Source organism: Cryptomeria japonica, chromosome 2 (genome assembly GCF_030272615.1).
Source record: "Cryptomeria japonica chromosome 2, Sugi_1.0, whole genome shotgun sequence".
In the NCBI taxonomy this organism is placed as follows: Eukaryota; Viridiplantae; Streptophyta; class Pinopsida; order Cupressales; family Cupressaceae; genus Cryptomeria; species Cryptomeria japonica.
The window spans coordinates 496,062,274-496,134,362 of NC_081406.1; the positions used below are offsets into that span (position 1 = coordinate 496,062,274).

A 72,089-nucleotide genomic window follows, 5' to 3' on the forward strand; every position below is an offset into this window, starting at 1 on the left:
TTAAATATTTTTTTTATAATCGATATATTTTGAAGATCTAAACTAATTCACCCCCCTCTCAATACTGTTGTGGGTTCAACAAGAAGATAGAACTTCAGTGAATACCACTTCATGTCTAAAAACATGTTTTTGCAAATGATAATCAAACTCGATTTTCCATGTCAAAGAAGGGCCATGAAAGGGGCAATTTTCCTTGGGCATTATTGCCACAAATATTGCAAGTTGACTTTTAGTTGTCTACACCAAATTTTGGGTGTTGTAATCCATGAGTTACAATGAAAATCATGCCAGGAAGGAACACCAATGTAATAGGCTGCCCTATTATGGAAATCAAATGACTGATTTTTTTTCCTTGTGTGTCACTGCGGTTTAGTTGAACCTGGTGTGTTAGGGGTTTTGAAAGTTTTTCTCAATACACAAATATTTCTAACATACAAGGACAATCCAAAAGCCCACATTTAACTATGGATTGTACCAAACTGAAACTAATTTGAATGAATGATACTGAACTATTACCAGATTCATATTATTCCTAACACATCATTACATCCATGGAAAACTATATGAATACACAACGATTTGTTCCAAAGTCTGCTAACAAAGAGTGGTGCCTGAAATCAAAGAACCTGGAAGTTAGCGCTAAGTCCAATGGGACTGGTGTTGGCAGCATGAGTTAGACTTCAACATCTACCAATATGATCACCTAGCTGTGAATTTCATGACTTGCAGTAGCCCAGACGCCCAGAAAGAAATTCGCACGCAGCAACCTCTGTGTTTATAATCAGAAATCACACCCAACAGCCCCTGCGATAGTATAATCATGCCATAAGTGACACCCAACAATAAAGATGAAGTCGTCCAAAGTCATTTTGTGCCCAATACTAAACGTCAAACCAATATACAACAGAAATACGGGTCTTCCCTGTGCATTCTCCAAGTATGGTCGACTCTATTGATGATTGGTGCCAAATGTGTTTCTCCTCCAATACGCACAACCAAAAACATAACCTTAGCATTGTGATTAATGTGTCTATTGATCACCAAATCCTGCGTTTTCCCTTAGCTAGACAATAATGGAAATTTGACCATAAATTACAATGCCTTCCAACTGTAGAAACTACTCTTACCAGTTAGCAAACATTGCGACTCCACCTTGATTGAGCTTCTACCTGCGAATATTAAATTCCACGCCATGATATTCAATCTTTTTGCAATTTTTGTTTGAAGATTTCCCAGCCCTGCCATTGCACAGGTGTAGGAAATGTCATTAAAGAGATTCCGTCCTTAAAAGCCAAAGATTTTTCTAGGACTGAACCTGAAACATAAATTCCAAGATGGCTCAATCAACATTTAATGCTCTTATTTTTATAACTTCATTTGGACACGCTTCCCAAGACACCATAAATGTGGGATAAATGAATGTTGTAATAAAATATTATTATTTCTTTGTGTCTCCACAATGAAAATATATTTTTATTTTTTTCCCATTAAAAATTAGTCTCAACATTAATGCTTAAAAATTTACCAGTCATTGAGCCACAACCAACTTACTATAAATAGTACGTATCTAGAAACTTTGTCAAAACACCTTCGATTAGCTTGAAACTAAAATCGCCTAGGCCAAATCCTTCACTGATCCCTATAAAATCCTAGTTAGCCCTCGAGATCATGGCAAGATGGGCTAACGACAAATCACCACATGACTACTAAAAAGGGGACATTACAACCAATGAACTTTTAGTCATTCCCATAAAAAGGGGGCACATTTTTTGTAGATTTAACATCCCAAATCAGTCTCCTACCTCTTGCACAAGGCTCAAACTATGTTTAATTTAGTTTTAGATGATATTTTAGGTAGTTTTGTTGAGTTTTGAATAAAATTTTATCCTCGATCACGTCTGGAAACCCTAGCTTTGGGATTAAGCATTGTAAACTCTATATAAACCCTCTATTCTAAGATGAAAAGGGTTGGATTTTTTATGCAAACTAGTAAACCTTTGGTACATTTTTGGTGTGGTATTCCTATCAAACTTGTTGGCTTTGAATAAAATAAAGTTCAGATTTGATTATTTTCTATGTGTATTTATTGTCTAAACAATTCCAAAGATGAACCTGATTGGATTGTGTTTCATGTGCTTGAAAATGAATTCATCTCACATACATGCATGGGTAATAATGACTATGTGATTTGATGAATTCTAAAAATCTTGTTATTTGAGTCTATTTCTTTGATGATTGCATTACATCTATAAAAAATGTGGAATTTCTAGTTTATATTGATGTGGGTTTTTTCCAATTCAATCTAATTGTCATAGATAGTAAACTGTTATATAATTGACATCGTTCGAGAGGTTGTTCTTTATTTTTTTTATTTCATTTCTCTTGTACCGCCCCATTCCTTTATTTCATAACCATTGGTAGACTAGCTATTTAGAGTAGATACTGTTAGATTGGAACACTTTTTATTTCATGTTTGATTTATGCAGGCCTATTCCAAAAAATACCAAAAAGGATTGTTTGATTGTGAGGAGATATTGAAACTCTACCGAAACTTGAAGTGTTAAAATACTAGCAACCCCTTGAAAACACTCACATCATTCCTATTGATTTGTCCTACATGACCAAGACTTGGCCTTCCGTAACCTTGGAATGTGATCTCATTCAAGAGAGGAGATCCTTCCTGGACCTCCTGTTGTTCTCCATGCCAACACCATAGTCAATAGGGCCATCAAGGTGTGTGTGGACTTTATTTTTCAATTTACAATCAAGAGAATGTCTTTCATGGGTTCTTTAGACATAGTGGATTAGATGAAAGTTAGAGTGACTAACATATCTAAATTGGCTAGTTTTCGTAGTCATACTCCCGTTTGCATCTAAAAACTTGATATAATGAAACTCAAAATTTCACACTTGTGATTATGCACTCTTAATAAAAATACCAATCTAATCTTTTCAACAAGGTATCCAATTTCCTTGTGCTTGCACTGGACTTGCTACTAGTGCAATATAGTAAGAATGTAATGTGAAGAAAACTTAGTTCAAAGTAGATATCTCCATTTGTTCTAATGATAAATGGGTGGCCATAGTAAATCAGTGATTACATTTCAATTCTTACTTATCCATCCAAACATGCGCAAGAATAAGCTAAAATTCTAAAAGGAGATATGCATGAATTCAAAAGTATGATAAATCAGGTAAGATAAAGGTGATTTTGTAGGTTCCATTCTAGTTGGTATGTTTCTTGACTATATGATTCATTGTGTGCAATCTACAAGTGAATAATTTATTATTTAGCTGCTCAAATTTATTGAGGCAATTTTGTAGTATTTTTAACATTTATGAAGGGGCTCTCTATAAATATTATAAAAGAAAAGGCTTCTTGTAAAGTTTATCACAAATACTAACTCACTTAACATGTTTACTCTAAAAGTTGTATGGTGAGAATATAATATATACAATATAGAACAAGGATTTTACAAAATTGACCTAACTTAATAAAATGAATATAAAATTTTATAACTATATTTGAATGACACTAGTAAATTCAAAGAGACAAAATAATTGAAAAGTCAACAATCTAATTTATAGACTAAGATTGCACTCCATAATCAATTTTCATATTAACTTATCTTACCACCTCATAATACATAAGATGCATATAAAAGTACACAATAACAAAACATAATAATAGAATTGAAATTAAAAAAATAATTTAGACTATAAAAAATTAATAATTTTATTTATGCACATTCCCCAAATAAATAGAAAAAATAGATTAATCATATTATCAAAATTATTAAATAAAAAAACATAAACTATAAAATTGTTATCAAATTTTAAACTTTTTTCTAATGAATGACTCAAGCAATAGAAGAAATTGCATGCATTGGTACTTGTGACCTTTAGAGGTAATACAAATATTTCAACTTCTACAACACGTTAAAAAGACTTTGAAAGGGATAAAAACCTAAATTTCGTAACGAACCTTTACTACTGCCTTTTGTTCCTATATTCCTATATTTTTTTTTATTATTTATTTATTTCTGGAAGGACATTTCCCGGACCGTTCGTTCTTTTCCCTCGCACGACTCAGATTGACCAAAGACTAATTTTTGCTTCCCTCGTATCTGAATATCTTATAAATCTGCAAATCTAATCCGTGATAAGTGGTAAAGCAATTTTATGGTTAAATCTCAGTAATTATATCCACTCTGGCAGGGGGTTAAATTGTTTCTGGATAGGCCTCGGTGGGCCATGGAGGATGTAAATCTAATAAGAATATACCGCAAAATTAATCATGATTACCTGAAGATTTAACATGGCACAGTAAAAAAACGTGTTCCCTCATAAAGAAGGCATTAGTACAAACCAATGAAGAGATCGGCTGTTTTTGGGATGAATGAGATGGATTGTTGACTCCATGTGGAATAATAATAAACAGAACAAGTAGTCAGAAATGTGTCCCACCCATTTCGATTCAATGCACGAAACTGCATGCCCATTTCACTCCAAGGCAGGTAATTGCCTACCCATTTCAGTCCGAGGCGTGAATTGTTGCAGAATTAGCAGCAGAACAAGCATGGCATACACACAAAAGATACCGATTTAGTAAAGTGGTTGTCATTATTTAAGGCCCTCGGTGTTTTGTTGTGTTGTTGGGAATCTGGGCTTGATCTAGGGTTGGAATGATGAAGTGCTTGTTTTTCAATGGAGACCAGACGAAGGATGATGAATCACCGTTCCAAAGAAGAAAAGCATCATGTTCTTCCTTCTCTGATATTGAGCAGGTGAGGATTAATTCTGATAGGATTGCAGATGATGTGAAAATTGATCCCCCAGATGAACCCAGTAATATTATAAAGATCTCTTCTCAGAAACCCATCAATCTCAGGGTTTTTACCTTTGCTGAGCTGAGGTCTGCTACCAGGAATTTCAACAGAGGGCTTATGGTCGGAGAAGGTGGATTTGGTTGTGTTTACAAGGGCTTGATCAAGAGCCTCGATGACCCACAAACTAAAATTGAGGTAGCAGTGAAAAGACTCAACAACAAAGGATTACAGGTCAATATTCTCCCTCTTTCCCTTTTAATTTCCTGAGTGCTATATACGTTTCTCTTGTGGGGCAATCTTGCCCTTAGATGGGTTATTTTTACTTCAAATTCACCTGTGACTTGCACATGACATTGCTCTTTGGATGTTGGGTGGGGTTGTTCCCCCAATTTTGATACTATAACTTTTTATGCCTCCTCAAAATTGAATGTTGGATCCGCATTAGAATCACTAACATTTTAGCCCAATCTCAAAACGCTTCATCTTGTCTCCCACTATTTGAACCTATTTTTTTTCCAATTGAGCTAATAATAGTTCGCCCAAGATCTGTTCGAAGCTTTGACTGGTGATACGAGAAACAATTTGTATATGCATATCCATTGTGTAACTAGAAATCAGTATAAACAATGTACAAGACAAGCAAAAATAGTTTGATATGTCCTACTTAATATATAGGCTTTATGGACTTTGAAAGTGGAATTATCTTATCTTGTGGATGTTCCGGGTCAAGCTCTCCAAATGAAATGAAATGAAGGATTTTAATAATGTCCACGAGGCCAAAGCAGCCTATGGGACCCATGGACAGCACACACCCCACAAAGTCAGGGCACCATGATCTTAATCTGCCTGTAACCTCGTTTCAAGAACTTTTCTTCTTCAGTGAATTTTTATCAACAAAGTCGCTGTTTTTTCGAGGTTTGTTTCTTCAAACAAAGTGTTTAAATTGTCTGTTTTCAAAATGTCTTCATAAATGATCCGGATGTCACTGTAAGCCGAGCATTCCAAAACAAAATGTCGCTTGGTCTCTACTGCTCCTGCGTTGCAAAATAAGCATATCCTCTTTTCCCACTCTTCTTTAGGCATCATCCATCCACTTGTTTCACACCTCGAGTGATGAGAGCTGGTTCTTAATTGAGCCATTAGATTTTTTGCTTTCCATTTAATATTTGCTCCTATGTAGGCTTTTTCTTCACGATCTCCTATGGGGTTGAATTCTGTGATATAATAGGTTTTTTTACGTCCAACTTGTTTTGTCCATAAACTGCTCCTGAACTTTCCCTTCACAAATTTTTTTATTTCTTCATTGGTGTTTGGACATTCTTGTATACTAATGCCCCATTTGCTCATCCAATTGTCATTTTGTCTCATCCATGTGTTCTTCCTTTTATCTAGTCTTTCCCTCATAATCAGCTTTAGGCCAACAATGCTTTTCCATATTTTGAATCTTCTTTAGATGGTTTACTAAACGAACCATCGCTAAAGCTTCCAGGGGATAGGTACCGGTTTTAGCTAAAAGAATCTCATATGGGATGGCAGTTTTAATTTTGAAAGTACTTATGATTAGGTGTTTTTGGATTCTTTCCAATTGTCTCCATTTCTGATCTGACATACTGTTGCCCCAAATTTCACATCTGTATAGAATCACTGGAGTGACCAGCAAACCAAAAAGCATTCTCTTGCTTTTCCAATCCCAAAGTTCAGCATTTCTACATCTATTTTGTAGTGCGTTCAATGCCTTCCATCCACCTTGAATTCTCTTTGCTCTACAAGTTTCCCAATTAAGCTTGTTGTGAAAACCGAGTCGAAGATATTTGCACTCGTTCACTACTTCCAACGGGCTGCCTTCAAATAGAAAATCGTCTTGTATCTTTTTTATTTCTTCTCAAAGAGAAGATCATAACTTTGGTCTTGCTAATATTCTCTTGCATCTCGACTTCCTGGCAAAAGACTTCAAGCGTTTTCAAGTGTTCTCTCAAACCCTTTGCAGATTTAACTATTAAGATGAGATCATCTGCATATAGAAGTAGCTTTATTACATAATTAGCCAACTGGACTCCTTCGCTGCTATTCTTGTTTAGCCACTCTTCCAGCTTGTCAATATATAACCCAAACAGTGTTGGAGAAAGAGGGCAACCTTGTTTGACACCAATATCAATGCCAAAAGACTCTGATATTCCCTCTGAGGTTTTGATTTTAGCCTTGACCTGCTCATAAAGCCTATGGACAGCAGCCCTAAGCCCAATTGGAACTCCCAATTCCTCCATCCTATGCCACAGTTTATCCCGTGGAACTGTATCAAAGGCTTCTCTAAAGTCTACAAAGCAGCAAAAAGCCTCGCCCCCTTGAGTATTCCAAAATTTTTCAACCAAAAACCTAAGTATAACACCATGGTCTATAGTAGAGTGTTTTGATCTAAAACCCGCCTGACCCTTGGCTCTTTTCCCTCTATTTTCTGCCCAGCTGCTAATCATGTGTTCAATCATGCTTCCAAACAACTTCCCAATAAGTGGGTTGATCATAATAGTGCGGTAATTTGATAGATTGTTTCGATCCCTGCTTTTGTAAAGAGGGATCACAACGCTGGTTGTCCAATTTTCTGGGAAACCCTATTGAGTTACATTGTTGAAGATGTGTTTGATATGAGGTGCAAGGGCTTCAATGCCCCACTTTAGGTATTCTGCTTGTAGCCCATCTATGTCCTGTGCCTTTCCTCCTGCAAGCCTTCTTATGCCCTGTTTGATATCTTCAGTGCTAAAAAGTTCAGAATTGACATTGATTACTGGGGGTTCCTGTTTATCTTGGTCATGCTCATATAACAACTTTGCATATTCAAGATCTTGTGATACTGTTCTTTATTTGTTTTCTCTTTTGTTGCAGCTCTTTCCAGAACCTTTTGGGGTTTTGTTTTCCAAGAGTGATCAGTTCCACCCTTCTTATATTCTTGATCCTGTTGTCTAACATGTCGGTATGGTTGGAGCTGCAAAATTCTTGAGTGCAAGAACATGTACAATATCCCAAGGATGCACGTTAGGCATCTGCAAGCTAAGTGCAAAATAGATTACATTATTGATGTGAAAGTATCACTATGGAGAGGCTAGAAAGTGAAGATGATCTATCACATGTTGTCCAACCTCAGAGACAATTCCATCACGGTTTTCAATAAATAGCAGCTGCAGCATTTAGGGCATAATGCATTATTTTGGTTTTGCCAAGATTTTGTATTGTTCTAATGGGGACAGATGCAATATTCACTCACTGTAATTTATCTCTAACATAAATTGATTGGCTAATGCAATGTTTAGTTTATTCACTATGAAATGCTTCTTATCTAACATATGTGATTGTGAAAATAACTCACAAAGAAGTTCCTCAAGAAGATCTTGTAACTATATGGATACTGTATAACAGAAATTAGAGATACAACTTAACTGAGAGGAAACACGTGAGAACTCAATGGAAATGGCTTTGTTTATCCATATATTATTTTTATTTTTTTCCTGACATTAAATCCTGCTGGAACTGCAGTTAGTTTGTATTGACAAGTTTCCATTTTTTAATTGGCCTTCAGTCAAATAGACATCTGAGCACCTCAAATCCATTAAAATTCTATGCTAGCAGATAACAACTTTGCTTGATAACTTCCAACAGTTTGTGTCTCATTACAATCTTGCCTCCCGCTCATGAGAGCTCATGTATGAGCACAAGGTGGCCACGCAAATATGCCTTAATGTGGGTACCGTTCAAATGCTGGAATTCCCAAAAAGATTTTTGGTGATCAATCAGTATCCCATAAGGAGTTCCATCAAGTGTTAATTCAAATAGCCAAAGATAAGACCCTAAGAATTGACAAAATTTGGTGTTAATGGATTTGCTTTTGATTTTTACAAAGTCATTTTGGACTTTGCATGTCACAATCTGCTAAAAGTCTATCAAGAAGCCTTGCACTACTAAACATTTAGGTAATCTTAATAACCAGGGCAATATTAAATTTGTTTCTTCTTAAACCCAATTACTAAAAACTGTTTGGCTGGAAGAAACTACCCTTATCAAGAGCAGTTAATCTTTTGACAATATTTTGCTGTTGGGAAGGTGTGGAGTGGATTTGCTTATCTAGATAGAACATTCTCTTTATCAATATTGATTTGGGAAAGCTTAGGATAGAATTGAACGGATTTTTCATTGTAGCCATGCTCAGAGTTCTTGGATTTGTTTTCCTTGTTTTTTCACACTTTATTTCCTTTCTTTATCAACAGATACATTTCAGATTGTTTTGGGCTATTTTGGATCCATGTTGAATATTATTGTTGCTGAAGCCTTTCATTATTTGCTTTCTTATCTTTCTGCTGTACAGCTCATCAAAGGCATTAATTTGTATTTACTGGATTATAAACTCCACAAGTTTGACAGTCGGCTGCTCATGTGTTTGGTAGTTGGCCTTCTGTCATTCATTGGTTGAATTCTGTGCATATTGTGTTTGATTGGCAGAAAAAGTGCTATCGATGTTGAACAAAGAATCTGGATAATAGGTGCCTACTAAAATATCTGGACTAATAAATAAAGAAGAATAGCATACATTGAAACTAGTCCTTCAAAAGGCTTGTTGACATGCTAGTGAATGAGATATTATTTAACCTGGCAAAAATCAAGAAGTTTGTTTCAACATTTAATTATATTTTTCTTTACATTGTGGGCTTTTCTAACATGTTTTAACTTGTCTCCTCATTTTTTGGCCCTCGGTTATGCTGAATCACTCACAAACAAGCTCAAATATCTGCATCTAAATCCACAAATGGAAACAGCTTCCCAAATGAACAATGCTTTAGTGATCATCTATGCTAAATATTCAAGAGATATATAAGTTTTGAAATGTGTATGGTTATAAATGTTTGTTTTGCTTTTCCAAAGATTCTGTAGCTTGATTTGAGATCTTAGTTGAGATCTAACAGTAACTTGAGCAAGTTCTAACACCTTATAGATGTTTATTATTAATATTAAAAATTTGACTTGTTAATTGTCCAGGGCCACAAGGAGTGGCTGACGGAAGTGCACTTTCTTGGACTTGTTGAGCATCCCAATTTAGTCAAATTGGTAGGTTATTGTGCTGAAGATGATGAAAGAGGTATTCAGCGGCTCTTGGTCTACGAGTTTATGCGTAACAAGAGCCTTGAAGACCATTTGTTTAGTAGGGCACTACCAGTTCTGCCATGGCCCGTGAGACTAAAGATAGCCTTGGGTGCAGCTTGTGGTTTGGCTAATCTGCACGAGGAATTGGATGTCCAGGTTCGTGATCATCTAGTGCACTTCATTTTATAGTTAATGTCTAACTTCATTGAGAGTTGATTACCTTATCAAATAATTTGACTATTAACAGTTTTATAGTTCCCTAGGAGAAATCAAAGTTCATTATGCACCCTTTACTAGCAAAGAGTCTGAATTTTTTTCCTATATAGGGATTCTTGCCTCTATGTAATATTTATGCAGTCTTAACTCATCCTACTCCCCCGTTTGAATATAATTAGTGCCGAGACAAATTTGAATGCCAGGATGGTGTTTGCTGATTGTAAAGGGTTTTTTCTTGGGGAATGTGCCTGTTAATCAACATGATAGGGAAGCTTGCACAGCATGTTGTATTTTTCCAGAATAACTAACAAGAAGATGAACCCTTTTAAACACAAAGGCTTTAAGATAACTATAACTTCTCCCACAGTTGGAACTGTGGTATGGCCTTCCACGAGTGTCTTTGCTTATTTACAATTTAGATCAATATGGGGATTGTATATAACCTTAGGTCAGAAATTAAAATTTTTGTTCCCAAGGATTTATACATGTGCATCTTGTTGAATTATTACTTGATGATCATGTGAAAAGCACGCATGCACTTACACACATTCATAGTAGAATGATATTTTAAATCATCAGTCACACGTTTTCATGAACTAATTATTCCTCGCTCTTAAGGATTTTGTATGTATGTGATTTTTTCCAGAATTAACATTGCTTACTTTTGGAGACAAACCTCAAGGTTAGCAATTGTATTTATGTCACAATCAAATTTGAAGTCATCATGAACTGTTCATGTGGCATTTACTTAGCAGTGCTATGCATCAGAGAGTATGGAAAATCGGTGACAGTTCCAAAGGCAGGTATCAAAGCCCTTTGTTCTTGTTCACATGACTATTAATATTATTTTAAATTCTACCTGCCTTTAGTCCAGAATAATCTCCTTTATAATAGAACTTTGTCATTGTCAATCTGGTAAGGGCAAATTTTTTTAGATGAAATTCAATTTAGTTTTCATATCGCTTAGATTCTATATCTCTGTAGGCTCTGTAGCCAACAGACTTTTGTATGAGGGCCTATGTGTCATCCTTGAACTTTGGCAAACATATTGGGAGTAGTTTCCATTTTCCATGAAATGTCAAGGACCATTTTTAGGAACATATTCTCTAGTTTGAAAGTACAATTTCGGGGTATTTTCCACTGATTTCTCTATGTATCGTGCAAACTACGAGAATTGGAAAGTGTTTTTTGGCCGAACTCAAGTCAAAGTAAATATAAAGATCAAGCAAATGTTTTCAACAGGGATCCAAATGTTGTCGTAATCACCCAGTCACAAGCGTTCTCATTCACCCCATCTTGAGCAAGCAGTCTCAGTTCACTATCCAAAGCTCTCTCTGAATGATTATGGTAATAGGTTCAAGATTAAAATACAAGGTTAAACTGGCATTAGTTCAATATAATCCTGAGTAACTGTGAGATTTCTTATAGAATGGATGCTTTTCTTTAAGTTGCACTCAATTTTAAAATGAAAAAAACAAAAAACAAAAAAAAAACTACTATTGACTTCTAGCATCTCTCTGCAATGCGTCAGATTTATGGCAAGAAAGCAACATGCTGGCTTGCAATTTCCCTTTCGAGATTATCAACTGGGATGAGTACAAGAAGCTGTTTTCACAACCTATTGACATGGTTCTAATGGCTAGTGATTATGATCCTTTGTAAGTTTGACTGGATTTGCCATGTTCATGTGTTATACCCCTAACCCTTGTAAAAGTCATTTTCATAATGTGTGGTTGGGCTATGGAGTGGCTGACATGTGGCACTTTCATTTAAAATGCTTAGTTGGGTTATAGGCTATTTGTGACTCTTGTTGTCATTTGTGTCACGCCATTGAACTATTATTGAATTATTATTGTATTGGGAGGTTGCCCCTTCAAACTGGCATTGCACTACAAATCTACTCAGTTCCATTTTCTAGTTCTGATTTTTATTTAAACTTTAAAGTAAATAAAATAAAATAAAATAACATTTCTATTAATAAAAATAAAATAAAATAAAATACCATTTCTATTAATAAAAATAAAATAATTTTAAAATAGTTTTGAAGTAAAATTAATTGATTCTTAAATAAATAACATACAATAAAACAAAATAATTATTAATTACTAAATAAAGTAACTCTTTAGGTAAACAGAGTAACTCGAGTAATATCCCATGTCCGTTTTTAGATAGATGTATTTAAGATATCTATACTATATTTATATAAATATATATTATATACATAATATTAATATAAATATAATTATAATGTTTCATATATTAATAATATGTTATATAAGGCCCATTAATGGGCTCTCTTAGGCTGATCCAATTGGACAAGACAAAAACAAAGTGGAATGGCTTAAACTAGATCAGGGATGGATAAAAATCAACTTTGATGGTGCGTCAAAAGGGAATCTAGGTCCATCTAGTGTTGGATATGTTGCGTGCAATTGGAAGGGTGATATTCTAGCCCTTGGTGCAAGACAACTTCTAGAAGGGACCAATAATGATGTAGAGGCTCTAGTGATGTTATGGGATGTGTGGATGGCCAAAAGAATGAAGGTATCGAAATTACACCTTGAGGGAGATTCGTTGATCATTGTCAACGCCCTCATCAAAAGAGAAGTGTCGTCATGGAAATTGAATAAGTTAATAGAAGTATTAACTAAAGAATTAAATGAAGTTGAAAACATTCAAGTATCTCACATAATGCGGGAAGGCGATATAGTGGCAGACATGCTATCAAATGTGGGGGCACCATTAAATGGAATGCAAGGGAGGGAGATTTGGGAAGATTTTCAAGGTATTGAGTTGTCGCACGAGGAGAATAGTACGCCAAAGCTAATGTGGGGGTGATGGTTGTGTATGGCCAGGATGGGCGATGTGGGATAAAGGGACCTTTTGGGCCTTTTTCTCCTCCCAAAGCAAGTTGTAAAGAGAGAAAGTGAGGGTATTCGAGTTGGTGAACTGTTGCAAAAGGGTGACCATGGAGGCAAATTTCATTCTCTCGATGTCTAAACAGCAACTCGCTTTCTTTGGTGGAATTTTTAAGCACGAGGAGCCAATCTTCATTCAAATTTTGGACTTGTTACTAGGAATTTAGGTTTCAAACAAATGTGGATGTAGTGTCCATGATGGTAGCTTGGGGGTTGGATTTGGGCACCAAGGAAGAGGTGGAGTGGGTGTTGCAGGCCTGTGTTCCGGAGATTTACCTCTTTGGACTAAAATCTTTGTTGGCAAGGGCTGTTCAAGGGAAGGGCTTGCGACAATAGGTGAGTGAGGGTATCTGCACTGGAGAATAGACCGAAGAATTTAGACCCTTTTTTCTTTGGAAGGATGGGATGAACAAAGATGAGCGGTGAGGAGGCCCTAATCGAATGGGAAGGATTAAAGGAATTTGTCTGGGAAAAGGAGATTGAGCGGCGCCAGCTCCAGGAGGAGAAAAGGAAACAAGGCGGTGAAGGTCCAAGTTTCAATCCAGAAGACTATTGGAACAATAGACTTGGGAAGTTGATGCAGCAATGAGCTAGGTAGTCAGTCTGAGGGACGGGTTGGGTGTTTTTGCGTGGCTTCGCCCACAATTTTGTAGCATTGATAGTTTTTTGATAATTTTATGTCAGTATTTGAACAGGGGTTTGGGCATGGGTGTCTCTGCCCACAATTTTGTATAGTCTGTAGTTTTTTTGTTTTTCCATGTCGAAATTGGAATGGGGGTTTGGTATTGTTCGAATGTATAGTCTAGTCTTGGGGACCACTTTGGTTTATGGTCCATAGATATGGCGGATGTAATATGCAGAAAATGGTGCTCCGGAATATGTATGATGGAGTTGGGGATGGTTATGGTTTTATGGATAGTCACTGAATTAGGCTGGTGGATTGGGATAGATAAACCTTATGTTTTCAAATGTATTGCTTATTTTATAATTAATAAAAATCATGTGTTATATAATATAATATTTTATTAAAAAAATTTAATAAAAGTTGACATATATTATAATAGTCCATAAATGAACATATGTAAGCATAATTACAAAATAATCCTCCATCTGCATAAAGTATAAATACAATATTTCATTATAAATGCATGAAAAGAATTTTTTTTAAATTTTATATTATTTTTAATTATTTAATGTTAATTATAGCTTCACTTCCACCTCTCAACTACCACTCAATTTGAGTTTAAGTGATCAATCGATTCTAATCAAGTTAACTTTATAATTATCTCAATTTAATATTATTAATTATGGAAGATTGAAGGTGTCCTTTCGTGAATTCCAAAATCCACTTTTTTTCATAAGATTATGAACAAATATTAAATAAAAATATAATGATATGATAATATAATAATAATATAATAATTAATTACAATATAATGATATAATAATTTTTTAAGTGGAATAATTAACAAATATAATATTTTTCGTGTAATTTACCTATATTTTTCTAAATAAAATTAAATATATAACAATCTCTCAACATTTATTTCATTACACGAAAATATGTACCTGAGATGGCATAGTGGTGAACTTGTGCTCTTGAAAGAGAGGTCACAAGTTCAAATCCCACAAGGGGGTAAGGTATGTACGCCTTGTTTATAGTGCAGTTAGGTACCTCCTGCAAGGAGTACGAGGTAGTCCCATATTGCTCTAACCCATCTGTATTGCTGGCATCGTGGACTATAAAAGACCCTTTCCTTTTCATATAAGTCGAATCAGGAACCATATAGAAGATTGAGTTTTAAATAGCAATTCAAAGCTGCAGATATATATTGAAGACAGGGCAATTGGAATGCAGCGTCGGACTTCTTTGTAGCAGGTGTAATCTTCACGAGGTAAGCAGAGCAGGGCCACAATAAGATACAACAGAGGAGCGGCTTCCAGTGACAGTGAATTCTTTATCAAATCTCAATGAAAAGTGCTTGCTATCAACAACAATTTTCCCCAGATTCCAACAGATTTGTGTTCTATTGAGCAGATTCCAAGAGATACTTGACATAAAGAGGTTTTCTATTTTCTGAAAAAACAGATTTTCATACAAAGGCAGCGCTTAGGGTACTTATTTTTCTGATTTTGATGCGGGTTCCCAGGATGTCCAGCCCAAACCCCTTGTTGAACTCCAAGATGAACCAGTAGCTGAACCCATACCTGAACTGTATTTTTGCAATTCAGCACCTGTTTTCGTAGAATCCAGTAACATAGTATTTGGGCACCATTGTTCATTTCTGTTATTCTGGTTCACTTTGGTCCTTTTATGTTGTTATAAGAAATATTTTTACAAGTGGTACCAGGTTGACAGCTAGGCAAACATCAGGGATTTAGGCAGGGAGAAACGATGTGAATCTAGTCTCAAATTTTCAAATAGACATTGTTGTTTCCTCTCTTATTTTCTGTTGATCTTTTGTTGAAGCAGCCACTTTTTGCAGCATTGGCTATTTCTGTTATTCTGGCGTGGTTTGGTCTCCACTGCTGCCATCAGTCTCTTTCAGGCCAAGTATTTGTAGCCAATTTACAGGAGGGTGGGTTATTGTGTGCATGCCTGAGTGAAATAGGGGTTACGTTGGTCAATTCATCAAACTTCAACAAATTGGGCCTGTGATGGAGTACAAGCTACAAAACCAAAGGTTAGCAACAGTGGTTTATTCTTTAGAGGATGCTAATCTGGTAGAACAACACATTGAAGATTATGGGACCAATTCAAACAAAAAAAAAATTAACTTTCAAGATCTATTAAGGTTGCCACTAGCCAGTTGAAGCATTGAAGTGAAGGGCTTGGGTAGCTGTAAATTCTTCTAGGTACCTTAGGGACTTATGATAGGGGTAGTGTCCACCACTGTCCTAATCAGTCTACTCATCTTATACAACAACTTGAGGAACACAAAGGTAATATTTTATGTTATCTCCATTAAAGGACCACAAGTGGTCTGAGAAATTTCTTGATCATTGAGAACTCGACAATTGAAGATACTGAGTACTAGGAACAAGACGAGTGTCCTTTGGATAATCTTGAAGATCAGCCACCCAAGATTGAGATTCCCACAATCTCTCATCATGTTTTGGCAGTCATCAACTGGGTACAGATGCTGCAGACTAAGGGATTTTAAAGAAACAGAACGTAGTTGAGCTGATTGACTAAGGCAGTAAGCAACAATTTCATTGACAAGAAATTGATGACTCAATGGAATTGCATTGCTTACCCAGTGCCTATATTTACGTGTCGATGGGAACCATCAATTATGGAAGCATGTGTCATAGCATTAAAAATTTTATGGACAATTTGCAATCCTTCGCCTATGTATAAGGGGGCAGAGTAATTGTTTGGGTGTCCAAGGGCTCAACGATGGGCATTTTCACCATGATATTTTAAAAATTGTCATGGAGGACAAAGAATATTAAATTAGTTGACTTGGGACCCCTCCCAATCAAGCAATCAATTACAGTTAAATGGATAATCTTCTTAAGAATAGGGTTTGAGGAGTAGGGGCCAGCAGGAAACCCAATCTGTTTGGCAAGACACGTAGAACATACTTAAGCAGAAATCTTCAGGTTATTCCAAACGCCTCTTGCCTGTACATGAGTAGGATCATACCATTGTTTTGTGTGTCAATCCCCTAACATCAAGTCTATTTATTATCTGTATGATCAAGAGTAAATCTAAGAGATGATATTTGATAGGTTATATGCAAGAATTATTTGCTTCAACAAAAACATTGTGTAGCATCTGTAGACATGGGGTTAGGATTAATGATACTTCTTGGATAAGCATCCTGACTAAAATGAACTGAAAATATCATACTTGAAGATGAGTTTCCTATTCATGTTATTGATGAATTACTTGATGAGCTGCATGAAGCAACCAAAATTAGATTTTTGTTGATGGTATCAGTAAACTAGAATCAGGGAGGGTTTTCCCAAAATGAAGTTGCAAACCCATGAGGGCCATTATGATTTACCATTGATGCCATTTGCTATCGTAATACTCTGACTACCTTTTAGAGAGTCATGAATTCAATCTCCAAAACTTTCATGAATATTGTACTAGTTTTATATTCTACATCCTCATCTAGTGTACGACATGGGAGGATGGCCTTTAGCATATGGACAATGCACCAGGTGAATTTGTGAGACAGTTAAGATTCAACCATATGCCAAGTATTGAAATGTGCTTTTCGAGTTAAGGAGGTTGAGTGTTTGGGATGTGTGGTGTTCGGGAATGAGTAAAAGTAATCTTAAAAAAATATAAAGCTAATACTTGTGTATCTCATTTTAAAGGCTAGCGAGGGCCTTTGAGGTTTCTTGGATCTGACAGGCTACTATCATAAGTTTGTCAGAATCTATTCATTGATTGCAGCACTGTTGGCTCTGCTCTTGAAATAGTATCATTATGTCTAGGCACATGCAGCCACTCAGGTCTTTGACAACTTTAAGGAGGCCTTGACTTCTGTTTTATTTTTGCTGTACAATGTTACTAGAACCCACTTTTGAGGGGAACCATGGTCTGGAAAATTATGAACTTATCTCATGCCCTGCTGATGACACCTAAAAAAAGGAATCTAGGGGTTCTTGTCCCCTACAAAGAAGAGACCATTGAGACAAGTCTTCTTTAAGTGGGCTATGAAGAAACTTGTGTCTTTGATTTTGGGAAACTTATCCTTGATTCAATTTACTTCAACTTTATTGGTGATTATTTAGAAAAGTATAAATTATTCCCAAGTTTAATGGGCTGAATCAAGATTATTTTCAAAATGGGCAGTCATTTACTAGACAGAAAAGTCTGAAACTCTGATAAGAGGAAAGGAAAGAGTGGGATTCAGCAGGAAGGTATGCTGAGATGGCAAAATTGGAAACCCTGATAAAATGCTCACATGCAAGAATTGGGACACAAAACCCTCTACACTTAGAGGAATTGAGACCAGGGAAGTTGGGATCAATTAGACTTAGCTCACCAAAAATAATGGAAAAAGGACTTTTGATCCACAACATGAATTTTATTAAAAGGGACATAACATTTATGCTATTCAGTTTAATTTGTATTGTATAACTAGTTAGTCCCAAAGGTTGCAATTACCTTGAAACATGATAAGCTTTTAGATGAGTGGACCATTTTATTGGATATTATTGTCTTGAGAAGTCAAAATCTATCCTCTGTATTATGGTGGATATGAGCCTCTTTTGCATCAGTATTGTCATGTGCCCTTTTGAAAAATTGGATTTTGGTCAATATTAACCCATTTTATTCTTCCGTGGGTTGATTGGACAAGCTTAGGGAGAAAAAATTAATTTAATATTTATGAATGTCCAGACATTCTCAATATCAAAAGGACATATAAATATAAAATTAAATATTTGGAAACAGTTAGTGGGACGTTGGACTTTATGCCATAATGAGAAGTTTGAAATATTTCTAATTAACAGTGTTCCATGAGGACGCGCCCCCCCCCTTTTTGGCCACGTCTCTCGCTACTGCCACCCAAGCGCCACCAGGACGCCGAGGCGTCTCCCCGACGTGCAGACATCTCTCAAGAGACGTCTGGGCGTGTCCTTGGGAGACGTCTGGGCGTCTCCCCGTCTCTCAAGAGACGTGCAGACGTCTCTCGAGGGACGGGGAGACGCCCAGACGTCTCCCGTCACCCACGTCAAAAGCAAACAAAAAAAGCATTTTTTTATAAACATGTGACTTTTTGTGGGGTTAAGGGGTAACCCTAATTGGATGTGGGCCAATAGAAAAATAACACCTGATGCCTTTAGAAAATAATAAAAGTATTTTTGGCCTTGCGGGGCGCTGCCCCTTGACCCCGCAAGGGGCGATGCCCCTTGACCCCAACTTGCGGGCGCTGCTCCCAAACCCCCGTTGAAAAATATAGGGGGAAGCTGCGCCGATAGAAGTAGGGAAAATTTAACCTCCGAGTCTGATTATGCTCCATATTTCAACACAATTAGCATTGAAGAAATCTTGGTATTTAGATTTAGTATTTCAAATTTCCTGTAGTCTCATTTGAAATGTAATTCTTATACTGTAATACTGTCATACATCTTTTCAAAACTAGTTTTTCAAGTACTATATGTATATGTATAACTATATCAGCACCACCACACCGCCGCCCCCCCCGCCGTCCCCAAACCTAGGCCCTTGGTCCCCCCATCCCAAAAACGCGTCCCCGCGTCCCTCCGTTCCCAACGCCCGTGGAACACTGCTAATTAGTGATTTTCCCACCAAGAGTGGAGAGGGAAATTGGAATATTTCTAATTAGTTATTTTACCACCAAGAGCAAATTTGCCAAGGAAGAGTAGAGTGGGAAATTAAAATATTTGTAATGAATGATTTTCCCACCAAGAGCAAATTTGGCAAGCAAAAGGGGAGTGGAAAGTTGTTGCATGATGAATTTTAGAAAGTTTCCATTGTTACAAGTGGAGAAGAATCTTTGATAATTCAATGGTGACTTTTGGGCAGTTGTCATAACCAATTTAACAAGAATTCCCATGGAGGAAGTTTGGATTTGAGCGCTCAAATGTTGCATGTGGGATGGATACAAATATTGTAATTTTGGTCATTTTGAGGGTATTCTTGATATCACTTTTTTTCTCATATTTGCAGATTTGCAGGAAGATTTTTCAATGGTCAAAACCCCGTTGGAGTATGAGGCTTGTGGATGAAAACCCATGAGCAGAAACTGGTCAGAGGACAGAAACCACTTTGTACACAATGGGCAATCTCATCCAGAGTTTGCATTTGGGGTTGAAGGAAGATAGGAGATTTGTTATTTTCTTTATTTCAGTTTGCAGGACTTTAATTGGAGTAGTTTGGAGTGGTTTAATGAGCATAGTTGTGTGTTTGCTGTTGTTGTAAGTTATTTGTGGGTGCATTACAGCAGTATGTTTCTGTTATAATATTTGTAACAAACTATATATTATGTATTTTCCATTTGGAAGTCAAATAGTGACATTTGTGGTGTTTTAAGTGATTTGGGCAAATTGTGGGGATACAGATGTGAATGCTCTTTCAGGACATGTTTTCCGATCTCATCTAAATAACTTGGATGTACAAAAGGCAAATAATCAACGTTACTTGAAAATGGCAGTTTTGTGATTGGATATGATAGGATGCCTTTGGGGAACAAATATTATTCTTAACCAGGAGAATTTCTATAGAAGCAGTCCTCTTGGCAAGTTTTTGAAGTTGAAGTAACAGTTAATGGTGATCCTAATTCATTTATATACTGCAATAACTTGAGACCAAAAGCTGAGACAATCATTCCAATTAATAGAGAAGCTATCCCTTCTTCTGCATACATTGACCCTGAATCATTAAAACCTTCAACATCAAAACAAGGTGAGCTTAAAGGGAAATATCAGGACAAAGGCATGGGTGAATACACTTTGAATCAAACCATGTGCTTACAACAAGTTATGAGTTCACCAAAAGAATATGGACGACCACATCCTTCTAAACGGGTATCTATCATTACACTCAAATGGGAGTGATATTTGTGGGTTTGTTTAATATTTTAGAGTTTGAGAGATTTTATGTTGCTGCTTTTATTAATCAGTTTCAGACCTGATTATATGATGCTCATATCAGAAAAATCAATTTCAATAACATTCTCTAAGGTTTCATTTAAATTGGTCTCTTTGGCACAAGACTAGCTGCCTAGTTTAGATAGTTTTCAATGTTATTTGCAGAATATCTTGTAAGTTTATTTGCAGATCTAAAATTATTAATAAATATCGGGTTGAGGACATTACAAGTATCTTATAATAATGTGCTTAACATGATGGAGGTGCAACGGAGTTCTTTATATGGTCAAAGTGTTCCCAATTAGTAGGTCTGTTATGGGACATTGGTATCTGTTTATTGATATTGTAAACATATTGATGATTTTTTTCCAGTACAAGCTATGTAATAGTCAAAGGCCAGTTGAATTTAGGTCAGGGAATCATTACAGCAATTAGATTCGTCTTGTGCCACATTTCTGTAGTAAGTAATTCTCAATAAACCTCTAGAGGTACTTGCTTAAGAAATGTTATGAACTACTTATAATTACTATGAAGAGGAATTGGAAATAATTTATAGTCTGATGCATTCAGTATGCTACTATGCTGTCAATCATAGTTGAAAAACCCAGCGAAACTTGACATACCCAAATTTAACCTGGACTCAGTGTCTAAGGAAGATTTCCAAACCTTAAAAAACACATTCTTTTACAAAATGTCAAAATAATATTTAAAAACATGCACAATAATAAACCTGACTTTAGAGAACTGATAATCTCTTTCTTACTTATAGCTAAAAAATAAGTTCAGTACATATCATTGATTATAGTTATTACTTGCAAGTGTCAAGTTCAACGGTCATACGATCATATTTTGAACAGCATGGTGTTCAGTCTCCACTATTGTGTCATATGTGATCATAGTGGCTAGAAAAGCATTAAAACACTTAGTATGTGATCATATTCATAATAACATCTCGTGCTGCTACTGATTTTTGTCCATGCAATATGATATTTGAAGCAGTTGATGCCTCTGATCTTCTTTCCACAATAATTACACTCTACTTGTCCTGTTTCTTTTTCTGGGGTTCTATGCTTCAAAGTAGGGCCTATGGTAGATGCTGTCTCAAACAAAAAACTGAATTTGAAACCCAAGCACAAATTTAAAAAAATAAAGATTGTAAAATGTAAATTTTAGCAGCTAGCTAAATAACAGCAAAAAGGAAAAAGGAAAAAGAGAAAAATAAAACCTTAGAATGAGAGGGAAAAGCAAAATGAAAATCTGAAATTTAAAAGCACAAGCAGGGACATGGTTAGGTCACATACCTTGCAGTGCTGCCAAAAAACTTGTCAGTCATCGAATCAGTCCAAAATCACGCAACATCCTTGAAATCACTTGTAAATGCACTGAATGTTGTCAATGTGCTGGAGGAGTAAGAATTGGAAGAAGATATTAAAAAAAAAATGAAGTGTTTTGATGCTTTTCTTGCTGTGGACTGCTATTATGTGCTGTCTGGCAGGTTTTTAACTTGAACTTGTGTGTTTTGTTGTGAATACTTCGAGTCTGCAAGTTTTTGAACTATGCTGTCAACAAACAAACAATATTGACTAACCTAGTGGTAAACATATCTGGATTGTTTGAACTTTGAAGAATGAATTTTCACTATTCCTGTCTAGAAAGAAAAAACTTATATGGAAAATGATCCTTTGTAATATCTTTCAAAACCCTATAATAATGAGTTAAGCAAAGATAGACCTTATAATTATGATTTATGTAATGTCTTGTTTCATTTTTCATTGAATCATACAGGTTTTATGCAATTTGAGGTAAGATGGTATGCTGACATAATTTTTAATAGTAGTCTGCAAGTGCAACCGTTGACTTTGGCTTTAGGACACTGTATATTCACTCCTCAAGATGGTAGGGCATTTCAACACTTATTTCAATTGTCAAACGGTAAACTTCTGTTTCTGTTTTCTCTTGCTACTGTAAGAGATCTTTCTGATTAAACAAAAATAAATTTGTCATGATTATAAAATAAGTAAGCTATGGACACTGAAGAACTACTTAAGTATTTTGACTCTTATAGATTACAAAAAGGACTGGATTCATGGTTGGAATTCAATTTGCTTGTAAGTTGTTTGAGCAAAAATTAGAATTGTGGTAAGGTCTGGTGGGACGCTGAGATGAGATGCATGGGGATACCTCTGGTTTATCAAAATAAAAAAATAAAAAAGAGAATTGTGGTGATAACTTGTCACTCAATTTTTACTCTTTTCACATTAAATGTTGCATGCATTAAAAACCTTCGGTAACATCTGGACTGATTTTCATTAGCATATTCAGATATAACGCTTCTTTATTTGAATGCTATAGCATTGCCTTATGTTTTATTGGAGATGCATCTTAAAAGTAAGGTACGTGACAACATTCAAAAAAAGAAGACATTAAATCTGGATATACTAATGAAAATGCATCAAGATATTATTAAAGATTTACTGCAACAGTCATCATTTTGTTTTCTGTGCTTTGATGAAGCTCTTGACAAGACCATTTGATGAAGCTTATGCCTTATTATCAATAACTTCCATTTAAAAGAATTGATGATTCTGATTTGCTTAAAGATATGCTTGCTAAATGACTATCAAAAAACTTCTGAACTAGAAGAAATTGAGAGGACAAGTCATAACAAATAACTGTCCTATTTTTAATGAAACAGATTGCAAAGATATCTCAGTAGCAAAGAGTATGTTTAATCTTTTACCGTAACAGACTTATCCTTTAACAATTATAATATTTGCTTCTTTTTACAAATCGACAGATACATATTCCCCCATTAATTAAATGACATTCTGAACATGGCAGAATATTGGTGAGAAACCCTTTGCCAAATCCCACAACGTTATGTCACATATAAAGTACTTGAAATACTTCCAACTTATCATAAGATGTAAAAGTTTTATCTTCTCTCCAACACCAGAAAACAAAAGTAACCAATATTTTGTGCTTATTTCAAAACAGTACAATCATTTTAGCCAGATATTTTTTCAGTGTAATATAATCTCGAGAGCTTTTCTCTAACCAAACATATTTCACTATTCATGGTGCTGCAGATAATCTTTCGTGATTTTAAATCATCTAATATACTTTTAGATGAGAATTTCGATCCAAAATTGTCAGATTTTGGATTGGCTCGGCAAGGACCAACTGGAGGGATCAGCCATGTGTCCACAGCGGTATGCATATAGTAGATCATGCACATATGTTTATTTCTTCTATGTCTGCTTGTTATTAGTGCTGTTATAAATTTTGGTTGTTACTTAGGATTTGCCCCAAAAAGAGGTTAGAATTTTTTCATTTGTCTATTAATGAACTTAACAGATGGGTGAATATCTGCAAGCAAATCATGAAAAAAGGGTTTATCATGCACACACATGCTTAACAATGTTTAGAATCTCATATTTCGAGAGTGCTACAGATCTGTGCATGAAAGAAGCAAACATGAAATGAGGCTTAAAAGGTTTATATTCTAGATTCACAAGCACTATACAAACATAAATTGGCTCATGTAGAATAACTTACCAAATTGGACTTCAATGTGAATAAGAAATCAATGTCATGTAATGAAATTATGTGTAAGATGAGAAATGATAATTGAAAAAATCTGCACCACTTCTTCTGGAATTACAGCAGCCAAATGGATATGCATAACACATAATAAATTCCCTATGGAGGGTGATGATTTTTTGAGACTCTCAAGTCGCTCAATTGTTAGTCACACAGTCAACTATTGTCAATTCGTAGTACACTAACCTCAAGTACTGTAATTCTAAACTCATCGTAACTTAAACTACCTATCACGAATGCATGTCAAAACAACTCCAACAAACTTTGCCCAAGTTCATTTATTGATTGTGAGTAGATCTGCATATAACTGAAGATAAGGGGGGTGCCCCACTTTCTCCTTCAAGTGGATAGTTACTATAATTATTATTTTAAAAATCAATGATATATTACTAAAAGGAAACAGGTTACAATGTATAGATATGTCAAGGAGAACGCATCAGCCTCAGCTAGGCATATAATATTTTACAAACAAAACATAGCAACAGCCATCAGCCACAGTGTATGTATTGCATACAACAGTTTTACATAATCGGCTAATACAACCAGTTCAATAACATCAACAGCTAACTGTAATGTCCCCACTTTGAAATTTAATTTAATAATAAATAATAATAATAATAAAATTATAATACAAAAGAATAAAAATAAAAATATAAAAAAATATAATTAAAATTTGATTAAAGTTAATGAATGATCAAAAGGCATGAAATGATAAGTTGTGACTCCCCCAAATATGAGGTATAAAAGGGAGGAGAACTCATTTGAAGGGGGGATAATTTGGGAATCAGAAGTGCAGATCTGATTTAAATAAGATGTGCAGATCTGATTGGGAAAGGTTGTGTCCCTTTCAAAGGGCAGAAACAATGAAGAGTTGCACTCTTTCAAAGGGTGCTAATGGTGAAAGAGAGTGTCTATTGCCAAAGGGCATACATGATGAAGAGGCGTAACCTCTCTCTCACATGGAGAGATATAAAGGAAAGGAATGAAAAGCATCCAATGAGATCACCATCAATCAGAACAGATCAGATCTGTTATTTACAGGCAGTGACATCTTTGTTCTTGGTGGTATGCATGGGGATGTGCCGAATATGTATGCTTAATATATGAAGCCTGATAATGTTCTTATGCAGAATTTAGTAGTAATATTAATATAGACTGCAATATGTATGACAGTCATACTTAATTTCATATACATTCATAGTACATGAAAGACTATTATATATAGCCCAGTCCTTAGTCATCCGCTAATGCCTATGTAGGGATAGGGGTTTGTGTAGAGAGAGCCGGAGTCATTTGGTCACTAGATGGGTAAATCCCAAGATGGGTAAGGACATATATTTCTGAAGCCTTGAGGAAGAGTCCCGAGATGGGCATAAACATATGTTCCTAAGAAACCTTGAGGGAGTCTGCTCGTAGACTGTTTCCAAATGCCCTAGCACAGTAATTCCACCAACTTTGGTAGGGTTAGGGAAGAAGTGAGGGCAAAACCTAAATTTAATTAGTTATTTATTGCATTATATTTACTTCTAATCTCGATAACCTAATTTAAGACATAATGATGTTAAATGATGTATTTAACTATTGGGAAACTGGTAGTGTTCTGATAGGGGACATTACACTAACATTGGTTACATTCAAGATTATGGTAGATGATGAACTTTAGAATGTTTATCAGCTTAGCAGCATTGTTTAATATAGTCCAAAAAGAATAACTGATTGACTAATAAAATAGGAACATATAGTCAATTATTCTGTTATATCAAACCTTAGTCAAAAGTCTATCAGTTAAAGCATCAACAGTTGAGACATTTCCAAACCAGGAGGTCAGCTCTGAACCACAGCAGGATCTAATTATCAGTACCAAACCCAATCAACTAATAGTTGTTATTTCTGGATTAGATTTTGTGTGAGTTTTTTAATCAATGTTTTGGTTCACATTCCGTGATCCATCATCAGGATGTAAAATAGCTTAAGGAGAAAAAACTTATTAGTTGCAGACCCAGATAGACTAAAAAGAGATGGGAAAGGAGAGGGAGAGAGGATAGGTTGCACGTGGAACAAGGTGTGAGAATTTGTAAGCTTATCCAAAAGTTATAATTAACTATAAAAATATATAATGAAAATACTAATGAATAAGAAATATTTAAATTGTATACATATACATATACATATAAACATTTCTTATTGGACTATTTACTAGTGAAACGAGTGGACACGTGTTTAAAATGTGTGTGATCATTTCACTAATAAATAGTCCAATATGAAATGTTTAATATAATTATAATATAGTTAAAATTTGATTAAGTTTAATGAATGGTCAAAAGGCATGAAATGAAGAGTTGTGACTCCCTCAAACATGAGATATAAAAGGGAGATCATTTGAGAAGGACATCCATAAATCATCATCAGGGAATGAAGGAAATCAATGTGGAAATCAATTATTATACTCAAAGGCAGCAATGAAGGGTGGCGACTCATTCCTCGTGAAGGGTGGTGACTACTTAAAAAAATGGGTATAAAGGGCAAATCAATCCTCCAAGCAAAGAAGGAAGGAGTGAAGGGAGAATAATCAATTCAAGAATTCATTATCAAATATCAGTTCTTTCAGCTATATACAAAATCAGAAATCCATTTAAGTTTTAACAACAACAATCAATCTATCTATCAAATCAAAGTTTTAAAATTCGGACTCGCCACGGACTCAGACTCGCGAAAGACTTGGCCAAAAAAAAAAAACCATGGTTTTACAAAAAAAATATAAAGAAATTAATGCATTTAGAGAACATAAGAGCCATAATTGAAACATTACACGTCATATGATCTCCAAACACTCAATATTAGAAATTTCATCATTCATACTCAGGTTCAAACTTTAAAATGTATAATAGAAGCATAAGTTCATAAATTTTTACAAAATTACATATAATGATAGGTCTAGATCTTGGGGGAGAGAGGAGAGACTGAGATAGAGAGTGGTAGAGAGATGGGATAGAGGAAGAGTGATAGGGAGACAGATAGGTCTAAAATTCGAGGCAGATAAAGTGATTGAGATAGAGAGGGCGAGAGAATGCTAATAGGAGCCTACAGGTTACTGAAATTTGACTAAGTCTGAAAATCTAAAAGATCTTCTAAAACCTAGAATTTGCATTTTAATTCCTAGAGATCTGAAACCACTCTCAAACATCTTGCCAATATATACATGAAATATAACTTAAAGGTCTTTTTCCTTTCTTATACTTAAATGTTATATTTCATGTATATATTCTGATGAAGGGAATGAGACTGACTTGAAAAAAAAGATTTAGATAATTTTTTGATGTGTTTTCTGGGTTGCACGAGTCTAGTCAAAAGACTTGCGAGTCCAAGTGAAAGACTCGTGCAAGTCTTTCAAAAAGACTCGCTAAGACTTGCCTCGCGAGTCCATGGTGAGTCGACTCATGGCGCCACTGGACTTGCGAGTCCGTGGCGAGTCCACGAGTCTTAAAACTATGTATCAAATAATTATACAAACCTCAATCATCTAATATCAGTCATTCAACAACAATCAATCAATCAAACCGTTATATAAAGTATAAACCTCAATTATTCAAATATTAATCATTCGAACATCAAACATTCATGCATCAATTCATTCAAGCAACATTTAAGCATCAACTCATCAATCCTTCAAGAAATGTCAATAAATAGAGATCAAGCAGTCAGCAATAATCTATCAAGATATCAATTCTGAATTCTAGTTAGCACTTGCGAATTGGACAGGGTCCGGGCCCATGGGGTGGGCTAAGGTTTGGAAGGACAAGGTCTTTTCCTGCCCTTTGGCAAGTTAGGGATGGGGTCCTCAGTACTGTCACTGGATGGGTTTCTCAGTATTGTCATCGGACGGGGTCCGAGCTCATTGGGTCTTATGGGGTCATTGTTGAGCTAGGGATGAGGAACTTATCTTGATTTTCTGCAATAATACTTCTTCAAACTGTCTTATGGGGTCATTGTTGAGTTAGGGATGGGGCCTTTTAACTCAGCAGATTTGATTCGATCAATTGAGTATTGTGCTGTGATTTATTGATCTGAGTATTGTTGATCTTTGGCAAGACAGTTTGAAGTATTATTGCAGAAAATCAAGATAAGTTGTATTTTCACAATTATTCATAGAATTATAAATTGAATGTCATAATAAAATTTCATCATTTTTGATTAGTTATATTTATAAGTATAATGCAATACTCATGTTGAGTTGGAATTATTGTTTTAGGGCAAAACCCAGGAATATCCCAAAAAGGGACATTACAGTTTCTTCCAAATCTTACGTCAAACATTGCTTCAGCCCGTGTTTCTTTACCATCTTACATTCAGGGTGTCATTGTATGACTTTTTGGCTCCTTCCATAGTTTTTCCGTCCTTATCCTTTGCGTTGTGCTCTATGTTTTCCATTCTATGCCAACTTTAGCACTTAAAAGTTAAAACTATATATATAAAAAGCTGTAGATGTACTCCAGAAACAAAGCAATGCTAGTGTTGTCAGTAACTCTTCATGGTTTGTGATTCAGAAATAGTGTTTATCAACTTCAGGTGCACTAAACATGTCTCAATTTATGGATCATGATCAAAATAGATTGAGCATTCTCTCACCTAAATTTTTTATGGGAATGCATGAGGAAATTAAATGTTGAAATTTCTGTAGAAAAATTAATCAGAAGGAAATTCCAGACTTGGGAATTTGTGCTTAATTGACACGAATGCATTTTTTCTCCTGGTCAAACACTTCTAGAAACAGCACCTAAGTATGATGAAGTAAATATATCGTGTCTGATTATAGCGAAATACAAGATCGTCATGGTATGGAAGCATGGCCAATTTGCAAAGGGATAATCTAATCATAAATGGTCATGGTTCTGTCAATATGTAACTAATTCTTTATACGAGGGTCATAAAAAATGCCTATTAATTGGACAAAACAATGTTGAAACTCAAATTCATTCTCTTGCCTGGTTACTTTTTTTGTTGGTAATTTTTGTCCTTGTAGTTCAAATCAAATGCAATTTCTGCAAGACTTTTCACTGGCTGAAAATCTTTCTTGCGTACTACATGCTGATCTCTTGGACAACTTATCTAAAAGTTAAAAAGCTTTCCATTCTGAAACGGATTCCTTCATCGAGGAAAGAACTATTTTTTAGTCCTCCTTGAGCCTCTTTCTTATATGCGTATTGATTATCATTAATACCTCCACTTGTTGAATTGCTTGTATGAAGTTTGCTTATACCCATTTTCTTTATGTATAATGTATGAAGCAATTTTTTTTTGCAGTGTACTGTGTATATGTTGTACATATCAGAACATTAAAAGAAATATGGCGAGTCATCATCTTTCTTTTTTGAAGTAAAACACATAACAACGTAATGACTGGAGAGATGTATTTGCATTTGCTTCTATCAGGTTGTTGGCACTGCAGGATATGCAGCCCCAGAATATGTTCAGACGGGGCATCTTACGGCAAAGAGTGATGTTTGGAGCTTTGGAGTAGTGTTGTATGAATTGCTCACAGGAAGAAGATCCGTGGATAAGAATCGTCCAAAGCATGAACAAAAACTTCTTGAGTGGGTGAAGCCATTTTTATCTGAAAGCAAAAAGTTTCGTCAAATATTGGACCCAAGACTGGAGGGGAAATATTCTCTTAGAGAAGCACAAAAGATTGCTTATCTGGCCCATAGATGTTTGGTAAAACAGCCGAAATCCCGTCCTAAGATGAGTGAGGTGGTAAAACAATTGAAGCGTATAGTTGAATCCTCTGAACCACTAAGTCCTCAATCCATTGCTGCTTCTCCAAGGACTGAAAGATGCACTGCCAGTGTGAGTAAGGAAAATGAAAAGAAACCAGTCTGTTCTAAGAGGCATTTTCTTCTTTTGAAACACATTATTAATCTTAGAAGCAGAAAGAAGGTCACAACACTAAATGGGCATGGATCCCCAGGGAAGCAAGAGAAATCATGATTAATTGGTGATTATCTTTTTTAACAGTGGCAATATGTTCTAACTTATCACCCTTACAAGAAAATATGGTTTATCTATGTAGACAACGTATCTTGTAAATTGTTTATCTTAGATACTCAATGAGTATCTAAGAGATCTAATAAAACACAACCCCAGCAAAATCAAAGCAAACAATGCAGGTAATTGAGAAAAATGATTTCCATTGAAGAAGAAAGCTAAAATGTCTGTGGCAACTGTGTGTCAGTGTGACTGATTCAGATTTATAAGGCTTGTATGTAATTATAGATGTTACAGTTAACATGGCAATCGATGCCATTGTTCTTTTTCCAAAGGACTTAAAAGAATATTGTCATACTGATTTCAAAGGAAAGTGATTTTATGCACGCCAAAACTTTATTAAGACAAACTGAATTTTTTTAACAGGTGTCTCTGCATTATAAGAAGTAAATTTTACAGAAAACATATCATATGATTTGTTTTTCCTGGATCAGTAGAAAAAGGTATAGGAATATTAGTGTAGTTTAATTTTTATAAATCTTAATTAGTATCCACCTGATTATGCGATATTATCTTGAAAAATATAATCTGGTTTTTGCTCTTACCACAGTTTGGTGGGTTGTCTCTAGCTCACTGTTGTCTGTCATTTGTTTTCATAGGAACTAATTTGATTGTGTTCATAGGAACTAATTTGAATAAGTGATATAATTTTTCTTCTAACAGAACAAACATATATATTAACGATTCTGTTTTGTAAACAATTAACATTGTCATTAAAATGTCATTTTTAAATTAGTTTTATAAAAAGGTTGAGATTTATATAATAATGATTGGAACATGGATCGATGTTTCAACTAATTGAACAATAATATATAGGCAGCCAACAACAATGTTTCGATTCATTATATGTAAGTTTAGGCTAAGATTTATGTGGACAAGTTATATATGCAATGGGTTATTAGATTCATTGGTGATTGATATTTATGTTGTTATAAATTATATTTTGATTATTTAAATTTGATTTTATGTTTGAAAGTTAAATTTTTATTGGAAAGTTTGATGTTAATGTTTTTATAATTAATTTTTTCATATAATTTATACATTACACTTTTTCTTTGGTTTGACAATTCTACCTAATTTTATGTTTGTATTTATAGATGTTATTGCTACTATTTATAAATTAAGTGTTGGACTGGAGAATAGTTGCCCAGTTTAATTTTGCACTTAACATGTTAGTAGCAATATTGATGCATATATACATATACTGATTTTTATGATGGTTTCAAGCAATAAATAATAAATTTATATAAAAGCTAATCCGTAAATGCAAAAAGTAAAATGAATTATTGAATTTTATTGTAGACTAACACAGTGTGTATTAATATGAAAAAAAGTTATTTTATAAGACACCATTGCAAAAAAGTAAATGTATTACACACTAAATATTCTTATGGAGGGAAATCTTATTGTACTCAAACAAGGATGGGTGTATTAGAGAGGTATAGATTTATATCATATTTTTATGAAAAAAAAATATAAAATTGGTTTAAAAAAATTAATATAAATAGTATTTATAAGGAAAAATGAGTGAGTGATTTGTCGAAGATTATATTTATAAATATATTAATAATAATTGTGCAAGATTGTGCGTGGGTTGTGTATCCACACTTTTTGCAATTAGGCGCTTGTGTGCTTTTCCAAGTGATTTGATCATTTTTTCTAATATGATTATGCACTCATTTTCATTTAATAGTTGTTATAAATAACATTGTCTTAGGACTTGTGAAATGTCACATCCTTATTCCTTATGACAGTTGTATCTTAATAAGTGATACTAAAAATAAAATTAAAATTGGAGGGAAGGCAAAAGCATTAAACAAGGCATGGTGTGATGGGACATCTATTAATGCATAGATTGATTTGACACAAGACCTTGTGTGCATGAAGGTTGTATGATGCCCCTCCATCTCATTTAAATCATTGAGGATAGTTGAGAAGTTATATGTAGAGAAAGATGATAAATAAATTGGAGGCGAGGTGTGAGAAGCATAAGAAAGAGGAAAATGACAAGGAAATCACAATAGATTGTAGGGTATGAGGGCTAGTACAATGACCTTGTCAATAAGAAAAACTCCATGAATCAGGTACTTGTTGCACCAAAAGATTGGTATTCATTTTTAATGTATTTGATACTTCTTTGATATGGCATATTTGTTATCCATGATACTCTTTAAACTTTTAGTTGTTAACCTCCCAAGTTGGTTGTGGGATGTGTATGTAGAAGTTTAAACAATTGACAATAAAATATCAATCCCATTCACTAGCATAGTAAATAGGTATACAAAATTTGGATTCCTAGGCATGGCACGCCAGTTGCTTGACTAAATGGCTTAAAGAAATGTGGCCTCAAGGAATGCCATGGTGGCAAAATGTGTTCAAAATGGCATTTGTTAGAAAGGCCTTAGATGATTTTAATTACATACAAATTGAAACCCCTACCCTTAAATTGAAGCTAGGAAAAATGGTATATATACCCATAAAACCATGGTTGAAAATGAATTTTTTTTGATATGTAATTGAAAAGGCCACTTCGTATCCCATAGCCATCGCAAAATAACTTGCACATGATTTCATGTGAGAGAAAATTATTCCCAAACTCTTTCTAAAATGATTTCAAACTATTAGATTTGCAATATGCCAAGCATTTTGTTAAATACTTGACATGCCACTACAGTAGGTGTATGTGTATGGGTGTTGAAAAATTTTAATAAGACATTTTGTTGAACATTATTAAATAAGGTGTCATATCTTCTTATTGTTTGGACACTAGGTTTGCTTTTTAAATAATATAATTGAGAGGGATGTTTGGAATTTTAGTTGGATCAACATTCTTTTGTGTTTGAATGTCAATATACAAGTGTTGGAGGTTGTTGTTTTATCATTTAACACACTCATCCAATTTGCATATAACTCCAATATTTTGTCAATGGAATTATAGGTGCTTAGAATAGTTTCTCAATGCATTTTAATTCTCTTCTATTGAAATAGTGGTGATATAAATGTTGTTTTTCTCTAGCTACTTTGGTTTGTCATTAGTTGCATTGTCTTGAAAGCATTTCATCAAACAACTCTTCAACACGTTTTAGACAAATTCTCAAAGACCCAAATGACTTCTTTACACCATTTCATTGGTATTGAAATGGTTTGAATCTAATAATTCTATTGCTGAAATATTTGTTACGGAAAAAAGAAGACCTAAAATTTGAGGTTAATAACTCTTTATGTTTCCCTCTAATTTTGTATGTTTGAGTCTCTACACACGCTATTGTGTATGGCCACGCTCTTGTAAAATTGGGATAGTAGTAATATTTCTAGGTTTTGGCAAAATATTGTTAATTTCTTTAAACAAATAAGTTCCCCGTATTGATTATTTGGGTTAGTTAATTGATTATTTGGGTTACCAAAATTAACTAACTTATGTTCTAAGTCTATGGTATTATAAATAACCAAGGATTCAAGTTGGTTATAATGATCGTCATCCCTTAGTCATTCTATGTATGGTATTATAAACAAGAGTCATGTTGCAGCTTAGTTCTTGCCAAATGCTGGCAATGCAGGGCTGGTTTTGACAAACAGAGTATAGACATCTATTAAAGCAATTGAAAATGAAGTCCAAATTAAAAATCTTAACACTTTGAGACACATCTTTGTTTTCAATGGGATCATCATTAACTAAATATGTCCAAAAATTAAAGTAATTGAAAATGAAGTCTAAATTAAAAATCTTAACACTCTGATACACGTCTTTGTTTTCAATGGAATCACCATTAAATAAATATCCAAAAATTAATCCGTCCCAATTATAAAAGTAATATTATAAATATTTTGTGCCTGTAAATTCTTTTACTTAAACTACAAAATTGCTTAACTTGAACCTCAAAAACTGAATGCTCTTGGTTAACTAGCTAAAAAAAAATGCTTTCATTGGCATGCTGTACCAAACATAATCATTTGAGGGAACCATTCCTCCAACATTTGACTTAATTGCCCACGAGAAACTCAAACCAATGTAGTAGGACAATGGAAGGAAGAATACAGTTTGCATAGTAACAAAGACATTTAAATTCCAAATCTTCATAAAATCCATATGCTATTCAGCACATTCATATAGTATAATAGATACCTCAGGGTGCCGACATGAGTGAAAGGAATTTCATATCTTGCAGACATACAACAAACTAAAGATTCATATATTTTTACATATTGTAAATCATAATGGAAGTTGATAAAAGAAACACAAATTCGAAGAAAAGAATTCATTGCTTTACAGGATTGAATCTTAATACAACCAAAGCTCTTTATGATCAAAGGATATTACAATATACAGTACAGAGAACAATTGTAGACAAGGCTTTCCTTTTCTAGAATATTAGAACGTGTAAGAAACAAATAGATGACTATATGTTCTTCTCCCTTCATATGGTAAAAGGCATTTTCTTGCCTCTAGCTAAGTAGGTTAACTCTTGATCAAATATAAAGCTTGGTGAGCTCTAAATAATGTTAAAAGAGGCCATTTTGAATTGTTCAAACACATTGCATGATTATTTTTAGTGAGTTTCTCTATTCCAAACTGAGAGCAAGTTTTAGATAACTTAAATGTCATTGTCTTATTTGTACAATAGTTCAAAGCACTTCTAGTGAGTTGAGTTCAGGTGCAACAAAGCCCATTTAGGAATGAATGATCAATAAGTTAATCAAATCAATAAGTTAATCAAGATAATTATAAATATGACTTATAAAGTGAACTATTATTAGAATTTCAACATTACCACACACTATGGGATCACTTGGATAAAATTTGTTCGATTCACACTTCAAGTCTAGCAATAAGAATATAAAATTAAGTGAAAAGGGAATGACATAAGAGTAAGCCTAAGGATATAAATTTTAACTTGACTAACCTAAATAGATTCTAGAGAATTCTAAAGACGAGTACAATGAATGAGGAAATCAAAATATACACCAAGAACAAGTTTTTGAATATCATTGTACTTATGGTATGGTTTCAATATTATAGAAACATAAGTACAAAAATAGATAAATGTAAAGGCCAACGTAATATTTCAGGTCTTGAATTCATAGAATTTTATTACATTTTCATGCACCTTTTTTTCTAGATGTAATTTTAAAAATATAAAAAACAACATATAAATTGATAGTACTAGTTAGTAGTTAAAGCTTGAGCACAAATATTGATCATTAAAGCTAAGACACAACACTAGAAGAAAAAAGGTGAAGCAAATTTATCCTTTCAATAATGATTGTAGTAAGAAAATGACTTTTTTGAGTACCTTAAGAAGGTTGCAGAAAACTGGAATTAAATTTCATGAGCACATAAATACAATTTATGTGGATGCAATTGTATTCTCAGGATAGTGCCCTTTTTGAGTGCCTTGATACATACTTAATGGATAGTGTACATAGTTTTATTAATCAAATTCTATGAACTCAAGGATCAATCGTCATAAGGACTACAATAAGTACAAAGCATGTCAACAAATCATAATGGAAAACCTGATTTCCATCAAGATAGATATAGTCATCTTAGGGAGAAAATGAAGAAAACATAGCCCTATTTTCTAACCATGCCAAGAGCTCAAGGCACTGAAGAATTTGAGTGATAATCAACATGACTATTATTAATCAAACTCTATGAATTCAATACCAAATAAAATCAAACAATATCAAGCTCTCCACAAAATGACCAAATGGGTCAACAAGACTATAAAAGTTCATCTAGCTCACCTTCTCATAACTTTGATCCAAAGCTATAGATAATCTCTCGAAGCTCCTCGAGATTTTTGGTTTGATCTTCTCCAATCTCTTTGTGAAAAAAAAACCCAATAAAACTTATCATAGAAATTATTAACAAAAAATAAAAGATTGAATAGACTTCCACAAGATTAATATGAATGAAAATCCATGAAATATGGTATTGGAATTGTATTAGACTTCTGTCCACATTTTCTTGTTATAACTACTACTCATCTCAAATGATATTGATGTGGTCTTTTAGTCTTTTCCATGCATAAGGCACAAAATTTTGTACCATGAAAATGACTCAAATGAATAGAAATTCAAATTGGATTGTAATTGGGGTTCAAAAGATGAGAGCCAAGAAGAAAATATTTTTGAATAGTAAGTATTATAAAATGCCAAAATCAAATGTTGTGACTATACAAACCCTAAACAAGCTTCCTTGCTTTCACTTTCTTATTTTGAGGACATACAAATCACTGCAAAAACCGCTTCATAAAGTGGGTTCCTATTGGCCGAACAAGCACTACAATAGCAAGGAAACAAATAAATCAAATTGGCTAAATATTTTTTTTTGATCGGTAAAGGCAAAGCCATAATTATATTGATTGTGCAGAATTTACAGAGCTAAGATAGCTAATAGATTTTTAACAGAATTCAAAATGGAAGCATCTATATACCTTCTTATAAGTGTAGAAGGAATGCAACCAGGTAGTCCATGGAAGGCATAAGGTGTCCTTCCGCATTTAGCATATATAAGACTAAAATTCCTTTTTAAAAAACTTAAAGTCTAAATGGCAGAAGCTTGCTGCCCTATTAACAGAAATTATGCTAATAAAAACAAAATACTTGCTCGAGAGTCAAAATAGTAAGCTTTAAAATAACTAAAAGGGACCTAGCTTGCAATTTCCTTGTGGGCTTCGGATTGCAGGTGCTCGTTCATCCCTCTCCCACGACCTTTGCTCGGAGGGCGACCCCTACCACGACCCAGTCTGGACCCGCGACGACCCCTGCTAACGCCACCCCTACATGCCTGTTCTATTTGAGGGTTCTCATCTTCTATTTTCAGAGGCAGAATGTCGTTGAGTCTTGCAAACTGGATTAGGTCATCCTCTCTGCTCGAGTCTTCTAAATTATCTCCTAGGAACCGCCATTTAAGGTAGCCAAGGCCAACTCTTGCGAGAACCCGATGCCTATCCAAGTCTTTTCCTTTCAGGTCAAGCAGGAAAGGATAATAGTTAATTAGTTCTCCATGGGCATTGAATAGGATTCTATCGCCTGGCCGAGGAGCCCCAGAGTCATGAATTACCTTATTTAGAATTTCTTGGAGCTCTTGGGTGACCTCCTATGGAAAAATCTTCTTCGTGAGGGTCCAAACTGCCTGCTTGGCAAGTTTTAGGTCTAGCAGAGAGGCAACAAACCTTGAGGAGATGATAGTGTTGTCCCATGGATACTCATCTCTGTTCAGGTGTCCACTACCCGAGATCATCTTGACTGCCAAAATGAGAGGGAAATTCGAGTAGAGGAGGAGGCGCTTGAGCCTCAGGTCTGTAATTTTTCGGAATGAAACTTGGCGCGTCGACGCTGAGAGGGAAATTGGAGTGTTTGCTCAAAAACAGGAGATGGGTCTGGGATACACACTCATTATGAAACCAAAAGGAGGCTCAGTCGACATGGTTGGCAATGCAGGCTATCAAACAAGAAGGAGAAACCAGGACTCTGAGAATAATTGGCAAGAGAATGAGAATGAGAACAAAATGCAGAAAACCAATGCGAAGAAGTAGGTTGGCACACTCTTTAACGCCAAATAATGAGGGACGGATACGCAATAAATTTGCCAGCTAAGGTGGTGAGGGATGTTTGTCCTCGGCTTGCCAAATCTCCCGTTTAGGCCACGCAAACCATAAGTTGATTTGACAGTTTGGCAGCTAGATCTCGTAAGGAGGATCGGGGAAAGCTTAGGTCATGACTGCAACTTGGATGACGTAAATGAATATGGGCCCACTCTCCCCGAAAAAGGTAAGATTTAAATTTGAAATTGAAGTAACCGTCACACTTAGCCGCTAAGGTTAAATTTAATGTTTGCCCTATTAGGGAAGCTCTAAATAGCTTTCGCATATTCCTGAAGAGACTCTTGCATCTGAATTAAAATCCTCTGAGACCCTTACCTGTCAAGTGCGATGGTCATGCTTGAATAATAGGCAGATGTCCCTGATCCCAACTGTAGAGATAGCAACTATTTTCGAGAGAGCATCTGCCTCTGAGTTTGCTTCTTTGTAGATGTGCTTAGCTTCATAGTTTTCAATCCTGTCCAGGCTTGCAATTTGTTTTCTAGGATTCCCTGCAATCTCCAATTTGGAGTATTTTTCCTCTTGATCACATTTATTGCTATCTCTGAATCACCCTCCACTAAAATGTTATTTAAACCATGTTTTATGCAATCAATCAGTCCAAATTGCAATGCTTTGAATTCTTCTATGTTGTTTGTGTCTGGGGGGATCGGCTTTGCCATTTTCCCAAGAATTGCTCCTGTGTGATCTCTGATTACATATCCTATGCCTGAAGGACCCGGATTGCCTCTAGAAGCACCATCAAAATTTAGTTTTATCCAGCCAGGATTTGGAGGAGACCAGATAGCGGCCTTTCTCATATTGTCTTTTTTCCCAAAGGAGGGAGGAATCCTGATTCCATGCCAGTTTTTCCTAATGCTTTCATCCCAGGATGAGAAAGCTTTAGGCAGTCCCAAAGAAAAGGCTATCTTACAATTAACTGAATCCACTATAACCAATTCAATTGAGTTCAAGATTGTTTCTATTCTTCTGGATTTGTTATCAAATAGCCTACGATTCCTCTCCTTCTAAATTTCGCAGACTAAACATGAAGGGGATACTTCCATAATTAAGCTCAGGGTGGACTCCTTAGTTGGGATAGGCCAGCTTTGGAACAGGGATTTAATGTCATTTGGTAGAGCTGTGATCAGCCCAAGTTTAGCACAGAGCCATTGCCAGCATTTGGACACAAAGGGACAAGTGAGTAGTAGATGATCCACTGTCTCTTATTGAGCTTTGCACATGATGCACCTAGAGGGTCCTGCGAACCCCATTTTTGTGAACTTTTCTGCCATTAAGATCTTCCTTTGATAGGATAGCCATGCAAAGATCCCTGCCTTAGGAATGACTTTAGAACTCCAAAACAACTTCTTAGGAATATCCAGTTGATCCTGAACAACGTTGCTGACTAGTACTCTGTAACCATCTTTAGGATTGTAGAGCTTTGTTTTGGAAGGAGCCCAAATTAAAGAATCATTCCCTCTTCTCGGATTGACATTTCTTGCTTTTAAGAGCTCTTTGAGTTGATCTAAATCATTCCTAGAGGTTGGAACTCCTTCCAATGATTTCCATCTCCAACTTTGAGAGCTGAGTGAACCGTCATTAATCAGGTAATCTCTCACTCTAACACCCCAGTGATGCTTAAGCCAGTTCTCTGTTATAGGAATGTTAAGTGAATTCGCAATAGGTGGGTAGCCTCCCCAAGAATCTTCCCAAAAGAGGCTTGATACTCCATCCCGGATGTCCCATGTGAGCTGTTCTAAGATCAGATTTCTGCAGGAGATTAAAGAATTTCATGTTTTTGATCCCTTGGGGAATGAGTTTGCTCTTAGAAGATTGATAGGTTCTTGATCTGGTAAATATTTGGTAGCTAGCATTCTAGCCCATGTGATATTGGGATTCTTAATGAACTTCCATACTAGTTTGGCCCCTAGGGCTTTGTTTTGCAATTTGAGGTCCTTAATGCCTAAACCCCCTAGGACCTTGGGCTTGATTATTTTTTCCCTTGCAATTAGAGCTATTATGTGTTTCTCCTCTGAATTTTGCCAAAAAATATTCCTCATTTTCTTAATTAGAAAGGCATTTGCACCGGTTGAGAGAGATAGAATGGATAATAGATAGATGGGCAGGGTCGATATTACTGCTTGAATCATCACTAGTCTTCCTGCCCAAGACAGCCATTTCCCTTTCCAAGATTTTGAGGTTTGATCCACTTTTAGCTTAAGAGGATCCCACGATTTAGCATTCCTCGTGCCATGATCAATTGGGATTCCCAAATGGATACAAGGGAGGGATCCTTCACTCCAATCCAAAATTGAAAGTATTTTAGACTGCAAGAGTCTAGAGGTAGAAAAGAAATAGACCTTCAACTTGTCCTTATTCCTTATTTGGCCTAAAGCTTTCCCAAAGGTGTCTAGAATTTGTTTTAGATGGGAAGCTTCTTTGATTTTTGCTGCCCCCAAGAGGAGATTATCATCTACAAACTGTTGGTGTGTGACTGCAAAGTTTCTAGTTACTTTGATTCCCTCTAATAGATTGTTCATATGGCTTCTCTTTAATGTCCTTCCCAAAACCTCCCCCATTATAATGTAGAGAAAAGGAGAGATAGGATCTCCTTGTCTGATTCCCCTTGTCAAGGAAAAAAAGCCTTCTGGTTTCCCATTTACTAGGATTGAGAATTTCGGAGTGGAGATGCATTCAAAGACCCAATCAATCCACTGTTTTGCAAAACCAAAGGCTTGCATAACCTTGCAAAGGAAGCGCTAGTCTACACTATCATAAGCCTTTGAAATATCTACTTTAATCATCATACTTGGTCTTTTTGTACTTTGGAGAGTATGGATTGCTTCTTGTGCTATTATAGCCCCATCAAGAATTGAACGACCTGCAACAAACCCTGTTTGTTCTACTGATATGATTTATTCCATGAGGGGCTTCATTCTATTCATCATCACTTTTGAAAGGATTTTATAAACTGTATTGCAAAGTGAGATAGGTCTGAAATCTCCCAGTTTTAATGCATTCTCCTTCTTTGGGATGAGGACAATGAATGTGTTGTTTACTTCCTTAAGAAGCCTTCCTGATCTTCTTGAGCATTCCAGAGCTTCCACAAGATCCTGACCTAAGATGTGCCAACACTTCTTGAAAAAATCCGCTATATCTGTTATGATCTTGGGGATCACTTCCAACATCTTTTCTTGCTCTGACAACTAAGAACCTTCAAGATTATTTAGAAGATTGAAGAAGAAAGAGGTGATTTCCTTCTTGATTTCATCAGGATCCTCTATGATTCGGTTGTCCTTGGACTCCAGTTTTGATATCCAGTTCTTGCTCCTTCTAATCTTTGTTACGTTGTGGAAGAACTTAGTGTTTTTGTCTCCCATACTAAGCCAATTCTCCCTCAATTTCTGCTTCCAGAATATTTCTTCTTTAGACAAGATGTCCTCATATTCCAATAGGAGCATCTTTTCTTGTTGGAAGGATTCCAGGTCCATACCTTCCAGGATGATCTTATCATTTGGAGATGCCATTCTTCCTTCTATCGAGCTTTTTGTTGAGAAGATATTTCTGAAGTGCTGGGAGTTCCATTGAAGCAGTTTGTGTTTGACAATTTTCAGCTTAGCATTAAAGCAGAAGAGTTTTGATCCTTCCACCGACGCCTCCTGCCACCAGTTTTCTATCAAAATGAGAAAGTTTTGGTCCTTTATCCACATGTTCTCAAACCTGAATGGGGCTTTGCAATTTATCTTGTTGCCAAGCAAGGAAAGCAAAATGGGATAATGATCTGATCCTGAACAAGGAATAACCGAGCAGAAAGGGGAGAATGGAAAGCACCTCAAATCTCCTTGCCAGAAGAATCTATCTAATTTTTCCGCAATATTGCTAAAACCTTTCCTTCTATTTGTCCAAGTGAACAAATCACTTGAGTCTATTTCCATCAGGCCATTCCTCTCAATCCAATCGTTGAAGTCTTGTTGAGATCCACCTAAGCGGATTAATCCTCCCCTTTTATCAAAAGTTCTTCTGATAGCATTGAAGTCACCCCCTATAAAGAGTTGTTCCTTAGTTAAAGAAGACAGGACTACGTCTAAGGAAGACCATAAGAGACGTTTTTTGAGGGGGGAGGCTAGGCCATAAGTATTTATAACAAAGAATGATGAATTGGACTGGAGGTGAGAAACTTTTGCCAAGATCCAATTTCTGTTTGAAGCAATGCCATCAACTTTAACTTGGGAAGGCTTCCAGATTATCATTAGGCCTCCTGAAGCCCCATCCGAGTCCACTATCACTTGTGAGGAAGTAATGAAATGGGGGCTAATTCCACTACCAAATGCAACTGCTTACATATTATCTAGCTTTGTTTCTTGTTAAAAAATGATTTATGCACTGACCAAAAGAATCCTCCTTTTGATCACCCTTTGTTTGTTAGGGGCATTGAGGCCCCTAGCATTCCATGATAAGATTTTCATTGTTGTTCAGGAAGGGGATTCCCCTTCCCTACTTTCCAGAGGTCTTGAAGTTTTGATTGGTTCTCAGCAGTACCATCTAAAGATTTGGCTTCAATAAGAGATTTGTGGCCTTCTTAGGAGGGGAGGAGCCAAAGTCTGGTTTTTCCAATCCCTCTTGATTCTGATGTAGGCCTAACTTTCTTTTTTCTTTGACCTGAGAGTACAGTACTGCTAAAGGGGTATCTAGAATTGTGCTCGGGTCTTCATCCTGGACCATTAGATCCTGCAGAAGTTTCTTAGCATTTTGAGCTAAAGAAAAGCCCAGATCTTGAGGAGCTGAAGTAGGAGATAACATGGATGGGATTGGGATGCCCATTGATAGATTAAGATATTGTTTTGCTGAGGGAAAATCTAAGGAAGAGTGGATCTCACCATCAGATAGAAGAGGCTCGTGATCCTGTTCTAAATCAGCTATAAGATCATTTTCAATGACCTCCTCTTCCTGCAGGATTTTGGCAATGTGCAAAGGTTTATTGATGGGTTTCTTTAGGTGGAGGGAACCTTTCTTCTTGTTACGCCTTAGACTATTTTTCTTTTTAAGAACCTTGGAAGGAGGTTGAGAGAAGATATTAAAAGCTCCTCTGGAGAGGGAAGGAGTTTTCTTTTGACCAAATAGACTTCTAACCGCTTTTTGAGGCTGCAACTTTAGAATCGGGGAGAGAATAAGAGGACAACTATGAGGAGAAAGATGAGAAGATGGGAGGACCATACCTGTACTAGAGGGCAGCAACTGGCCTTGATAATCTTTAGGGCGAGGGGTAGATCTAGGAGTAAGAAGCGTCTGAGGCTCTAGAGGAGCTGAAGGCACTGGAGAGGAGACATGAGCTCTGTCTTGAGGCTGACAAATGGCGATCCTGCCTAGCTGGTTTGCCTCCCCTGCAGGTGGAACCGGTGGATTCTCCTGATCGCTGACCAACTTCTGACCTTCTTGCTCTGGGATAGCTCGATGTTGAGGCCGGTATGTGAGGTGAATAGCGCCCATTGAGGTTACCATTGAGCTATTTTTGATTATTTGGTTTCAGAGAATACATTTGCCAGGGATTTGCTTACCCAGCCTTTGCACTTTTTGCTTCCATCTTCCCATTTCTGAAATGATTTCTAGGACAATGTAGAAGCCTTTTTGAAGATCAATCTCCACATAGATGTTTGCTACATCTCCTTTAATACCTTTCAGAAAATCCTCCTCGATACCCACTAGGGTTCCTAAAGCATCACCAATTTTCAGCAAGCCTCTGGGCACCAAAACTCAGATGGAAGGCCCACTAAAGACAACCAAACAGGGGATTTCTCAAATCTATGATTCGTCGGATCAATGCCTGGTTTCCAGTTTATAAAGTTGAAAGATGACCCTTGAAAGAACAACGGACAACCTTCCGTGATTACTTTCTTTAGGGAAGAGTCAACACACTCTAGAAGAAAGAAATCATTCTGCAGCGGTCTGATTGTGATCAAACCTGGAAAAGAGGACATCCACCAAGAGATTATGTCTTTGTTGTTCCCGCCTATACCACACCATTGTGCAAAAAAGGCATTTTCTTTGAGTCGGGCAATCATGGGGTTGATGAAATCGGAAGGTAGGACGAAAAGTTTGCTACCCATGTTTTTTCGATTCCATTTCTGATCCTGGCCAGCAGAGATGGGAGGCGAACGAGGGAAAGAAGGTTTTTTGAAACCCAATTTCTTGGTACTCCTGAAAGGCATGAAAGGAGCAGCTGCAGGGAGAGTCTGCTTAGTTTGGCGACCATCATGGTTGCGGGCCAGAGATGCATTGGATGCAGAGCATTTCTGAACCCTAGCTGAGATGGGGATATTATTAGGGCCTATCACCACTTTCTTAGCCCAGGAGTCCAAGCTTGAGTGATTTCGAGGGTTTACGACCTAGGCATTAAAGCCCAACCAAGATTGCCTTTGTCAGGTCTTATTCTTCTTCACCTGTGTGATCGAGGGCATATGGTATGAGTGCGGAGTTTGAAAACGCATTGATTTCTTTGCCACCGACGAAGGATCTCTAATATAGAAACGTCGTGGGCTCCCTGGCCTCCCAGATCCCCTACCAGGCCTTGATTCGAACCCGCCATGAACCCGCCAAGAACTCATCCCCTATCTGCTTGGTACCTAATGCTAAATTGCAAGTAGCCAAATTGGCTAAATATTATTATTGTTATTTTTTATTTTATTTTTTGAAATTTAGCATTGTTACATCACTGAATTTAAGCTTCACCTGGAACTTGTTTGTGGCCTCTGCACTTTTTGTGCAGAACACCATTAAAATTATATAATTGCCACTGTTAATTGCCTTTGGCCATTTTTTGGACCGCAAGTGAGACTAGTTACTACTTCTTTGCAGAAAAGAACAACCTTCTCATTAAGGTAATGAGGTCTTATTCAGTAAGTGAATGTGACTTCATACAACTGATTATTCGTATCTCTACAATCCACCAAGATTGTCCACCTCTCACCTGCATACAAAAGAAAAAAAATCCAATCGCTTACTGTTCATTCCTGTAGCCTCTTGTATAGATGATGATCCCCAAAAAGGAGCACCTCAAGAGCCCTGTTCTTTCGGCCATTCCCCCTCTGAAGTTGTGCATTTTATTGGGCCGGTTTGTGTGAAGGCCGCTGCATCAAAACATTTTTCTAAAAAAATACAGATAAAAAATATGCAACTTCTACATTGCACATATTTAAAAGAAGATTTATGTAATAAATTCTGCAATTTGATTGGTTAAACAATTATGAGACATGAACTAATAACCAAGGATTCAAGTTGATATATAATGGTTGTCATCCCCTATTCATAGTATGAGTTACAAAATTACATTGCAATTCCTTTGGATTTTGGGATATTAATAATGTAATGGAATCATGTTGCATTATTATAGTCACTAGTGTTTTTCTCTAAGGTGAGATGAAATAATAGCAAAACAATATAGTTTTTTCACATTACTGCTTAAAGGCATATATTTATCTTGAACTTTGATTTTTAGAAGGTAAAGATTATTCTTTTATATATATATATATATATATATATATATATATATATATATTACCATGTTGTTAAACAACCTAATAATGCAAGGGCAAGACATTGTTTTTTATTAAAAAAGCAGCGTTGACTAGGGTGCTGACCCTTTACATAGCCAAAAGACTATCAAAAATTTAAGCAACAACCCAAAGGCGGCAAGAAGACCAAGTAGGGGTACAAACCCCAAACAAACAGAGTTATACAGGCCAAACAAACCTGTCAAACCTGCAACAACCCACCCCAACTCAAGAGTGGGGAGAAACACCCAAATCTTGACAAAGGGGGGTAGATTTTCCATTTCGCCTGTGACAAACAACCGTCCAGGCGACACTACCATTAGGGACATTCAAAGAAAAATCATGCGGGGATGACCCTGCAAAGTTACTGCCAGACTGTTGCTGCAAAACAGTAGCAGACTGTTGTTGTAGGACAACAACAATAGTAGAATCGCTAGGAGAAGAGCAAAGCTGTGGAGAAGAATCGTTAGGGCAAGACATTGTTAACCAGTATTGCTCACTATGTAATGATAAATAGGTTATCACTATGTAGGTACCAGTAACACCTTTCATATCAGAAGTATAGAATTTTGGTATGGTATATGAGTGTTGTCATTTGTTCATGTTTAAATATAAAATTAGAAGTCCTAATATGAAATATAATCTGCATGTGCAACAAGCACATTATTACATGTTGTAGGGCGATACTTGTGCATTGATATCTTATAAGGTGAAAATAATGCAACTACTTTAAGAAGTGGAGTATTTCTAAGGGCCCCTTCTTGAAAGAAATGCCCTTATAGTGTATTGATCTTGAAGAAGATAGTTTTGAGGATTATACTAATAGTGTTTTAGTATTTTGAAGAAGATAGTTATACTGATAGTATAACAAGAGTTGTAGGGTAATGGTTATACCATTATTTTTTACTAACCAATGACAAATGGATTATCACTATGTAGGCAACAATAACACTTTTGATACCTATATCCTTGGTATTGAAAGTATAAGATTTTGGTATGATATACTAAGTCTTGTCATTTTTTCATGTTTAAACATAAAATTAGAAATCTTAAATATGTAAATATAAACTATGTTTGCAACAAGCATATTATTACATGTTATAGGCTAAGATGACAATTGATACCTTATAAGATGACAATGATGTAACAACAGATGGAGTAATTCTGAGCACTTGTTTCTAAAGGTAATGTCCTTGTATTGACATTTGATCATCCCATACTGCGAACAACCCCACCTTCCTATTTCACACCTTTGTATTAATGTGTTCACAAATTCCATTCTCAATTTTATTTAAAACAAAACGCATAAAAGACTCCTTATTATTGAAAAACCGATCATTTCTTTCACACCAATTGTGTCATGGTGAATTCCATACCACAATCCACTCCACACCAATCCCCCATTTAACAATGGCCATCCTTTGAAAATTTCATTCAAAGAAAATGGAAGAGGCCCTTGCCAATTTAATTTATTCAAGAAATGGACCCAGCATGCATTGGCAAAGGGACACCGTACAAATAAATGATCAACGTCCTCCTCATTTTCACCACATAGACGGCATCAGAAAAGACCCATAAAACCTATCTTCATTAACCGATTCCCAGTAAGAATTATGTTTTGAAGAACAAGCCAAGCGAAAACTCCAGATTTTGGGAGAATGTGTGAGTTCCACCACAAATGTTGCCATTCACACTGGTCGGCCTCTCAGACTGCCAACGCATAACCAAGCTTAGGAGAGTAATTCTCCAATTTAGCAGCAAACCAGATAATCTCGTCCTCACATCTCCCCAGGACAATATGTATTTTCTTTAATTCCCCCAATAATGTCTCTCTGCAATCATGTGTCAGCATATCAAAATTCTTCCATACAATCTGCCCATCCTCATAAGAGCTAATATAATCAGACACTACGTTTCTATATATTCTCGTAGTGGATTCTATGGCCTCTGCCATGTTTGGTACCTCTGCCAATGGCTTATATGATATATAGAATAATGAACCTAGATAGTTTGTTGTTTAAAATGATATTAAATATTAAGTTTTTTTTTTTAAATTGTATTGTTATTTATTGTATTAAATAATTTGAATGATATTTTTTAGTGAAAGATGATTTGTTCTATATTTTAGTTAAATTCTATGGTTATTAAATTGATTTTCTAATTTATGGATTACCTCTTAGATCTATAGAAACGGGTTTGTACTGCTGAAATGATTTGTGCATTTCGAATTTGCAAAAATGATTTGTGAACTTGCAGTTTGTAAAAATAGGTTGCCCTTGCTATTTATACGGTATCTTATGTTTTAATTATATTCAACATTGAGTATCATGCCTATTAACTCTATGGTAATTACAAAATGCATTATCTTTAGGTCCCACATGCAAACATCTAGATACATCCAATGGTTTGATGAGAGAATGTGATGGACACTAAAAAATACATATCCTACATCTCTAGATCTACATTCCTAGAGGAGGCTCAAGGCCTAGATCTAGAGATGTATACCAATACAAATATTTAGAGATGTATTCCAATACAAATATTTAGGTAGATCTAATTATGAGATTGTAGTTAGTTAAGTGTCAATTGATAAGAGTACACTCTTCTACAACTCTTCTTTGGTGGAGTATCCATAATCCTAATAGGTGACCTAGCACAATTACCACCTATTCTGGATAAACTTATCTATGCATCACACTCAAATGCCACGATATTACGAAAAAAAAAATATTACGATTAATACATTACAAATAATGTTTCATCAGCAACGTGATACTTTAACTCAAGCACAATTTTTTGAAACATTGCAAAATATACAAAATGTAGAACCAATGTCACGACCAATTATTTTAGACATTGAAATAATGATGACACTTGATATTATATTTAAAGCTATTAATGACATTATTTTTATGTGATATTATTAATGTGATTTATGTGGTATAATGTTAATTATGTTATGAATTTTTGATGATCTGGCAACTTTGTTGAGTGCGAGGTGGATGCAGGGTCGACCGTCAAAGATGAACATATGATCAAGAAGGGTTTCCTAATTCATCGACAACAACTCATGGAACGTGAACCTGCATACACACACCCACATAAATAATAATAATTAAACAGATTAATTATATTTACAAAAAGCAATTTAGAAAGACAATAATAAATTATAATATTAATTTAATTAAAACATAAGATTTTTGAATATTAAATTAAAGCGTTAAATATAATTTAAAAATTAAAAAGTTTGTAAATAAATGAAGAGATTATGATTATTTTTGCTTCTAAGTGACTAATCTAATTTTCTTTTTCTTCACTTAAAATGTCCAATCAACCATGATTTTGTGAGTTTAGATCTATAAATTTTGGATCAATTTCCTTTACTACAGCAATTATAATCTTCACCCAATCGTTCAATGTGGGCGTCGAAATTTTTTTTAAGGAATTGGTAGCTAAGTCACGGACTTTTACCACTCTTTCTCCATTCTCCTGTGATTGTCTTTGGTCTGCAAGTTAGCTTGGGAGGGAGGTCCAATTGTTGAGAGCTGAGTGGAGATCGTAGTGCTGCATGGTTCCCACAACACCCTTTCTTATACCTTTTGGGACAGCCGCTTGGAAGCTAACCATCCTCCAACTTTATCTCACCTCCAAATTGGTTATACTCATTGGTTTGTTGAATTTTTTTTATTATCGCCAGACTTCTCTTTCATTCGATTTAGGTTTTGACTAATTGCTGTTGGCATATTTGAATTCTCATGAATCGATTTTATGTGGTTAACTTAGCTTTCAAATTTCTGATTTTTTTTTTTTTTTTTTAATTTTAAAATTGTTTATGGTTTTGATTGTGTAACTTTTTTTACATCAACGTTTCGGATCACACTCTGTGATCTATCATTAAGATGCTAAGAGAGCGCAAGGATATGAGAAAATTGTAAATTGCAGACTAAGACCTCATCTAGGTTGCATTTGAAGGAAAGGGAGGAGAGAAAGGCAAAAATGCGTAGAACGAGAAAAGGAAAAGAACAAAGAAAAAAAGACAATGTTTAGAAAACAATAAAAAACAAAGATAGACACCAAGAAAAATGAAAGGCTAAAAATCAAAGATAAAAATAAGACAAACGAATAAATAAGAAAACTAAAGCAATGACTAAAAACCAAACAATAAATAAAATGCACACACCCATGATAAAAAACTAGACAAATGAATAAATAAGAAGCAACCATATATATATATAAAGACAACAAGAAACAAAAACTGTTAAAATAACAAAGATAAAATACAAAACCAAAAAAAGAAAACCGAAAACAAGGAGCAATGACCAAACAATAAATACATATGCATGTATATAGCGTGCGCGTGTATACATATGCATGTATATACATACATATATGTATATGCATATGTGTATACATACATACATACATACATACATATATATGTATGTATGTATGTATGTATGTACAAACATACATACATACATACATGCTATACATATGCATATATATACATATGTGTGTGTGTATAAATATGCATGTATATACATGCATATATGTATGCATATATATACATATGTGTATACATATATACATACATACATATGTATCTACAAACATATATACATACATGCATGCATACATACATACATATATATGTATGTATGTATATATGTACAAACATATATACATAATAATAAAGATGTATATATATGAACAAAAATTATTTATGTATATGTATACATACATGAAAAGAAAAATAAATAAAGGCTCAAAAGGATGGAGGATCAAAAGGAGGACAAGGAGCACAATGAGAAGAAGGAACGAAAGGGGGGACGATCAAATGGAGAGAAGGGAACAACAAGGGGGGCAAGAGGGCATGGGCACCAAGAGGGAGACAAGATGGGGAAGAACACAGGGAAAAGGGAAACGAGCAAGGGGGTGGGTAGGAAGACGATGGAGGTTGTTAATGGAAGATAGAAGAGGCAGCCAAGAAAGACTTAAACCCCTTCCCTCACCACGATTGAGGTTGGTGGGGTGGTTACTGATTTCTATGGCCTCCTTTTGTTTCCTCTTGTAGAAGTTGTCCTCCTTGGAAACACTATATTTGTTTGCTCAGATCATTTCAAATAAAAGATTGTCTTTTTTTTAGAAGGTGAAAGTACTTCACTACGATTGGCAAGCTGAAAAAACCACCACCAGGTAGACCATTGGTTTGTGCCTTTTGTAGGCAGTGTAGGTTTTTGGTGTCCTTTGGTTTCTAGTTTAGCTTGGGATTTAGCTTTATGTTGCTGCTTGTTTCTGGTGGTTGGTTGGTCCTGGTTCCTTTTTGTCAACCAGTCTTTTGATGGGTCCTTTCACTCCTCATGAGACCCTTGGTCTTAGCTTCATGGTTGCTATGTAAATGTTCGAGCCAATCCCAGTTTTATCTAATCAAAACAATCATAGCATAAAACAAAAAGAGATTTGTCCTCCTCTAACTTATATTTTTTTTAGTTAATATACATTACATATGCTAATTTTTTGCTTCTTCAAAAATATATCTTATTTTAATGCATGAGAATGAAATCAATTACAAAGAAGGGATGCACGACAAACTCATCTACAAAAGATCAACATCAATCGTAAGAAATAAACATTAATGATGGACGAATTCAAAATAAAACCAATGTAATAAAACAAATATTACATTAGTTCTATTTTGAATTCGCACACCATTAACATTTATTACTCATATTTAATATTATATATTGCAATATTAATTGATATAAATATTTTATTTAAATACATCTCTATTTAAAAAGTTTAATAATATTAACTCTAAATGAGACAGTGCAGCGTTCTCATATATCCAGCCCCTCTTTCTACTTTTGCGTGGCAATTTACAGGTCAGTTTCCCTGCGACATTATTCCTGCCATGCATTACACTCATCAAGGAGGAGTTGAGATAGCTCTGCACCATGACTTGTCTTGCGGTGTTCTTCCTTTTCTTTCTATACTGGGCCTATTCAACACCAAGCTGTGCATTTTCATGCCTGCATTACTTTAAAGGGATGCAAATGCTTTCTTACAGAGAATATATATAGTAATGTAATTTAAGGAAAAACAATGCTAAAAAATAGAACAATAAATTTAGATAGGAATTATGCACACAAACATGTCACTTGTACACTAGTCATTACATTTGGTCCAAATATGCCAAAGTTAATCCAAACTCGAGGGAAAAGCGCAAGACATATACATTTTTCACCCTTACATTTTTCCCTCACTTTGGTTTGTATTTGAAAAAAAAAATATGCATGTCAAAGTAAAAGAAATAGTTAGCATGAAAGTAAATTAAAAAAAATATATAAAGGATATGTGACCCCATATCAACCTAGGAGCACTTACGTGACACCTACATAACAAAAGATGAAAAATATTAGAAATCTAATTACGTGACACCTACATAGCCAAAGATGAAAAATATTAGAAATCTAATTATGGTATTTTCTATGTTTCTATATTGCATTTTCAAGACTTTCAAAATGGAATTGGTTTTAAGGAATTTCATTAGTTTCTTAGGAAGGGTACCATGGACCACCTTCTTAAGTTACTCAAACTAGTTCTATTGGATATATTTCCAATTATTTGTAGAAGTTCTCTAACTGTCACCCAACAAACTAGGAGTAATGACCCTACCAAGTTGGTGCACCAAAATTAAATAGTCTTCTTGGAATTCAATTTCTATAGTTAATTTTATCCTTGTTCAACTATTTAGTTCAACTTCCAAGGAGGACATAGATGTGGTCATCTTTCAACTTCACTGAAAATGTATAAATGACTCCATTCGAAGTTAATAGGGATAAAATTTTGTGGTACACATCTCTTCCAATAAGTTTATCAATTTATGTGAAGTCTTCATAGTTGAAACAAAAGCTTATTTTCATATTAATTTTTGTTTCTTCTACAATACTACTAGTTCGCCATTATGCATTATCCCTCGTATTCTTAGATAGATTTGAATCCATACAATTATGGATGTTGATTCGACACATGCTCGTAATGTAAGTTCCAAGCGAAGCTCACAAGCAAAAATTTACAAGAGTAATTTATTTAAAAGAATATGAAATAGGCATGAACAAAAATTTCTTAACATTTTCAATGAGTTAAAAAAATGATAAGAGTAATATGTGTGCATAAAATCCTATAAAGAATATGGCTATGTGAGAGCCTTCAATAAGAGTCATGCATAAGAGTCATCATATCCCATGGGACAATCATTGTCAACATAATCATAAAAGGAATGTTACTAACATAACATAACATAACCCCTCCAATTGGTTACATACAAGTTATACAAGGAACTGGAGGATAGGAAAACAAATTTTATTCATGTGATAATAACTATTGAATAGCGTATAAGCACGCTAAAAATAAGCATGTGTGAGATATATCAATATAAGTATATGATCAACATGCACTTCTTACATGCATAAACACTATCATAAAATGAACCATAATATTTTTGTGAGGGATAACATTATGAGAATAAGTAACCAATAAACTAGTACAACAATAATAAGCATATTTGGAACCAAACATGCCCAGAATTTGCTCACTATTATGTAAAAATATATGCTCATCACAATTATTATTCTCAAACACTTTATGATCCTAAAAACTAATCCAAAATATTAACTTGATCATCGTTAGGAAAAATATTTGTATAAATATTTAAATTTTTATTAGTTGGAGAAACTAAAGGATTGACTCCATTATTGGCAGCTTCCATATCGATCATATTCTAATCAATCATATCTTATAGCTTATGCTTTAATTATATGTACCATTGAGTATCATGCTCATTAACCATATGATAATTAATTATAGATTACATTATTATTCTATCCCATAGGCATGAATCTAGATACATCCAACGTTCTAGTAGGAGAATGTAATCATATTTAAAATAACTAATTTTTTAAGCATATTATCTGGAGGCGTATGCAATATTGTAATTTTTTTAAAAATTATCACTCAAAAGTAATGACATTTGATGCAAACACAACATGATGAGGATTAGTTTGTCTCTCATACTTATAAGTAGATCCTCTTTAAAATAATTTTAAATCAAAAAATTTGAAGGGCGAGATGAAGTCAAAGTAGCATGTGAAGATCTCCTAATCATTTATACAAGAAATTTTATTTCGAACAAATTTAACTCAACGTTATTTGATTGTGCAAATTAATCCATGAATGAAGTAAGACTATTAATATTAATATTTTTTTGAATTGTAAAAAAATTCACAAAATAAATATTCTTTTAAGCTCATCAAATAGTTGTGTTTTGGTAGATAAGGACTAAAATCTTATGACGTACTTATGTAAATTTTCATTAAAACCTTGTTGATAAGAAATATACCCAAAATAAATATTTTTTGAATCTCATCATCAAGTAGTTTTATTTTAGCACATAAGGACTAAAATCTTATGATATAATCATGTAAATTATCATTGAATCATGTAAATTTATCAACATTAACATGCATTTCCATATTGACCTTAAATAAGATATGAAGAGAATATGTGAGAAGATGAATTATGAAAATTTTAGTGGTGTTCCAACATATACATAGGACTTAGAAAACAAATCAGAAAGACATAGGAAGTCAAATATATTTAACCACAAGAACAATAGTGGCACAAATGTACTAGCAAAAACCATTTTAGAAAAACTCAAGCTCTAGAGTAGTGAAACCACTATATTCTAAACAGTAACAATGTTATAGTAGAATATTAGGCTTCATTTCTTCCATGGAGATTTGGTACTTTTCAAAATTAATGGAAACTCACAACATACAATGTTATAGTAGAATATTAGGCTTCATTTCTTCCATGGAGATTTGGTACTTTTCAAAATTAATGGAAACTCACAACATACACCTATAATACTCAATCCATGATGCTTCTGTATCAATCCCTCAAATACAAACTTAAGAATGCCTATCAAACAACAAAGTAAAATACCATGTACAAAAACAAGGTCTTAAACTACAATGGTAAGAATTATTATGAACCACTCAATAGGTCATTCTCCTACATAAAATGCAACTAGTCACACAAGAATCTTTGACTACTATCATCATAGTTGGAAAACTTCAAAGTTCCCTAGCTTTTCTATATGAAGTACTATTTATACCTTACACTAACTTTAATAATAAAAGATACTCTTACAATCCCACTATGTAACTCACTTATCAATGCCTCATTAGTAGAATGGAATTTTTATCTCAAAAGAATAATGAAATAATTGTATATGTCTTGACCCTCACATGGACATCTTATTTTCTCACTCCAAGATTCATACATATACATAAATTACTCATCTATGAATAATTAAGTTATGTTAGGCTATGAATTAATAGGGTTCGATTGGTCTTCTATCTCTCTCAAGGCCTGTTGAATGGCATTGGACAGGGAGTTGACACTATCTAGCACCCTGCCATTGGATTCTCCCTTACTAGAAGAGTTATTATGTTTAAACCTAGCCTCAGGTTGGCTAGAATTGGTTGGGGTATCATTGGCTTTTCTTCCATCAACTGCCACAGAGACCTTAGAGAAGTCTCGTATAGGATTATATTTAGGGTTGTTTGGCTTGTTAATAATAATAGGACAGTTCTTGTGAATGTGCCCATCCTCCCTACACAAATAAAAAGCATTAATGTCACTGAAAACCTCAATATCATAGGCAAAAACCTCATTATTAATGGTTATTTTGATAGACCCAAGAATTTCAACGCCTGGGTTAAGGAAGATTAAGACTCTAGCATCAAGATATGGTAGGGTAACCCTAGCCTCCTCTTGTCTCAGAACTTTCCCCAAAGTTTCCAACATATGAGGCAAGAAAGCCCATAGAAACGATTGAACTTTATTAAGAACCACCTATCTAGGGAAAGAAAAAGCCATAACTTCATCACATACAGCCTTGGGAGACCATTTTAGAGCATAAAAAAATACCATTTCCAATCTTCAAATATTGCTTACTACTAACAGAAGATTGCATATTATTATCAGATCTGAAGAAAAAAATAAACAAACCTTTTTGTATCATTCTACAAAAGGTAATTTGAAACCCTAATTTATTAATCCAAACATTCTTAAACTAGTTATCTAGAAATTTCCTAGTCAAAATTTTGGATGGGTCAGTAGCCACAAGAAAAATAGCAATGTCTTTTAGCCTTTTTTTTTCACTATTTAAAGCATCTACCATTTTTGCAGTAGGAGAGAGGGGTAAGCTTATTAGGGTTTGAGGGCCACTTACCTTGTCAGTCTTCATCGACTCCATCATTCTCTACACTTCAAATAGTGACAAACTTAGTCCCTTCAAGTAATGCCTTAGGGGCATCAATAAGGGCATCTTTGAAAGATTTTGCCTTTGCTACCTTGGGTTTTGCAACGTCAACCACACACGAGGGTGGGGAGACCTCCATTGGTAGTCAGGTACACTGCTAGCCTTGCCTCTTCAATAAATTCTACAAAGAAAGTGAAGGGCTTGTTGAGCACCCAGTAGGACTGAGAGAGGTGGGGGGGGGTAAATCAGTCCAATTTTTTTTTAAATAGTTATTAATAAACTTATGCAATATCAACACTTTAATCATCAACGTATCAAGCAGAAACACATGAACAACATATATACATGGAAAACCTAAACAAGAATAAACCATGGTGAGAATCTAACTCACAATGTGAATAACAATGTTTTCAAATTTTTAGGCTTATAGCCAAGGAGCACCAACACCTAAAGAACTTGCAGATTTAAGGCACACAACCTTAGGCAAGATACAAAAGACTTGTGCAACTGAAGAACATTTCTCTAGGACAAGATACAAACTGTTGGCGAAGGACTCACTGTCAATTGACAACGAATGAAATAGTTGAACTAAAATTGAGAAGGAATCTCCTAATCATGAAATTATTATTGAACTATAATCAAGTGATCGATAATGTGGCAAACATCTTTGAAAATATCCACTATTATAACACTCTATCTACTAGAATACATTATCTTCAAAGCTCTTCCCAAACTGTCTTTCATATCAACACAAACTCAAATATACTTGCAAATAATTTGCAAACACTTCTCACTCAATTCACTTCTCATCCATGCTCAATTAATCCTTCCACACATCTTATATATGAGATATAACATTGAAATCTTAAATAAGGGTCGCCCAAGACAAAATAGGCCACCTGGACAAAAAATACTTAGATCAGTCCACTCCTGGAGAAATAGGGAACCAAACCATGTTATAATACATCATCCCATAAACAATTCGACAATATGCGTAGGCTAACACATGTCCCAAAAGATGTTACAAAGAATCACACACATACATAAATCAGCTAATTGGCCACACACCCACTTCCAATGCAAAGTACTCCATGCATATCTATACAAACCAATGTGAGACCCAAATATTCACAGGTCAACACATCTTTCAGCACATATCCAGGACAAAAGAACTTGATCCATTGAACCACAATGCAAATAACAACATATCCAAAGGACACCAAAAACTTTCCGAACCACCCTAAATATATGATGTCATAACCAACACCAAAAGAGTATCCAAAATAAACTCTATCCAGATAACCAAGGTATGACAAATCATATTCGAAGAATTATCCATCTGAATAACTAGGTTTGACATCAATGACAACCATACAAGCTCATGCTTCTAACAAGGTCCCCCTTTGTCATTGATGGCAACACCAATAAACAACTAACAAACATCAACTGATAATCTTACAAGTCTATCCATAATCTCACAACAACTCTCTCCCCCTTTGACAACAATGACAAAGGGCGCATAAATAGAAACATACGGACCACTCACACCACTACTCCCCTTGAGAGTGGCTTCAACACCAATCCAGGAACAAAGATAAGCATTAAATCTCCCCCTAGAAAGATACACCACCAAAACTGCATCTAGTTGGAAGGAGGGGCAATGACCCCTAACTTCTATTTGAGATACTCAAAATTATCCTTCACCAAATCCTTTGTAAAATTATCTACTATCTTCTTTGATGTATAAATGTATTCCAATCTAACTTCTTTTTTCAGCAACCTTCTCTCTCAAGAAATGATAAAGGATTTAAATCTGTTTAGTCGTTAAATGTATAACTGGATTCTTTGAAATATTTATAGAACTGGTATTTTCACACATGACAGGATTAACTTCATCATATACAACTTTGATATCCTTAAGAGTCTGTTTCATCCATAAAACTTGAGTACAATAGGATGCTACTGCAATATATTCAGATTCAATAGTAGATAATGATACAGATTCCTGTTTCTTAATCATCCATGAAACCAGTCTATCTCTCAAAAAGAATGCTCCACCGATTGTACTCTTCTTGTCATCAATACTTCCGGCCCAATCAACATCAGTATATTCCTTCAACATGAAATATCCATCTCTTTTTTACCATAGGCCAAAATCTCGAGTTCCTTTCAAATATCTAAAAATCCTCTTCACTACTTAATCATGAGTCTACTTCAAATTAGCTTGAAATATTGCAACCAAACATACAACCTACATAATATCTTTTCTAGAAGAATTAAGATACAATAGTCCTCCAATCATAGATCTATACTTCTTTTGATCAATATCTGGAGATGCATAATCTCTCTCTAACTTGCATCCAACAGCTAAAGGGTAGTAACAGGTTTACAAGTCTTCATACCAAACTTCATCAATGTCTCTTTAACATACTTCACTTGAGACATGAAAAATCCATCATCCAACTGAGTGACTTGAAGCCCAAGAAAGAAAGACATTTCACCAAACATAGATTACTCAAATTCTTTATGCATTTCTTTAGCAAACTCTTTGCACAAACCATCACTTCCTCCAAAAATAATATCAACATAGACAACAACAATCAACAACTTAGTACCATCAACTTTGAAGTAAAGATTGTTGTTAGCACTTAGTAGTACCTTTTTCTAAAATTCTATTGCAACAGATACTTGTCCAGCCTTGCATATTATGCTCTAGGTGCTTGTTTCAGTCCATAGAATGCCTTCTTTAACCAATAGACCATATTCAGATTTTCTGAGTCTGAATCTATCTAGTTGTTCAATATACACTTCTTCTTGCTTCTCTCCATTAAGAAATATTGCCATAACATCCATTTGATATACTAAAGTTTTTATAGGCACAAAACGCAAGAAACATTTTGATAGTTTCCCTCCTAGCAACATGGGCAAAAGTTTCTTCAAAATCAATAAATTCTATCCAAGAATACCCTTTACATACTAATCTTTCCTCGTTCCTTGTGACTTGTCCTTGTTCATTAAGTTTGTTCTGGAACACCCACTTTGTTCTTATCACATTCTTATCCACTGGTCTAGGTACCAATTCCCAAGTTTGATTCTTCTATATCTGATTCAGTTCTTCTTCCATAGATTTAACCCAACTTACTTATTTTCTTGCTTCCTCATATAATTTCGGTTCAATAATTGAAAAATAACAACAATTAGTTTGCTCATTTACCTTTGAAATGCTTCTTCTTGTCTGTACTCCTTTATATTTGTCTCCAATTATCTAATCTTCTGGATGATTTTTTAGCACATACTTCAGGGTCTTGATTGCTTATTCCACTTCTTTGTCTTCTTCTTTTGTGCTTGATTTTATTTCTCTTCATTGCTTCCTTCCGGAGGGGTCTTTTCTTGTACAATAGTAGGTATGATCTCAAATTCTGCTTCCTGAACAGGTTCCGGGACAATGTGATCCCATGCTTCGCATACTTTCACATTTTTACTCTCCACTATCTTGTTCAATCTCTTGTTGTAACCTTGGTAAGCCTTGTTGTTCGTTGTATATCCCAATGATATCCCTTCGTCAGCTCTAGTATCAAACTTTCCAAGATCATTCTCATCTCTTCTAATATAACACTTGCTTCCAAAGATTCTAAAGTACTTCACAATAGGTGGTCTTCCATACCACAACTTATAAGGTGTCTTTGTATGATTTATTTTTATCTGAACTATATTAAGAATATAAATAACAATATGCACAACGTCTTTCCAATAGACATTAGCCAATTTAGCATCTTTCATCATAGTTCTAGCCATTGCAACAATAGTTTTGTTCTTCCTTTCTACCAAACCATTATGTTGAGGGGTTCTCGGAGCATAAAGATGTATCCTCATCCCACATCTCTCACAAAATTTGTCAAACTTATTTGAAGTAAATTCTCCACCTCTATCAAATCTCAAACACTTGATTCTAGCATCAATCTGATTCTCTACCATTGACTTGAAAATTTTAAATATTTCAAAAGCCTCAGTCTTTTCCCTCAAAAAGGTAACCCGTGCCATTCTAGAGAAATCATCAATGAGTAGCATAAAATACATTTCACTATTGAGTTTGCATGTCCCTGTAGGTCCACATAAGTTTGTGTGAATTATCTCCAATGGGTGTGATGTAGAATACTCCTTGTTCTTGAAACTTTCCTAACTGACATTCCCTACACACAATGTCAATAGGTTTGATAGTCCTTGGTAAATCTCTCACTACTCTATAGTTATTGATCTTTATCATGTTGTCAAAGTTAACATGTCCCATTCTCTTGTGCCATAACCAATGTTCATTACTCTGACTCAGATAAAATGTATTTCTGCTTTTGTCCATTATGTAGTAAACATTTCTACTTGTCCAAATTCCTTGTGCTACCAACTTTCTTGTTTTACCTTTTCTAATTATATAACCAATTTGTGTGAACACAACTTCATAACCTCTATTGCACATCTCACTAACACTCAACAGACTATGTCTCAAACCTTCTACATAATAAACACCATCAGTTTTATTCTTACCATCAATGGGGATACTTCATATCCCATAGATTAGTGCAACTTTCTCTCCTGCAAATTTTACTAATCCACCATCATACTTCTTCAGAGTAATAAACTTATCTTTGTCTTCGGTCATTTGATTTGAGCATCCATAATCAATGATCCATGATTAGGTTCAACTTTAGCATACAATGTAGTCTTCTCTTCTGGTCTTCTGATATATTCCTAATACTTCTCTTTAATTGCCAGAATTAGGGATTCTTCATTCAAGTCTTCAACATCTTCTTCTTCTGATGAGTGTGCTTCAGTAGAATACAAACTTCTTTTCCATTTATCACCCATTCTTATCTTAAAGTCATTTCTTCTAAACCTGCTTTTCTTTTCATCATCCTGTGAATTTCTATAATCTTTTTTATATGTATATTTTGAAGCATAATGACCAATTCTTCTGCAATTATAACATTTCAAGGGTAGCTTACCTTTGTACTTTCCAATTCCTCACTTCAACCTTCTTACAATTTTTCCTTCAATCTCATCCAAGTTCTCACTAGTTTTTTAATCATCTCCTGATATCCTTGAAACATTAAATGTGACTTCTCTTTGATAGGACTTTATATCTTCCATTTCATCAATCTCATAGGCAGACAATGTTACAAGAAGTTGATCAATTGTGTAGTTGTTCAAATCATGACATTCTTCAATTACACACTTTTTTGGTTTATAGGACTTTGTCAAGGTAAACAAGATCTTTATGATAAAATCACTTTCTTCAAGCATTCCACCAACAACTTGTACAACCTCCGTTGTATCATTTACTCTATGTCACGACCCTTAATTTCTTTATTTAACAAATTAAATGATTTAAAATTATATATTTGTTGAAAGGAGACAATAAATAAAAGTTAGGGATTTGGTTAATTTCAAAATATTTACTTCTTGATTAAATGAGGTAAATCTCTATTATTATAGCAAAGATTACATTTCTATTTTATATTATTATCATTTAGATTACTTTCATTTCGGAATTAAAATACACATAAATTGTGCAATTAACAAATAAATGAAAAAAAAGGTCATTGCAATTAAAAGAATTATAACTATTAATAGAACGTAGTAATATGTGATTTATTTTTGTTAGGTTCTAATCAGAATATTTTACTCTTATCTAAATGTTGTTGATATAGCCAAATTTTGAAACTAAAACTAAACATGTTCATTAATTATAATAAGTGGGACTTAAAGATTCCAAGCGACATGCACATAGTTGGATCTGAAGATTGGAGTGCAGAAATAAGATTCAAATGGGAAAAGAACTTAGATTTTTCTAAAATTTGGCCTAGGAAAAGGGAATAGCTAGTTCTATTGTGCTAGCTAAGTAGGGAAAGAACCAATTTTGCAGGCATGCTTAGTTAGTTGTAGGGAAAGGAACACTTTTCATTCAGCATTTTATTCAATGACTAGGAAGTTCAATATTTATCCTCATTTTCGTATTGGGGATCTGAAAAGAATGGGGGGTGCATGCATGTGAGGTAAGGATCAATATATATATATATATATATATATATATATATATATATATATATATATATATATATATATATATATATATATATATATATATATATATATATATATAGAGAGAGAGAGAGAGAGAGAGAGAGAGAGAGAGAGAGAGAGAGAGAGAGAGAGAGAGCAGTCATAGCCGAAGGGGTGAAGGCCAATCCAAGTATCACCAAAGAGGAGGAAGTTTGTACCCATTTTAGAGGATGTTGTTGTTGTAAATATATCCATTCTGAAGTGCATAGAAGGAACCCAAATATTCTAAGGATGACATTGCATGATATGCAATAATGACAAGTTTGCAGATAATAAGTCCAACATGAAAAGTATGAAAACGTTCTCGGATGTGAGTAAAGATGCGTTTATACCATTGTACCAATGATACCAACTTATTATGGAGTCTCGGTTTCAATCACATTTATATCTATTTGAAGTTGATTAAGCGTGATATTTAATGGTCAAAGGTAAGACATAGAGAACCACCGTGGGAAGTTTTATTATGCTAATAATAGAGATCGAACCTGCCCGACATGCAAAGATATGGTATAATTTGGAAGATATATAAACATACCATACTATTAAACAAAAGATAAGAACATGGTGCAACTAAATGTGAATTGAGGTTATACAAACTTAAGATTTGTTGAAAACTATTCAAAAAAGATAAATTTGTATTTTGTTTTACCCAACCAAAATAAAACATAAACATGGATGGATGACTCACCTTATTTTTGTCTTCAAATTGTTGGAATTAGATCTACATTGAGTTGGACATCGTATCCTGCTACTTAATTTTTCATTGCCAATAAGGACTTAGAATAAGGTTTTATTTAATACAGCCGCAACGCTTGATCTTTAAATGATTTTAAACTTTGATAATCTCATCGATACCATGGGTGATAGCCTTAGCCTGATCACTTGAACATGGAAGAGCAATGGAGCTCATTAATATCCCTGGTGTGTTTAACAACTTGTTCACGAACTACACTTGGATATGAGTGTTGAGATATCTTATTTCTATCACTTCACTAACCATTGGAGAAAACAGAGATGTATAGGACAAGAAAGAAATGGCAGCAAAGGGTATTAGTTCGGTCATATCTTGGTGTGTAGTGAGGGAGAAAAGAAACTCCTTATTAACCACCCTTGCTCTTCCAGAGGGAGAAAAGAAACTCCTTATTAACCACCCTTGCTCTTCCAGAGGGAGAAAAGAAACTCCTTATTAACCACCCTTGCTCCTTCCACCAAGAAATCTCCTTGCTGGTCACAACTCCTCGCTGCTCGCGATTGTCAAAGTAAAGTTGTATATCTCTTTCTTTCTTTTTCCAGATGACTTCCCCTAAAATATTATTATTCAAACCCACCCCTCCTCCCCCCCCACAAATCGAAGAAATACCCAATCTCTCCCCAAATTAAGTTCGACACTCCAAAGGCAAGTTGTCATTATTTATAATAACTTGAGCATACTCTCCATAGTTGGCTGAGTTTCTATTAATTCTTGAGTTAGCCCCAAAATTAACTCTTTCATATTGTTAATAAGTTGTACAAATGGCTATTTGAATTTAAGTTTATCTATAACAACACTACCTAGATGAATTTTCAAGTCTCCTCTGATTGTTATTTATAATTGCACATAATCCTGATTTTAATTATCATCCATGCAAATGACAGTGACTCCTCTACGAGTTAAAATCAAGTGAAAATAACATTTAATTTACTTCGATTTGTTTATGATTATTTTTCTATCTTTAATATAGATTTTTGTTTTTTAATAAAATATGTTTTTTTTATTTAACTAAATCTAGCAAATACACTTCAAATAAATCAAAGGAATACTTGCTTCATTATCTTAACTTAATAAGGAAACCATTTATATATGCATTCAGATAAACTACGCGTGTGTGCGCGCGTGCGCACGTGTGTGTGTGTGTGTGTGTGTGTGTGTGTGTGTGTGTGTGTGTGTGTGTGTGTGTGTGTGTGTGTGTGTGTGTGTGTGTGTGTGTGTGTGCGGATCCCATCTCAACTATTACTGCTATTAAGCTAGGAAACCTCTACCTCAACCACATGTTCATCTTCGATAACCTGCACAAACTCATGACTCACAAAAACATCAAATAATCAATGAACATAAATAACAATACATCACTAATTACATATATGCATCATAATTTCTCTCTAAAAATTCAATTGTAAGAATTATTACATTTTCATCTCAAATTGAAACATATTATTTCCATCCATCCATTGGTAAAATTCAAAATACTGAAGAGTATATCAACTCCTTCTGATAGATAAATCAAAAGTTTGATAATTTTATTCTAAATATCAAACCATGTCTAATTATTTAATAATAATAAGGTTTATGAAAATCGGGTTATGACACAATGTACAAGAATCATCAAGAGTGTATAAGAGAATAGAAGAGTGTACAAAAGCAAATAAGATCACATAAGTGCATACGAGTGCACTAAACTAAGCATTTCTACAAGTCAATAAAAGCACTCATAGGCTTACATGAACCTCACATGCATACAATTTCACTGGTCAAAGTAATTCGACTTGCTTACTAATTGTCAAGATTAGAAAACAACTATGTTGGCATTATGTTGTCATTGATGTCAACCGATATGGAATGGTCACCGATGAGTAGGTAGTGGTGACCGGTATGGGTGAAGTAAGTAATGATGTCAACCGGTATGAAGGATGAAGTGTGTAAGTAGACATAAAAGGTATGTTGATGGTACACATGAAGTGAAGCATCTACCGGTAAAGCAGGACCACCGACAAGCAAGCAAAGAAGCAAAGAAGAATAATGTAATCGGTAAATGGATTCAGTGGATGAACCAACATGTTTGATGGAAGGCCAAGTTGTGTTAGATGCAATGACAGTCCCAAAGACACTGAGAGGGGGGGGTGAATCAGTGTCTAACCGATGGATGAAATATTTGAACTTATTTGCAACTTTATAACCCAATTTGATATACTGGTAAACAAATAATAATGCAATAAAGAGAAACAGAAATACAATCATCAATGCACACCATAACACAAATATTTTTGGCAAGGAAACTCGATAAGGGAAAAACCTTGGTGGGATTTGTGACCCACAATATTTACTCACTGGCCAATATGAATAAATATTACTTATACAATAGGGGCATGCACATGCAGGAAGGCCAACAGCTTAGAGCTCACTGCTCAACAAAAGAAACGAGTCCCATTGACTACAAATGGATGGTTAAATCCAAATACAATGTACTGCTTTACAATAGCATCTGCAATGCTTGATTCAGTACCGATTTAAGCTCAAACAAATACCTTAACCAAAAACCTTGACGGTGAGTAACCTTCGCTCTGGTTTGCTTCTTATTCGTTCTTCAAAATAGATACATCAAAGTGCATAAACAACTGTCCTATAATATCTCATCTATCACTCATTACATCACATTCACATTACTTCTACAATACAAAATGACTTACAAGATCTCATACGTATATGAGTCTTTACAATATATCAAGTCGGCTATACAAATATATTTTACAATACAAAATATTATTATTCCAAGTCAGCCTAGAGTGTCGGTGTGATCTGTTGTCGGTGTAGACTGGATGCCAGTGTGAAGTGCCTGTCGGTGCCGGTAAATGATGTTGTTGTCGGTGTAGCCTGTGAACTATAATACCAGTTGGTTGCCATCAATGAAAACATCAACTATTCTCATCTGAGTGTATAATGCCAACAAGTTGATCCACCGACAAAGAAGTAGTCAACAGGTATGAAGGTCCACCGGTGAAGTTAGGCTATATCGGTAAGGTGTGTTGAACCGATAGTGGGTCTTGGTCGGTAAAGGATGACAAACCAAAATTTTCAGTCTGAGCAGAGGTGGATGTCAACAAGGATGACAGGTGGACTCAAGGTGGCGAGCATGCAGAGGTCGGTGAAGTATTCATCGACGTAGTTGTCTGACGAGTAAGTCAACATTAAATGAAGAACCCGCAAATCATGGGATGATGGCAGGATGTTGTGGCTCGAGGAAGACAAGGTGGCAAAGTGATTGAACTAACCTTGCAGGACGATCTGATCCTTGTACTCGTTGGCTAAAGGAAACATCCAAGCCATTAATGGCGATTGAAAGAGAAACACAAAAAAGCATATCGCAGACATCAAAAAATAGGAAATGCAGATTGAAAAGCGAGGAGATGACGGTGATATTTCAGGTGATGTAGATCACCATTCTAGAAAAGAAAATTAGATCAGATTTGATACGGATCAAGTTGGTGAAGGAAAACCCTAACACATCACCGTTTGAATGTTGCTTTTGGCAGGAACCCTCACAAATAAATATGTGAACTCGAGACTAAGATTGATTGATGCCTGATGCTAGATGTGAATTCAGAAGAAGAAGAGAGCCTGAGCAAGAAGAGAAACTATCTACTTAGGAGTTCTTTTACGAAGAGTTAGAGTGTGAGTTGGCAGGATGAACCGATGAGAGGTTCTAACCAGTAGAGACAAAGTAACCATTGAATTGTTATAGTCTTAACAGTCAAACATACCAGTAGGTATTGAAAGGTTAGGAAGGCATCCAAGTGTGATACTGTGTAGGGTGAGGTTCTAAGAAGGAGAAGAGAAGCAAAGAGCAACCAGTAAGAGATCAGGGAGAGAAATCTGATAACTGGCAGAAGAAGGACTGGTGAAACAGAGGAAGTTGATAACCGACATAAATACATTGATCAGGTGTTGCAGAACTCATTTGCAACTAGGTGCTATCATTGCATTAAAATTGTATTTCATTATATTATACTGAGTTGGTGTAGGGGTTGGTGCCCTAAATCATTGTAATTTGTAGTTTCATTGTGAGGCTGGATTGGAGCAATAGACTCCAGCAACATTTCTCACCAAGGTTTTCCCATATTGGGTTTTTCTCGTACATTTGGTGTTGTGGGTTATGCAATTGTGTGTTTGCCTCTTTTGATATCCACTCTTATCTTACCGTTTTGATTGTTTAGTGTTTAGGTTGTTAACTGGTACTTCAAGCTTGGTTTAAAAAGAAAAGATTTTAGGAACCACTGCTTCACCCCCCTCTCAGTGGTATATTGTGTTCAACAATTGGTATCAGAGCCTAGGTTCCTGATTGATTTAAGCTTTCTCTAGCTTGGGTAGATTCTGGTCAAAGAACACAATGGCAAGAAATGAGTCTACCTCCTCAAAAAATCCCATATTTGATGGATCTAGCTATGCCTTCTGGAGAAGAAGAATGGAGACCTATGTTTCCTCCCTTGGTTTTGATGTGTGGATGTCTGTCAGACTGGGTATAATGTCCCTAGTGTTCCTTCCTTTGATTCGGATGCTAAGAAGGAGTATGAGAATAATTCAAAGGCTAAACATGCTATTTTAAGCGGGTTGTCAGATAATGAGTTTGTCAAGGTTATGCATTGTGCATCCACCAAGGAGACTTGGGATAAATTGCAGAGATTATTTGAAGGAGAGGCCAAGTTGCAATCACTAAGAGGTCAACTTGAAGGCATCAAGATGAAAGATGAATAAAAGATTGCAAACTACCTTCATAGAGTAGATGAAACTGTGAACACCGTCAGAGGACTTGGAGAGGAAATTGTTGATGAAATTATTGTCAAAAAGGTACTTAGATCTCTCACATCTAAGTATGATACTAAGGTTTCCTCCTTTGAGGAAGCAAAGGATCTGAAAAACCTTCACAATGGATGAGCTATTTGGCTCTTTGACTACCTATGAAATGAGGACAACCGGTGAAGCATCTTCAAGGAAAGAGGCATCTTTCAACTCCATCAAAAAGGGAAAGGAAGAGGTTGCTCACAAAGTATCCAATGAAGACTCAGATGCAGAGGTAGCAAACTTTGTCATAAAGCTCAAGAGAGGATCCCGTAAGTATAAAGGAAATTTACCACTCAAATGCTTAAACTGTGGTAAAGTTGGACACTTTGCTGCAAAATATCCCTATAATGAAACCGATGGAGATGAGCAAAGAAGTTTTGGTAGATCTGTTGGTAAGGACAAATAAAGGAAAGTCTACCGACAAGGAAGAATAAGCTACTAGAAGAAGAACAACTTATATACCATTGAGGATGATGCCACAAATGAAGAGAGTGCATTAGAAGATGATTGCCATGAAGATGAAAGAGAAGTTAATCTCTTTCTGGCACTAGATGAACCGATGGTGGAAGATGAGGAAGATGAAGACATTGAAGCTGAAGTGGATCTAGAAGGAGAGCTCATAAGTTCTCTTGAGGAGTTAAGAAAGAGTAGAAGAGAACTCAAGAAAGTCAAACTTGTTGCAGCAAAAGGACAAGATAACTTGTAGCAATCTCTGGATGAGTCCAATGAAGTTATCTCTGACTTGAAACTCCATTTGGAAGAAGCAAAGATGATATGTTAAGTTACATCCTCTGATCTGATAAAGAAGGAAAAGGAGCATCAATATCTAGAAGCAGAAATAGTGAATCTCAGAAAGGAGCTTGAAAAGAGTAAGGATGAACTGAAAGTGAGAAGCAAATATGAGGGTAGCACAAAAGCCTTGGACAAGATGTTGAGCAAACAGAAGCAATCTAAAGATACCGGTGGCTTATGATTTGAAGAAGGACAAATTTCAAACAACAAAGATACATCCGGTAAGGAGATACAGTTCAATTCTTCAAGTGAAGGTGAAGAGAAGAAGACATTCACAGTAAGCACAGATACCGACAAGAAGTCTTATGTAGAAGTTGTTGGGAACCTCCACACAAACCAGTGTACACAATCAATGAACCGTAGGCCACACTCAATGTACCAGAATGTAGATCTTAGGAGAAATGCAAGGGTTGATCATGAAGGATTCACTATAGTTAGCAACATGAAATGGAGACCTCAGGTGAGACATACTTTTGTAGGACCAAGGCAACCTAACCAATATGTTTTGAACTTTCATGGTTATTGTTACCGGTGTAACAAATTTGGACATAGGTTAGCTGACTATAGATTAACAAATAATTGCATTGTGAGCTATGAAAGTAGAAATCTATTTAATGTACTCTCAGATATGAATGATGTCTATTATCAGTGCAATGGATTTGGTCATAGGAGTTTTAAATGTAGGAAGAGCAAATTGGTGCCCTACAATAGTTTCAAAGATTCATCTTTCAATGTAATGTGAAATGCTATAACTGTCAAGAGTTTGGACATATTGCAAAGCTTTCTAAGAAAAGGAACCAGTAGCCAAACTGGATCACAAAAGTGCAGCTGACAAGAAGAAGGAAACTCGATCGATTTGGGTTGAGAAAGAAAAGGACAAAGCAAAATCAAGTTTGATAGTGCAGACCGCCCTACATGCAGAAAGAAGAAATCTATGGGTTGTAGACAGTGGTTGCTCCAACCACATGACCGGTGATAAAAATAAATTTATCAAGCTTGAGGATTGGAATGGTGGCTCAGCGATATTTGGAGACAACTCATCCATCAAAGTAAAGGGAAAAGGTGTCCTAAATATTGATGGCAAATTGAAAGCACGTGATGTATATTATGTGGAAGGCCTAAAGCATAATTTGTTGAGTGTGAGTCAGATGTGTGACAAAGGTTATAAATTCACCTTTGATTCTATCGGTTCCCAGATAAAGAAGGAGAGTATCGGTCAGATTGTAGCTAAAGGTAAGAGGACAGATGGTAATGTATACAATTTGAAAGAATGTTTTGAAACCCAATGCATTTTGGGACATGTGGATGAAAGATGGTTGTGGCACAGAAGATTAGGCCACATAAATTTTGATAATCTTGTTGCCGTAAGCAAAAAGAGGCATGTAATAAATATACCACCAATTCTCAAACCGGTAAGCACATTTTGTGATGAATGTGTGAAAGGGAAGAAGACTAAAGTGAGCTTCAAGAGAAAAGAACACAACACCTCAAGACCACTTGAACTTGTATATACAGATCTGTGTCGTCCGACTAGAACAAGAGCTCTTGCTGGTGAAAGATATTTTACGCTCTTCATTTATGACTATTCAAGAATGACATGGGTCACTTTTATACAAGATAAATCACAAGCATTTGACAGATTCATGCTTCTAGAAGATGGTAGAGAAGGAAAGTGGGTGCAAGCTGAAATGCCTAAGATCATACCAGGGTGGAGAGTTCACATCAAATGATTTTGAAAATTACTATGAAAGATATGGAATCAGAAGGCAATACTCGGCCCCCAAGACACCACAACAAAATGGTGTTGTGGAAAGAAAGAACAAGACAATCAAGGAGATTGCCAGAACTATGTTAAATGAGGCAAGTTTGTCGGACATGTATTGGAAGGAAGAAGTGCATACTGCTGCATATACCTTGAACCAGTTTCAACTAAGAACAAACAACAGAATGACACCTTATGAGTTGTGGTATGACCAGAAACCATCAATCAAGTACTTCAAAGTATTTGGAAGAAATTTTTTTATCAAGAGAGACATGGATGGTTTAGGTAGTTTTGACTCCAGGATTGATGAAGGGATCTTCCTTGGTTACTCAACTAATAGTAAGGCCTACAAATTATACAAAAAAAGGCATAGAAGAGTCATTGAAAGTGTGCATGTAAGAGTTGATGAGGATATGCATAAATGAAGACAAGCATAGATGAATAGGTATGATGATTCTAATGATGAAGGTGAAGAAGTTCAGTTAGACAATGAACCGGAAGAAGCATCTAATAAGGTCCCTAACTGGTATGTGCAGAAAAACCACCCAGAGAGCATATTTTAGGTAATAAGAGTGATGGTGTGTAGACTAGAAGAAGACTTTCCAGGAATGATGAACAAGTCAATTTCTGCCTCATGACTGAAGTGAAACCTAAGACATTCAATAAGGCTAGAAAAATTCAGAAATGGATGGATGCCATGGAAGAAGAGTTGCAACAGATTAAGAAGAACAAGACTTAGGAATTAGTCCCTAGACTGGAAGCCAAGAACATCATTGGCACCAAATGGGTCTATCGAAACAAAATGAATGAACAAGGTAAAATTGTTAGGCATAAAGCTAGACTTGTGTGCAAGCATTACTCTCAAGTAGAGGGTATTGATTTTGAAGAAACATTTGCACCAATGGCTAGACTAGAAGCAATTAGGATGATTCTAGCTTTTTCAGCCTATAAGGGTTATAAGGTATATTAAATGGATGTAAAATATACCTTCCTAAATGGAAATTTGGAAGAAGAAGTGTACATGGAGCAACCAAAAGGGTTTTTGTTACATGATGATGAAACCTTTGTGTGTCGGTTTAAGAAAGCCCTGTATGGTTTAAAGCAGGATCCTAGAGCATGGTATTCAAGGCTAGATAAGTACCTGAAGGAGAAAGGATTCAAAAAGGGGAATACTGACAACAATCTATACATCAAGGCCGATGGAAACCACATAATCATTGTGGTTTTGTATGTAGATGACATCATTTTTGGAGGCAACAAGGAAACTCTTTGCAAAGATTTTGCTGATCAGATGTAGTCAGAGTTTGAGATGTCAATGCTTGGTGAGTTGACATATTTTATTAGTTTACAGATATCTCGGCTAGATAAGGGAATCGTCATCTCACAAACCAAGTATGCAAAGACAATGCTAAAGAAGTTTCAAATGGAGGACTGCAAACCGGTGAGTACCCCCATGGTGATCGGAGGAAAACTAAGCAAGAATGATGAGTCATCGGTAGTGGATTAGAACTTATATAGGTCTATGATAGGCAGCTTATTGTACCTTACTACTTCTTGACCAGATATAGTGCAGTTAGTGTGTATGGTGGCTATATTTCAAGTAGCACCTAAGTAGTCGCATATAAATGCAATCATCATAATTTTTAGGTATCTGTAGGGGACACCCAAATATGGATTATGGTACCCTCAACAAGGGGAATTTATCTTGGAAGCATATACTAATGTTGATTGGGAAGGTTGCATTGACGACTGGAAGAGCACAAGTGGTGGTGCATTTTTCCTAAGTAACCGGTTGATCTCATGGCATAGCAAGAAGCAGGATTCAATCTCCCTATAAACTATTGAATCAGAATACATTGTTGTTGCTACATGTTGCTCTCAGGTGCTTTGGATGAAGAAAAATCTCAAGGACATATAGGTGGACATCTCTGATCCTATTCCCATCTGGTGTGATAATTCAAGTGCCATCAACATATCAAAGAACTCAGTGATGCATTCAAGGACAAATCATATAGCCATCAAGTATCATTTTCTTAGAGAGAAAGTTGAAGGACAAGA

At 35.2% G+C, this 72,089-nt stretch overlaps 2 protein-coding genes across 2 annotated transcripts; one reads left to right on the forward strand and one right to left on the reverse strand.

Moving 5' to 3' along the window:
- Window positions 1-4,305: 4,305 nt before the first annotated feature.
- Window positions 4,306-30,670, forward strand: LOC131078895 (serine/threonine-protein kinase PCRK1). Its single transcript, XM_058016718.2, has 4 exons — window positions 4,306-5,060; window positions 9,849-10,109; window positions 23,752-23,874; window positions 29,696-30,670. The coding sequence occupies exons 1-4, from the start codon at window positions 4,686-4,688 to the stop codon at window positions 30,248-30,250; spliced, it is 1,314 nt and encodes a 437-aa protein (XP_057872701.1). The 5' UTR covers window positions 4,306-4,685; the 3' UTR covers window positions 30,251-30,670.
- Window positions 30,671-38,300: 7,630 nt separating this feature from the next.
- On the reverse strand, window positions 38,301-38,714 carry LOC131864058 (uncharacterized). Its single transcript, XM_059215142.1, has one exon. The coding sequence runs from the start codon at window positions 38,712-38,714 to the stop codon at window positions 38,301-38,303; it is 414 nt and encodes a 137-aa protein (XP_059071125.1).
- Window positions 38,715-72,089: the final 33,375 nt, after the last annotated feature.

Excerpts from the sequence above, each read along its gene's own strand:
- LOC131078895 (XM_058016718.2), top strand. The coding sequence starts at position 4,686 with ATGATGAAGTGCTTGTTTTTCAATGGAGACCAGACGAAGGATGATGAA. Across the intron at positions 5,061-9,848 it reads TCAACAACAAAGGATTACAG|GGCCACAAGGAGTGGCTGAC; the intron begins GTCAATATTCTC and ends TTAATTGTCCAG. Across the intron at positions 10,110-23,751 it reads ACGAGGAATTGGATGTCCAG|ATAATCTTTCGTGATTTTAA; the intron begins GTTCGTGATCAT and ends ATGGTGCTGCAG.
- LOC131864058 (XM_059215142.1), bottom strand. The coding sequence starts at position 38,714 with ATGAGAAAGGCCGCTATCTGGTCTCCTCCAAATCCTGGCTGGATAAAA.